At 42.6% G+C, this 72,089-nt stretch overlaps 1 protein-coding gene across 1 annotated transcript; it reads left to right on the forward strand.

Moving 5' to 3' along the window:
- The first annotated feature begins 16,040 nt into the window (after positions 1-16,040).
- On the forward strand, positions 16,041-44,880 carry LOC123640588 (signal peptidase complex subunit 2-like). Its single transcript, XM_045555183.1, is given in 3 exon segments — positions 16,041-16,289; positions 44,163-44,572; positions 44,574-44,880. Coding segments are annotated over 3 exon segments (927 nt in total). The 3' UTR covers positions 44,842-44,880.
- The last annotated feature ends 27,209 nt before the right edge of the window (positions 44,881-72,089 follow it).

A 72,089-nucleotide genomic window follows, 5' to 3' on the forward strand; every position in this document is an offset into this window, starting at 1 on the left:
TGATAGCTGACCTGGAATGAAAATTCAATTTTTAGACTTTCAGCTCTGGTGTCATTTTAGGTAACTCCATCTCATTTTGTTACAGCAAGTGTTACAGCGGGTGGTTCCAAGGACAAACTGAGCCACACAGGGAAATTCAGAAAATCAAGATTTATTCCCTGGTGGGCTCAGAGGGGTCTTGCCACCAAAATCTGAGACCCATCTACTGGGTTTTTCCCACTTTTATTAGGTTGGGGTGGTCCGAGGGTGGGGTCTCAGGTGGCTGATGCAATTGCAGAAGCCAAGTAATGGGTTAGTATTAGGTTGATGAGGGGTGGGGTCTCAGGTGGCTGACACAATAGGTAAGTGTGATTGCAGAACACAGGTAATAGGGTAGTATGAGGTTGATGAGGGTCTTCCTTATTTTTCCAGTCTTCTTCCAGCCAGAAGCTCTCTGGCTATCTCACTCCTCTACCCAACCTTATTCTGTTTTCCATGTCCCTCTTCTCTTCTACCATATCACATCCTCTTGGTTCCTATAAAGGAATATAAAGCACATGCCATGTCACTCTACAACAGCTGATTTCCTGCGAATCTTCCTTCCGAGTCTATAAGCTCTTTGAAAGTAAATTCCATGCTTTATATGATTTTTAAAATTCACAGGTCTAGCATAGCAATTAGTACCATAACCCTGGTTGTTAAGGAGTTTTCGAGGAATGTCCAATGACTATTGAAAACTACAAGGTTTTGCAGTGAGTATATCACTGAAAAACAAAAAAACAAAAAAGAAAACTTCAAGGTTCAAGCTTTGGGAAGGGAAATTATAACAATGTAAGGGTCTTTAAAAATTCACTATAAAGATCCATTGTTTTCACTTCCTAAAGCAGGGTAAGCTAACAGTACGCATTGAAATACAAATAACTGGCCAGGCGTGGTGGCTCACTCCTGTAATCCTACCACTCTGGGAGACCCAGGTGGGTGGATCTCTGGAGGTCAGGAGTTTGAGACCCTGTCTCTACTAAAAATAGAAAGAATACATATAGAAAAAATTAGCTGGGCATAGTGGCACATGCCTGTAGTCCCAGCTACCCAGGAGGCTGAGGCAGTAGGATCACTTAAGCCCAGGAGTTTGAGGTTGCTGTGAGCTAGGCTGACACCACGGCACTCACTCTAGCCCGGGCAACAGAGCAAGACTCTGTCTCAAAAAAAAAAGAAAAAAAAAAAAAAAGAAAGAAATACAAAGAACTGTGGGAAGAACAACATATTTAGGCCTTAATTTAATATCAATGGTTCACCCAATTAACTCCTTAAAGAGGTTCTCTGGCGGTGGTTCTCAACTTTGTTCCTGGGGAGTGGGGGTGACATTTCCTATCATTAAGGACTTTAGGGCAACAAAATCTCCAGGGATGCGATGGAAAGTGTGGTTTGAAGAAGCTCTTCAGGCATTCCTATGTATTCATCCCCTCCGTCAACGCTGCACAGAGGGACTCCTGCGGAGGTGCAGGTCAATTTTGTTTTGGTCTTGCGGATTTTATGATGGATTGGCCTCCTCGAGGACACCTAGACGCAGGAGCAGGGCTCTTTACCTTCCTGGTGCCTATAACTATTTTAAAAATTACATTCTCTGTAAGTGTGGGGATTTACGGAAGGTCGGTTGTTATTACGCTTACAGTAACTGCTCTTGTCCTAGTCTTGTGGGTGGGGACCGACTACCGCGACCCCGCACTCCTCTTTAGGAAGGCCACACCCTGGCCAAGCCGAGCCTAGGGACAGCCTTCAACGCGCAGGGTGTAGTCAGGGTGTATCCTTTCAAAGCCTGGAGGAGTACAGTCATCGGGCGGCTCACTGTCTTCTTTTAGCCAGCTTAGCAGGAGTTTCCGAACTCGCCGGAGCGGAGGCCTGCGGGGGTGGGGCTGGAATGCCTTCAGCGCTGCTCCTCCTCCTCCTCCTCCTCCGGGCCGCGGGGCGGGGGAGGGGCGGGCGGCCAGGCCAGCCTGCGCCGGTGGCTCCCAAGGCCACGAGCACGTGTAAACGAGCCCTCTTCACATTATCTCGTAGGATTATCACAAAATAGGCAAAGGCAGGGCCACCTTCACAACCCCTCCTAAAAGGACGCCCAGATTTTTAAATTATAGTTTTATAGAGGTCAGGTCCGTTCATTGCTTACTATTCTCTCATCTGTAAAATGGGGATAAAAGTCACCACAAATTTTTTTTTTTTTTAAAGGAACCTTGCGCGACCATGCAGTGTTCATTTCCTGTGGATAGTGGAGAGGAACTAAGCAACTTCGCTTTGTTGATTTTATTCCGGCCCGTTACAAAGACAGACCCTCTACAACAAATGTTTCCCTTTGTCCTTGGCCTTGTAAAGAGTCATTTCTCTACAGAGAAAGAATCCCCTTTGTGCGTTCCCTGGCCCTGCAGGGCGTGGGGATTATGAAGGGAAAGCGCTCTCGAGCTGTTTTCCGGGTTGGAGACATTGTTCTGGAAAGCAGGCTGGTTGCCATGGCGACGGCTCCCCGGTGGCCTCGCCCTGCCCCCTTCCACCCCGCCCGCCTGCGCTGCCGGCTGCTGCCAGCCCGGCCTGGTTGCAAATGCTCCTCCCCGCACAGCGCGGAAATGGCAGGGAAATTCCAAACTGTATTTCCCAGATGGCCTCTGAGGCCCAGAGACAGAAAAAAATTAATCCCTTGTCAGACAGTTCTGCATTGTCCTTGAAAAAAACAGCCATTAGATTGAAAGCTTGTTGAAGGCAGGAACCAACTGTTCTCATCGCGGAACCAATTCTTCCCCTCTCACTGTGACCATCTTCCCCCAGCCAACGTAGGCTGACACTTAGTAGAATCTGAAAAAGGGTCTATAACCACTTGCCAGTGAGGTGGCGGTATAGACTCCGGTTAAAAGCGTGGACTTTGGAGCCAGTATCTTTGCCTGCCACATTATAGATGTGGGACATTGGTATCCAAACTTAATTTTCCTCATCTCTGAAATGGGAACAATACCCTAGAGAGTTACGGTGAGTACTGAATAGGATATGTTAAGATACGAAACGCCTGGTACGTGTCTGGTTTATGGGGACCTCCAAATTGTGACTGTGATTATTACTATTCCTGTTACCTCCTCTGTAGCCTGCTGCATATTCATGGAGGTAAGCTACCAGAAAAAGAAACAACCCCAAAACGACAAAAAACCTTCCAGCAGAGTCCATAGCAGCCCAGAGTCTAATAGTTAATGTAATGAATGCAGAAGTGCTTCGTAAGTTATTTGTGTAATAACGACCAAATAGAACGTGCCAGCAAGTTCTGTGTATGCTAGATTTTCGCACATAAATAATGCAAAGTGCGTTGTGTTCCAATTGCCTATAGATGTATCTATGCTAAAAAAAATAAAATGGTAATTTTGACATCTTTCAGCCCGATTTCTCCCTTCCCCTTCCCCCAATCTCTTAGGGTACTTCTGAAACCTACAGACAATTTTCAGTTGAGCCTGTGTCTGTGACATCTGTAAGCGCCATGGGCCCCCACTTCTCACCCCCAGGAGTCACTTGCGGTCAGAGAAGCCCGGGGGTGTGCAGTGTGACATCTTTGGACACTCAGGGGAGAGGGAATTTACACACACACACACACACACACACACACACACACACACACACACACACGAGCACACAAACCCCACCCTCCCTCTATCCCACCAGGCAGACCTGGACTTTGACTCACAGGAAGCCTTTGGGGGGTTTTTCGGGGGGGGGGGGGAAGGGATGTACTAGCCCTGGAAAGTTCTGCGCTGAACTTGGCCGCAGGATGTGCACACCATCGACAGCTGCGGACCACGGGTCAGATTAGACATTCGGTGAGAGGAGCCACTTCAGGGTGGGTCTGATCAGATGTCAGGAGGTTCTGGCACGTGGGGGAGGGGAGCCAGAGGAGAGGATTATCATTCCAGTGTTACCTAATACTGCTGTGTCTCTTAGGTATGTACAGTTTGTATGTATTTTTGGACACAGATGAAAAGAGTATGTTGACAGTTTTGAGTAGGCAAATTGTCATTTAATGCATAGGGCTTAAGAAAGTATGATAATTAGGGTACAAATGACAACTGTGTAGGACACTCCCACAACAGCTATGTGCAGTGTACTTTGGGGTTGTGCAATAATGCAGCAAAGGCGTTGGCAAGGTGGTGTGAACTGCAGGGTGTGAAGTGTTGCTCCCTTTCTTTCAGACCCTCTCACACATCTCCCCCCCACGCACACACATTAAACTACCTATTAAACTACCCGAGACACACTGTCCTCCCCTCCCCCAACACTGCAGTTAGCTTTCTCTGAAAACTGATACCCTGAGGCCCTTTTTCCCTTACCAGCCACAATTAGGAGCAGTAAGAGCGAAAACGCGGACTGGATCCTGGCACAGAGACAGTGCTCTGTAATTTCTCCTTCTGTAACAGGCCACTGTGTAGGCTCCAGGCCTTATATTTTATCTGACTTTGCTACTCCAGGAAACAGCTTTAGGCTCCAGCGAGTCCAGGCCAAATCCAGTTCTTTCTTCGAAGTCCATTTTGTATTTTCTGTTTCACCCTAGTCAAGTCTCAGCCGAGGCTGTTGTTCTCAATCCAGCTCAGAAACTGGCTCAAACCGCCCTGAACTGGATTTGGTGGCTGTTGAGACACAGTTTCTGCCTCTTTGTTAGGGCGGATCCGGCCTCATTCGAGCTTCAGTTTCCCTCCCTTCTGTTTTCCCAGAGTCACCACCAGCAATTCCCCTCCCCCTCCCCAGTTTGGCATTTTTTTTTTTTTTGTTACCCTTCCCTGGGCCAAGACCCCAAGAAGTAGATTAAATTCTTTAATAAAAAAGTGGATTTAGGTTGTAAACCTTCTGCTTTCATTTCATTAACTATTAAGTTCTGCTTTCCTCAAAGTTGTTATCTAACCAATTGACATGGTGCCCTTAAAATCTTGGCTCCTAGTCTAACCTAGAAATAACTTAAATTTTCACTCTGAATGGAAATAACTATAAATTTCCCATCAAAGATTGGAAGGTTTTGATGGAGTACATTGTTCATTTCCGTTTTGTAACCATATTTAAATTAAAATAATTTATCCATTTCTTTGCTGAGAAATGACAATAATATGTATAGAATTTTTTTTTAAACAGTCACGCATCCTGGCTATCTATTGTCACTGTGCACTTCCTAGAGAAAGAACTAAAGAACTGAGATGTTTTTGGTTTTCGAACGTGTAGTTTTAACCCTGGATCAGATTCTGTGAATTGTGTAGTGAGGAATGCTGTTTGGGGAATGCGTAGGGACCATTCCTAACGTAACGCAGGTGGAAACAAAACTGGGAGTGTGGCGGAATGAGGACGATAGAACAGGGCTGGCCTTTTGTACGTTTTTTTTTTTAATATAAAATTTAAGCATTTCTTACATTTTGGAACTAGATAGGGCGACGGTTGCAGAACATTGTGACTGTAGTAAATGCTACTAAATTGTACACTTTAAAATGGCTAATTTTGTGTTATCTGAATTTTACCCCAATAAAAAAAATGTAAGTGTTTCTTTTCCAAAAATTCTCATTTTCTTTTGTGTTTTGAAAATTCAGAGAAGAGACACTTAGATATAAGCAACCATAATCTGGGTGTGGTTCCATTTGAGCTCCACGACGCCCTGGTCTCCCTCTGCTGGCCAATCTAAGCAACGCGTGTCACCATGTCGGAAGGCCTTTTGAGAATGTCTCAAATTTGTGTCGAAGGACAAATACGAGGCTGCTTTACTAAGACTCTCCCATCCCTGTTTCATGTGCATTTTATTTGTCTTACCTCACGTGTGTGGTACTGAAAGAGGAGCACAGGTGTTTTCCTTCTATGATGTTACAGGGGATTAATTATAAATTAATGATTTAAAAATTCACCCCCAAATCTCAAAACAGAAACAAAAACGTCGTCCTGTCTCCTGGGTTTAAACTTAGAGTGAAATTGGTTATTTAAGTGTTTAGTTTCAGTAGAGCATAAAGCCCTGGAAAAAAGCCAATTACAACAGTCGATCTGGAAAAGCTATTTTTGTATGCGGGAGGGGAGAGGTTGGCTTTGTCTAGTCAGTCAGTGTTCTGAGAAAGATGTGAGCGCAGGTTTGGGCTAAGGGTATCTTCAAACTAGGTAAAAAAAGGCGTGAATCCATCCATTGAAATTGTTTTTCTGAGATTTAAGAATCATAAATTATTATTGTGGGAAGGCACACAGTGTATGCTATATAGGATTTTCCAAAATGTTGAGTATCAGAGGGGATTTAAGAGGAGTGGAGGCTGGCCAGACGTGGTGGTGTGTGCCTGTAGTTCTGCCTGCATGAGAGGCTAAGGCAGGAGGATCGCTTAGCCCAGGAGTTTGGGGTTACGGTGAGCTGGGATCGTGCCACTGAACTCCAGCCTCGGCAAGACCTTGTCTCAAGAAAAAAAAAAAAAAAGGGTGGAGGGCAAGTAATCCAGACTGGCCCTGTGATGGTCAGAGCTGCTGCTAGTTCTGGACCTTCACATCTTCTGTTTCACGTGCTTGAAATCCCACCCCCCCAGCTCCATCCGGACCCCAGCTCCTCCTGCAATCTGGTCAAGCCTTGCCTTTCTCAGAAGCCTTCCTGAACACGTGGTTATCTTCTTACGGGCATTCTCTTTTTTCCCTGTGATAGTACCACTAGAATTTACAATTACATATATTTGTTTTTGTGTATGCTCTACCTCCCCCAACTAGCAGTCTAAATTCCCTGAGGCCATGTCTGTTTGATCAAAACTGTAAAACCAGCTCTTGGCAGAGTATCTGGTAAAAAGTTAGCTAGAAACCAATCTTGGTTGAACTGATGAATTAAATTCAAATACCATTTCTCTGGCCCCCGTTCACTACTTTCTGGATTCTTCGTTTATACCACGTAGCTCTTTTAAGACTCAGCCTGTTTTCTTGTTCTCTTGGGAACTCTCAGCAACTACTGATTTATTTTGAGGTTCCTCTTCCCATAATGAGAGCTACTGAGTAGAATGGAATCTTCACAGTTTCTTACATTTTATCCTCTAAAAAAAGATAAAATAGTACTATAATTCTTACAGTGTGTGTTTTCTCATCTGTAGTGCTTGATTTTACTGTGAAATGGGATTCTTCCTGCGTTTTGATTTCTGAATCTGGAGTTGGCCACATGGTGTTCCACCTCCCACCCTTTATCAAAACTGTCCTGTGACCAGGGAGAAAGAGCTTACCAACTCCTCCTTCCAAACAGTCTCCTCCCCCTGACCAGAGACAGACTTATCCAAGCAGAGATTTAAATGTCCCAGAATTTCAAGTAGGCAATTTGCATCTCTGAGCACCTACAGAGGATGTCACTCATTCACTGGACTTCAGCCCAACACTAGAGTAATCTCTTTGGGACATTTCTTTACCTAGGCAAATTAGCTGCTGGTACGTTGTTCCAAAAGCTATGTTAGGGGTTAAAGGACTTTACAGATGTGGCTTTATTCTATATTCATTGACTGCTTTTAATCAGCTGATAGTTGTGTAACTGATAGAATTTCCCTGTCTACAAAATGCTGTGACTTTCACGTCTTTTTAATTGGCATAAGGTAATAAATATTAAATAGTTAAGAGACTGAATATGGAGATCAGATGAACTTGAGGCTCTTAAGCCTGGGTTTTCTCATCTATTTTGTTTTTTCATCTATAAAAAGGAGAACTCTACAGAGTTGTAATAATCATTATAATAGTATTTACAGAGCGATAACTTTGTGCCAGTTACTGTTCTGATATGTATGTATGTGTAGTATGTATAAACAATATTGTGTATATAAACATTTAATCCTCACAGCCACCCTTTGGGGAAAGTACCATTGTTCCCATTTTCTCGCTAGGGACATGGAGACACAGAGAGGTTAGGTAACTTGCCCAGTGTCACACAGCTAGTAGGTGGCAGAACACACACAAAAAACGAGGCTGCTTGAGTCAGTGCTTTTGAAACCATTGTGCCATTTACGTGGCACAAGATAAATGTTGGGTTTTTTAAATTTCTTCTCTCATTACTTCCTCAAAGTATCCTAATACAAAGCCATAGAAATTTAGAGCCACCCAACGCCTTGCTTTTTCAGAGGAGGAAATGGAAGTCCAAAGAGCTTGAACCATTTGTGTTGTGTGACTAGATGGGACTAGATCCTAGCTCTCCGACTAATCTCTGAGGGAATAATGATCCTCTATATTAATGTGTTCCATCTATTTCCTTCCTTGAGTATGTCTCTTGCCATTTTTGAAAAGAAAGGAAAAAAATCCCTTTGATGAATCTCAGTCTTATCCCCACCTTGTTTTTTGCATGGTGTTAAATAACACACGTTGCACTGGCAGGGACTTAACCAAATGGAATGTGCTGCTTCTCTGCCAGAGCACACAAGGGGAGTGAACAAGAGTTTGCCACTGCCAAAGTGAGGAGAGGAGAAAGTTAGTACTCACTTTTTCTCTCTTTCCCGTCTTGATCTCTTCCCTACTTGTTTCTGGCTCCAGCTCTCTTTCCCCTCCCCCGGGGTAAGAATCTAGGGCCATCGCTGGTGTCACCCTAATAAAAATTCAACCTGCACAGAGATAGGGTACTAAGCTAGGTGGTCAGTAGCTGCCTAATCTTTTCTTCCCCCTGTATTTGAACAGGAAAAGCCCTGAATTTCTGTCTTCATTGTGCCATTATCTCAATATATGCCTTTGCATAATTTAGTTAACCTGTGCTAGCCATAATTTTCTCACCTTTATATGAAATATTATCTTTCCTATTGTCTTCTCTCAAAGAATTTTGGCTTGGCCATGAAAAAGTGACAGTGACGAAGCTCAAGAGACTATGGTGTTTTGCTTTATTTTGTTTGGCTTAAATAAAAAAAAATTGTCAGAAGTATCACATATATGTCTATAGTTGCAGAAGTGCAACATAGCTTTACAAGCTTTCAACAGCGCTATTCTAAAAGGCCACAATATATAGTGTTATGCTGTAAACATAGAAAATATAAACTTAAAAGGAAATTTGCGCCTTTTTCTATCAAAGAAGAGGAAATTGAGTTCTTTTTTTTTTCTTCTTCCCCTTAGCAGTTTTTTTTTTTTTGAGACAGAGTCTTCCTTTGTTGCTCGGGCTAGAGTGAGTGCCGTGGCGTCAGCCTAGCTCACAGCAACCTCAAACTCCTGGGCTTAAGCGATCCTACTGCCTCAGCCTCCCGAGTAGCTGGGACTACACGCATGCGCCACCATGCCCGGCTAATTTTTTCTATATATATTTTAGTTGGCCAGATAATTTCTTTCTATTTTTAGTAGAGATGGGGTCTCGCTCTTGCTCAGGCTGGCCTCGAACTCCTGACCTCGAGCGATCCACCTGCCTTGGCCTCCCAGAGTGCTAGGATTACAGGCATGAGCCACGCCCCGGCCCCCTTAGCAGTTTTGTTTAAATTGAAACTAGAAGAAGGGAAGGGAGCAGAAAGAGAAGTTTATATCGGGACAGCTGGATGCATGATGAATAATGAGAAATAAGTTTGAAAATATAGATTAGGCTCAGATAGTGAAAGTTCCTGATTTTAACAATACTCTAAAAAACATAGAGTTTTTACAATGTGCAACGTGCCAGGCTTTGTTTGTTTTTGCATGAACAGAAGTGTTGTTAGTGCTGGGTATTGAAGGTGGAGTAGGAGTTTATGGGAACTACAAGAGGGAGGTGGACATGTGGGTCAGAGGGAATGGCATATTAAAGGCACAGAGATCTGAAATAGAATGTTGCCTCTGGGGACTATAAAAAGCCATGTGAGTGTAGAGTAGAAGGGGGCAAGCCGGGGAAGTGAGGCTAGAGAGCATGAGAGCGAGATTACGAAAGGCCCCCGGTGCTGTGCAATGGCATTTGAACTCCTTCCTCTAAGCCTGGGTTTTCGGCATCGCATTCCTTTTAAAGAATGGACATTTCATAGAATTCCTACACATTTATTTACAGAAGCCACTGAAGCATCCTCATAGTACCCTAGAGGTTTAATTAACACAGCGTAAAAATTATAGTAGGCAACGTGGAGCCACGGAAGGGTTTCAGGTTTGCCTAGGACTAAGGGGAGCTCCTGGATGAAGAGCTTTCAGTTTCAAAACTTGGAGGAGTTGATCACTTAGTTTTAGGCAGGAATTAACATCTAGTATGAAAATGACTCTAGTGGTAGTTCGGAGAATGGAATGAGAAAGCGAAGTAAAGGAAAACACAAGGGACCTAACAGTTATTGCATGATGCTGTGCTCCCAGAGGGGTGCTCCATGCCTTCCCGGTACTATAACTAGGCATTTGCTTATCTTATTTCACCAACAGAGAAACTGAAACTTGGAGGGTGTAAGTCATCTACGCAAGGTCGTGAAGCGGTGAGCGCCACTGGAATTTGGATCCAGGGCTGGTTGAATCCAGTGCCTCAGCCCTGTTCATTATATCCAGGGGAAGGTCCCCAGAGGCAGGAAGACACTAATGATTAAAACTGTGTAAACATGATAGCAGGAATGAGAGCTTAGGGGAAGAAGAGAGAGAAAACACAGAATATTGGTGAATATCCACATTTAGGGACGGGAAGTGAAAAAGGAGCCATATCCCATATGACACAAGAGGAGACAGAAGGAGAGAGGAGAGAGGAGTGGGGGTGGGGGCTTAGGGAGAGGGAAGCCAGGAGAGCATCGTTTGATCAAAGAAAATGGGAAAGGTGATTTCAAGAAGGAAAGGATGGTCCCAAGTGTCAAATGTGGAAGAAGCTGAGAACAATGAGGACTGTGAAAAGATCACTGGAATTACTAATAGTGTTAGGAGGTTGTTAACGAACTGTTTCAGGGAGAAGCCACTTTGGGCTAAATGAGTGTGGTGGCCTTGCAATGTCGTCAGCTCGGTTAGGCCGAGCTGTATTTCTCAGAATTTCTTTCCCTGTATGTTTCCACGTAAGATGGGCCACAAGGCATTAACTTGGAAGATTTTGAGGGCTCAAATGAAACGGTAGCCGTTTTGGGGTTTTTTAATGCTTAGAAGATGGAGACAGGCACTTGTGTAGCGCACATAAGTCGTTGGGGTGGGCAGCACCAGGCCTGCAACTGCTCCAACTTCTCCCAAATCCTCCGTGCCAGGTGTGTGTTTAGCTCTGTAATGACGAGCGCCAGCTTCTCCTGTAGGACAGGCACATCACCAAGGTTGGAGGCAGTGAGTAGTGACAAGAGTGCCAGTTTGTGCTTACGGGTTCCAGCCTGTCCTTGCTCTCCCTCACTCTATATCCATCTTCTCTTTGCAGTTGCCTGACCCTCAACTGTCACGCACCAGCACTGGATGGAGACAATAGCCTTACAGAGACTGTTTACCTAGATCACAATTCCATGAGGTCAAATTCCTGTAACAAATGCCACCTTGCACGTGTCTATGCATTACATATCTATCTATTCATCTGTCACAGTGGTTCTACTTCTTTGTTTGAACTCTGGCTGATATAGTGAGAGAAGTGAAAAAAGACACAGCAGTGTAAATTCCTCTCTGGGAAAGTGTGGTAGTCATACAATAAATATTTATTGAGCCCCTGTTATGTGCCTGTGTTTGGTTCAGAGAAAAGAGTGATGAACAAAACTGATATGGATAGACGTCTGCAGTCTAGAAAAGGGGACGGATAATTAAAAAGTAAACAAATACATTATATATTACAAATAGTGCAAATGCTCTGAAAACAAATAAAATAGAGCAAAATGACAATGAGACACTAAGATCTAGGAATCTAGGTTGCGTGCTCCTTATGAGAATCTAATGCCTGATGATCTGAGGTGGAGCTGAGGGTAGTGATGCTAGGGCTGGGGAGTGGCTGCAAATACGGATTATCGTTAGCAGAGAGGTTTGACTGCATACAGACCATAATAAATCACTGTCTCCCATAACCCCCAGATGGGACTGTCTAGTTATAGGAAAACAAGCTCAGGGCTCCCACTGATTGTCCATTATGGTGAGTTGTATAATTATTTCATTATATATTACAATGTAATAATAATAGAAATAAAGTGCCCAATAAATGTAATGTGCTTCAATCATCCCAAAACCACTGCCTGACCACAGCCCACCCCCACCCTGGTCCATGGAAAAATTGTTTTCCATACAACTGGTCCCTGGTGCCCAAAAGATTGGGGACCGCTGCTGTAATTGACAGTCTTACTCAGAGCCCAGGGAGTGAGAGCGGAGTCTCCTGGAGGGAGTGCTATTATCAGAAGAAACAATGTGGAAAAGCAGCCTGGATAGAAAAAATAGTGGCAATGACTTTCTGCTATTACCACCCTTGGGTGTCCTGTATGAGCACGTGTGTATACGTGTACATGTGTGCTTGTCATATGTAGAATTCAAAAGGCTCTTATCTAACATTATGTAACTATCGCAATACAGCCCAAGCACGTTTTCTCGTGCTTGATAACCAGTTGCTGCAAACAACTCCAAGACAAGAGTTTCTGGATGACATGCATTCCTCTGGGCCAGTCCATCTAGTCTGACAACCTGAAGCTAATGGAAGTTGCACTTTCCTCAGGATGCTGAATATGCAATGAAGGAGGGAAAATGGAATAACAACAATAAAAACTATCTATCAGAAATAGAAAGGTGGGAAAAAGCACGTAGTGGTTACATATTTATTGTAGCATGTAACATATACTGCTGGACAAGGGTAGTAAGAACTTTCTTCCTTAGTTATTCTTGGTCTTCGAATCTCAATGTTTCTTGATTTGCCTTCTGTTTCCTCTATGGCTACATCTGAGACAGGTACAAAGGAGGGGTTCTCTTCAAGGACTGCATTCTTTTGAAGCCCACTTCTTGTTAGTATAGTTATAGGGATTTGAGAATTATCTTAGGGGTTGAACAATCATTGTGGCTTTTATTTGCCACACTTGGAACATAAACATAACTTCCATACAATCTCAGTACATTGTTCGTGTACTTGATTCTTGGGAATCTCATAGACCAATAATGTCGCGCCGCACTCGCCTGCAAGGACGACGCAACAAACTGGAGTTCTTCCAACAGCAGTTTAATGAGGCATCTAGTCTAGTTACATGGCGAGAGATCCCGAACAGGAAGGACAGTGGGCTTATATACCATTGCAGGTAGTCATGGCGGGAAGTGATTGGTAGAGGGCCCTGACAAGGCTCCCAGCAATGATTCTATTGGCTATGTGCTCACCCGTAATCAGAGACCGCTCCCAACAGCTCCCCCTTTTGTTTTGCAACACAAGCTTTGGGGACTCCAACCTCAAGGTCCGGATCCAGGGGGTGGAGTCCCTGAAGCAGGTGCAAAGGCCACCGTCTCCCGTGCAATGAGCAGAGACTCTGGGAGGTGCAACGGCTGGTAAGGGGGTGACACGCCACAATCTGGTGCAATGGGGAAACCCCTCAGAGTGCATGGGCCATGTCACGCTGTGCGAGAGGGGAGGCGGTCTTGACCTTCGGAGCGTAACATTTGTAGCCAGATGCCAGGGGATTGACCACACTCGAGGGTGGCTAGGGCTTGGGTAACCACCACTCGGTCCCTGTGGCGCTGTGCACGAACGCGCAGGAACCCCCAGATCACGAAACCTGCTCCCAGGATCCCCATGAACCCTAGGGACCCCAGGCCAGCCCAGTCCCGAAGTCCTCGGACTATTGACTGAAATGTAGGAAAGAGACCATTGGTCACTGTCAAGTCCAGGCGTGTGGAGTTAATGTGGGTGATCTCCAATTGCAACTGCCGGGTCAAGGCGGTAAATTGATTAGACCAGTGTCCTGTCAACATAGCAGATAATTGACGAGACTTGTTGGCTGCGGCGGAAGCATTATCAAACGGTACCGCGGTAATGCATAGTCCTGTGAAACGCCATTCGCAGCCCAGCTGTGCCAGCTGCCATAAGGCATCTATTTGCTCCTGGACCAAGTCCACACGTTGGTTCAGTATCATGATACCACCCTTCAGGTGCGCGTTGACGGCGGATTGTGTGTCCAGAGCTGTAGCCACAGATGCCGATAGGTTGTTCAGCGTCTGTGCTGTCTGAACAGAGCCTACCGCTGCAGCCGTAGCGGCTGCCAGTGCGGCAGTCACTGCCAATGTGGAAATTACAGCTGCAGTAACGCCAAAATCTCTTCGCTGTCGGAAAAGGGTCAAGAAGCTAGGAGCCTCCACCGGCCAAGGAATATGCCGAGGCATACGGGCAACAATTGCCATGGACTGGCTGGAGGCATTCCAGCAACGGGCATAGGAGCAGTTTGCCGTGGAGCAATTGAGAACACCAGGACCAGAGGAAGTAGCAGTGATCCAGATAAAAGGGGGCCAGAGGCAAACAGGTGTGGAGGGGAAAGACAGATTAAGATTGGCAAGGCCCAAAGAGGCATTAGTAGCGAACAGCCGGGGGAAGATCTGGGCATCATGGGTCACCGGCATCGGTCTCGGGAACACCGACAGGATGGCCCAGCGCCGGTCCGTCGTCACCGATGCAGCCAGCAGCAGAAAGGTCAGGAGCAGCAGCATCCCCGGCAGCGGACGCCCCATCATCTGCATCCTCCACATCCGCCAACCGCTGCACTCGCCGCGTTAAGCGTGCCGGGACCCACACTGGATCAGGAGTGTCCTGCGGGAAAACACAGACAGCTCCCCTGGACCGGCTCACAACCGGATCCGGGCCTTTCCATTTGTTAAGCAGGACATCCTTCCACAAGACCTGCTCTGATAAAGGGGAACCGGGGTTGGCGTGGCGGTCCGCAGCAGAGCGCCCCTGATCATCCAGCAAAAGAAAATTTAAAGTGAACAAGGTGAGAGAGAGCACAGGCTTAGGGGTACGTAAGCCCAAAGGGCTCGTCCCCGTCTCCCCCTTTTGTTTTTTGAGATAGGCCTTTAAGGTGCCATGGGCACGCTCTATGATACCCTGGGCCTGGGGGTTGTAGGGAAGGCCCGTGCGGTGCTCCACGCCTAGGCGTGTGCAGAATTGACGAAAAGCTTGTGAGGTATAGGCAGGGCCATTGTCAGTTTTGATAACCTGAGGTTTACCCCAGGCAGCCCAAGCCTCTAAGCAGTGGGTGATGACATGACTTACCTTTTCACCTGTCAAGGGAGTGGCATGAATTATGCCAGAGCAGGTATCAACAGAAACATGGACATAAGAAAGAGTGCCAAAGGAGGAGTAATGAGTGACGTCCATTTGCCACAAGTGGAGTGGCCGAAGACCACGAGGATTGACACCTACATGAGGTGCTGGACGAAAAGGTGCACAGGCCGCGCACTGCAGCACAATATCGCGTGCGGCTGCCCGCGAGAGGCCAAATTTGAGACGTAACGTCAGTGAAGGAGTATGGTATAGAGAATGAAACTGGCGAGCTGCCTCCAACGGAGAGCCAACCCAATAAGCGTGAGTGGCATGATCCGCCAGGGCATTGCCGCGCGCCATGGGGCCCGGCAAAAGGGAATGGGCCCGAATGTGCGTTATAAAAAATGGGGACCGGCGCGAATGGATGGCAGCACGGATAGCACAGAATAAGGAGAACACCGTGCTGCGAGAGTTAAGAGAATGGGCTGTTTCCAAGTGACGGACAGCCTGAACAACATAAGCAGAATCAGAGATTATATTAAGGGGCTCTGGCACGGTTCGGAGAACCAATTCAACGATAGCACATTCAACGTGCTGGGGAGAAGAGTAAGCGAAGCGGGCCGTAAACACCTGATCATTGATTACATAGCTACCGGTGCCTGTGGATGACCCGTCAGTATAAACAATGGTAGCCCCAATTAGAGGCTCAGGGGAAGTCAGATGAGGAAAGATAAGCTGATTGCGGAGTGCAAACTGAAGAAGGGGATGTTTAGGGTAATGGTTATCTATGTCTCCTGGGAAGATACAACAGAGTAATGGAGAATCTGGACACAGGGAAAGGCCTGCCTCAGGGAAAACTGCTGCCGCCACATACAGCTGACACATGGTAGGACTGTTAGCCATCCCCTGAGGCAGGACCCTCCACTGGTATCGCTGATCAGGCTCCTGATGATTAAGGGATGGAAGCGTAAAAGCGAAACGCTCCCGATCATTGGGGTGTAGCGGAATGGAAAAGAAACCGTCCTTAATATCAACAATAAGAAGTTGCCAATGCTTAGGCAAAGCGGACAGAAGCGGGAGGCCGCGCTGCACTGACCCCATCAGCTGCATCTGGCGATTGATTGCGCGGAGATCGTGTAAGAGCCGCCACTTGCCAGATTTCTTTTTGATAACAAAGATTGGTGTATTCCAGGGAGAGCGAGATGGCTCCAAATGGCCCATGCGGAGCTGCTCAGAGACTAACTCTCGAGCGGCAGTAAGTTTGACTGAAGGCAGGGGCCACTGAGGCACCCAGACCGGCTCCACTGTTAGCCACGGTATGGGTATAGCTTGCTCCTCAGTGACCCCTAAGAAAAACCCAGCCCTTGTCGTGGAGGTCCCATAGAGCGGGTATTTTGGCTTTTGCACTGTCTCCGAATGTGTCCTTGTTGGCCACAAAACAAGTCACTTCGGAAGTGTCCTTAGCGGCGAGGATGGCAGCCGCCAAGCCCGCATTGGTGGGAGGGCCTCCAATTTCTCTGCAAGCTTTTAACCATGCACTGAGGCCCTTTCCCTTCCAAGGGGCAATAGCATGACGACACTCTCTCGTGCACTGCTCGAAAACCAACTGTTCCACTAATGGCATAGCCGAGTCGGCATCGCCGAAAATCCTTGCAGCGCATTCCACCATCCGAGCCACAAAGTCAGAAAACGGTTCTGCAGGGCCTTGGATGACCTTGGTTAAATTACCTGCAACTTCCCCGCGATTAGGCAGTTGTTGCCAGGCTCTTATAGCCAATTGATTAATCTGGCCATAGACCTGAATGGGAAAATTAAGCTGATTATTCTGCCAACGACCCTGTCCTAAGAGCATATCGGCATCCCAGGCAGGCTGGCCCTGCTGCGCGTTCTGCCGAGCTTGATTAATACAGGCTTCTTGATATATGGATTTCCAATCTAAATATTGCCCCATGGATAGACAGGCCCGCGCGGTACCAGCCCAATCACTGGGGGTCATGGCATGCGCACTTAGCCGTTCCAGTAGGCCACGGGTGTAAGCGGCATTGCACCCATAAGCCTTGACAGCTTCAACCAAAGCTTTTAGTTGCTTGTAATCTAGGTGTTCGTGAAAGCGATGTTGATTAGCGTCCTCAAAGACGGGGAAAGCAAACTCCCTCTGTATCTTCTTTCTAGCTCGGGGAGGCACAAACGAGGTTCCGCCCTCCATATTTAGAGGGGCGGATCCCACAACGGGAAAAGGAGGGGCAGTAGCGTACGGGGGCGGGCAATTACGCTCCGCCTCATATCTAGCCGCCGCCTCCTCCAGCTCCGCCTTCTCCTGCGGAGACAGCCCCTCCTCCGCCTCGCCAGAACGCGAACGGGAAGAAGAGCGAGACGATGAAGAAGAACAGGAAGAAGAAGGACGAGAGGAAGAAGAGGAAGAAGAGGAAGAAGAGGAAGCCGACATGTGGAGGGAGGCCATTTTGAGAGCCACCTCCTCCATGTCCCTTTCAGGCGGCGGGCGTCCCCGCCGTTCCTGTTTACCCGCGGACTTACGTTTCCTTTCCGGCCTTTTCCTCGGCCGCCCCGGCCGAGCCGGACCCACTTTGCCTCTCTCAGACATACTATCTTGATAATCACTGAGTACTTGCTGACCTTCCCGGACCGGACCGCTGCAACGGTCGTCCTCTAAACAGGAGCGCACCAGTGCCCACACAGGGAGAACACACTCCCAAAGGGGACCAGACTCTCGGGCACGGCGAAGGTCCTGCTCTAGCTTATCCCAACTCGGAATCGTTAAAGACCCCGAGTGGAGAAACCATGGGGCCACCCGGTCCACGTCCTGCACAAAATGGCGCAGGACACGGTCAGGGATAACTAGGAGAGTTCCCCATGGGGTAGGTCACAAGCACCCGGTGCCGGCGTCAGAAGAGGGCAGGGGTCCAAAATAAAGCCGCCCCAGCTGCTGTGGTTCTGAACTCACCTCCAAAGAGGTCGTCTCCGCCGGTGCGAGAAGTTCCCGGGTTTCGGCACCACTTGTCGCGCCGCACTCGCCTGCAAGGACGACACAACAAACTGGAGTTCTTCCAACAGCAGTTTAATGAGGCATCTAGTCTAGTTACATGGTGAGAGACCCCGAACAGGAAGGACCGTGGGCTTATATACCATTGCAGGTAGTCGTGGCGGGAAGTGATTGGTAGAGGGCCCTGACAAGGCTCCCAGCAATGATTCTATTGGCTATGTGCTCACCCGTAATCAGAGACCGCTCCCAACACAATAACCAATACTAGAAATAGTGACCAGTCATAATACTAGAATTTAGATCCTTCCCTTACAGTTTCTCTTAGCAATGCTCTGCTGATCTCCCAACTCTCAGCTTAAAGAGTTCCATTTTGACTTTGTGGACTTTGAGTCTCAGTGCTCACATGTTGGAGCAGCATTGATTAATCTTATGTTGGTGATGTTTAGAAGGTATTCCTACCTTGGCTGGGAGCTCTACCTAAAGAGCTATATAAGCCAAAACACTTTTTAGTTGTGAGTATCAGGACTTAAAGAAAAAGAGAATCTGTTGGTTAAAATAACTGAAAAGTTCAGGAGTAGAATTGCTTCAAGCACAGCTAGACTTTTGAGCTGAAATGACCTCATTAGGACTTAAGGACACCTTCTAGCTCTTGGCTCTGCTTTCTTCCTTATTGCTTCATTCTGAAGCAGGCTGTTTCCACGTGCTTGCAGTTCTAGACTCACAGCTAAACTCTAGCAGAAGGAGAGCTTTACTTTCTATATTGTTAGAGTGAAAGTTCATTCTAGGCATATCTCAAACTTGATGATTGCAGCTGGGTGGATGGAACTTACTGTTGGCCAGATTTAGGTCAAATGCTTGCTGTGGAGCAGGACTCCAAGTGGAGGCAGCCTCGCTTGAAGTACATGTACTGAGGGTGGGGTGGGAGGATGCAGAAAAGGCAAAAAAGAAACAGATGCTCACAATTGTCAATCCTCTGGCTGCTCAACATGTCTTCGTTCCCCCACTTAACACAATGCAGCCATTCACATAAATAAAACACAGAGCATCATCTCCAAGGGACAACAACTCAAATTGCCATTTAGTAACTTATTCAGCTCAAAGTTCACAATATCTAGGTGTCATGAATTTCTCTTGTTTGGACTTAGAGGTGTCATGATATTGGAATCTATAGCCAAATAACATATTTGACCATCTTGATACATCTGTTGCACAATTATGAAAGGAAAACAGGATTACCACAATAAACACTGTAAGAGCAAAGATAACTCCATGACAGGCTAGGCTTCCTGGAATAGGCCTAAGTTTCGGTTTCCCCGGCGCGGGCCCTCCCCTTCCCCAAAATGACGCTGATGACCACTGGAGGATCCCGAGACTTGGAGCCAACCAATCAGGAGTTAACGTGACCATGGAACTGACCAATCAGGAGCCGACACGGTCAGCCAGTCTTGAAGGAACAAATGAACTGAGGGAGGGAGGGGGGATGGTGTGCACAACGTATGGAGCCCACTGAAAAGTATAAAAGCTTAGTTTTACCCCAGGGCGGGGTCCTAGTTCATGGAGAGGCCACTGCGTTGGTGCTCTGGGACTTGGACCCTAGCTCGAGCTAGCCAGTAAACTCCTTTGCCTTTTGCAGCCTTAGTGACTTCTGCCTCTCTGTTCCTGGGGCCGAGGGAAACCGGTTCTAACAACACTACTGTTCAAAAGAGAAGAAAGGGATGGGTTTGGCCAGTGGGAAGCAAAACAAACTAAATAAATGAGGAGAAAGGGAGACAACATATAATGGCTACTGATCCATGGTATATAGAACATGCTGAAGGACAGGAATAGCAGAAATCCTTGCCCTAGCATGAGTTCCTTGGTCAACTAGTCTGATTGCCACGGGCTCTGCCATCTGAAAAGCTTTCCCTTCTCCATAGCCATTGTCCTATTTGACCACATGTGAGGTGGTCATTAGGGTCAAGTCCCCTTCCCTCCTTTTTTTTCTGCCTTTAGCAGTTAAATTCCTTTTGGGAAGGTTTGCGGGACTGGGGTATTAATTGCCTTAGATGTTGAGTGATCTCAGCTTTATTAATCTTAGGGTTTCTAAGGCAGTACAACTCACTTATAATATTAGTGCTTTTTTTTTTTTTTTCCTATTCATATTCCCTGAGGTTGTGACCAAAACCAGAATTCCTTTTTTCTTCTCTCTTAGAACAAACTTTGGAGCTTGGGCCACTACTATTTCGCAGCTTGCCGATCCCTTTCATGGCCCTATGGGAGGTGGGGAGACAGAGTGAATCAATCCCTTCTTCTCTGGCTACACTCCTTTGACTGCCTCTTTGCAATTGGAACAATTGTCCCTTTTGTCAGCCAGAGAATGAATAACAGGAAGTGACTAGGAGTGATCTGTGGGTATTAGTATCCTGGCTTTGTTAGCATTCCTTTTAGCTTGGGGTATAGAATTTGGACATTCTAATGCTGGAAAGCCAAGACTGCCTGACTCTCAGCCATCTTGGGTTATTAGCCAGAGGCAAAGCTGAGTATTCACAGCTTCAGACAAGCTGGCTTCAAACAAAGTTTACCTCTTTCTTGTGGGACCTTACCAAAAGGTAAACATCTCAATACAATGGATTTTCTATTGAGTCTCTAAACATCAAGCTTGTTTGTTTGATATCTGGAGAGTCCTAAGATAAAATAGTCAGCAATTAACCCAGGTACTTTTTCTACCAAAACTCACAAATTGGTAATCGTTCCTATGTGGAGAGTTGGGGAATTCTTACTACCTTGCACCTCACTTCCATTAGTCATTTCCACATTTTGGGGTCTGTACCAAGTATTTTTACACTTATTCTTAGCCTAAAGGCTGAGAAGCGATAGGGGACTATTATTTTTAATACCACATTGTGGTATATTCCTGATACCACATGAGGTAGTTTATGTCTCTATGATAAAAGAGTCAAAATCCCAACCCAATTTGTATTATACAAAAAGAGGAATATATTGACCCTCGTAACCGGAATGTCCAGGAATGGCACTTGTCTTAGTTTGCTAGGGCTGCCATAACAAAATTCCACAGACTGGGTGGCTTAAATAATAGAAATTTATTTCTCACAGTTCTGGGGGCTGGGAGTCTAAGATCGAGGTGTCAGCACGTTTGGTTTCTCCTGAGGCTTCTCTCTGCTGCTTGCAGACGGCTGCCCTCTTGCTGCCTCTTCACGCTGTCTTTCCTCTGTAAGCACATGCCCCGTGCTGCTCTGTATGTCCTGAGTTTTTCTTCCGATGACACCATTCAGATTGGATTAGGGCCCCATCCTATGGCTTTAACCTTAATTATCTCTTTAAATGCCCTGTCTCCAAATATACTCACATCGGGGATTAGGACTTCAACGTATGAATTTTAGAGAGGCACAATATAGTCTATACCAGCACCATTTTCAGAGATGCATTTGGATTCAGGATCAAAATGAGGTCATTAAGACACTGTCCAGTTCTTCTCTCTACTTCTCTGCTTGTTGCATGTTCAAGCAGGCTGTTGTGTGCTGGTCTTTCACAACTCTAAATTATCTCCTTATAATTTAATAACTTTCCGATGGAAAGAAAACATATTTTTCTCAATGATTCTAGCAAAAAATTCTGCAGTTGACTCCTATTGGCTTGAGTGGGACATGTGCACATCTTTGGAATAATCACTAGATCCAGGGCAATGGGATTTGTTTATTGTCCAATCTTGGGTGATGTGCCCACTCCTGGACTCTAGTAAGGGGGTGAAGCGCCCCAATTGAACCACAGAAACTCAGAATAGGGAAGAGGGTACTTGTCCAAAGGAAAAATAAGAGGTTGCTATCAAGAGAATGAGGAACAGATGATGGCAGGCAAAATCCAACAAATACTACTCTGTGATGTCTAAATTTTCTTTCTAATGCCAACATGCTATGCTTTAATCCTGAGTCATTCAGTATTTTGAACCATACTGGTCCATTGTTTTATAGGACAGTGCTGGCATTGTGTATAAAATTCAGTGTTCTTTCATAATCCTTGGAAGAGTAAAAGAAACATATAATTAATTTTGAAGTGCAGAAGTGTATTGAAGTACCTTCCTCTACTGAAAATGCTAAATTGGACCCTCAGAGGAAACATGCACAAGCTGTCAACTTAAGAAGTGCAAAGTTGACCTCACTGTAAAGGATCCTCATTCTGAAAGGATCGTTTTCTAAGATGGTTCTCTGTTGGTGGCCATAAAAATAGAATTTGCTAAACATACAAATGGCCACCTAAATAGAACACTAGCCCTCACATAGGGAAGAACAATGCACTTATTTATTAATTAGAATATGTTAATGTTGCTATCTCTGTATTCAGAGATGATCACTTTTTTTTTATTTCTCTGTTTTTCTGAAAAATCTCTATGCTCCTTTGTACAGGTAAATCTTTTTTTTTTTCAGCTCCAACTTCTGGTTAAAGATTCTGTGGGTATTTGCTACTCTGCTTCTTTGTTTTGCAAAACTATGTTTTCCTGCTGTTCATGACCATATCAGCACTGTTCATTAAAATCCAGGAATTAGGATATAGATATTCTTTTCACCACTTAGGTTGTCAGTAGGGTAAGCTAGGAGATAGAGGTGAAATGGTTCTGAGGACTATAGGTTATAAGGAAGATCCCATGTTTTGGCAAAGGTTTATAAAACACTTCCTGTCACAAGGCACGAGCTGTTAGTGTCATGCAATATCTCCTTTTCCTTAGTTGTGAATTTAACCCCTAATCTTGCCATTCACTTCTGTGTGGTCACTGCCTTTCTCTTCTCTACACAGGTAAGAATAAGAGCTATGTCTCTTGAGTAAAATGTACTCCATCAAGGGATGCACTCCTAACTAAATTTTAGGAAACTAACATTATTTTGGGGATTATTTTTTCCTATTTTCTGTCTCTAGCTACATTGAGTAACAAGATGGTTAACTTCTACTGGACAGTAATGAAATTTGGCATGGTGCCTTAAACACTACTTTGTCTAGAACAATTTGTGAACAGAAACGATGGACAATATACTGTTAATATACTGTTTACCTCTGGGAATTAAGAACAGCGGTGAGGGTGGCCTGGAAAGTTGGCAGTATCTTTTACATTAAAAAATAAACTTTAGATTACAGTATAGTTTACACTCACAAAAGTACACAAATTTTAAGTATATAGAGCAATGACTTTATGAATTTTCACAAAGGGAACACACTCCTCTGGCCACCCCCAAGCACCTCAAACACTCTCTTCCCCAAAAGGAAACAACGATCCTGAATGTTGACAGTACAGATTAATTTGGCCTGTTTTGGAACATTATATAAATTTTATTCCTTGTGTCTGGCTTGTTTTCATTCAATATTGTATTTGTCAGAATCATCTATAGTGTTGTGTGTACCCACATATTTATTGCTTTATAGTTTTGCATTATAACCACAATTTATATTTTCATTGTTTCCAGTTTTTAGTTTTTACAAACAATGCTCCTAGGAACAGTTTTTAATCATTTTGCTTTATACACTCTACACTAAGGTGGTTTTTTTTAAAACCATGAAGATGATTTAGCTAAAACAAAACAATCATTGATGTGGGTTGCTCCATATCCTTAATGCTTTGACTACCAATTTTTTTTTTCTTTTTAAAGTCTCTTTCCAGAAGAAACTGCCAATTCTTTATATCCTTTTTCAATTCTTCTTTTCTCCCATTTCTCAAATGTATTTATACTCTAAGATTGATCCTTACCTCTGTTGCTTTCTTTCTTTACACTAGCTCCTTTAGAGAATTATTTGCTGTCAGGGTTTCTCATGTTGCTTCTATATAGATGACTTAAATCAGCATCTCTTCCCTGACTCCACTCTCACACTCATTTATTAGTCAGTCCTTAAGCCCTACAGTTCATTTCAGTCATCTTCTTTCCTTTATTTTATTTTTATTTTTTACACTAGTCTGAAACTATGGCTTTATAACTGGCTTACTTGTAACAGGCAAATATTTTTTATGCAAGGTTCCCTGTCCATATAAACAATTTGAGTGACTCAAAATCAGCAGCTCATCTGCCTTTTCTGGCAGCTCGATCTTGTGGCGTCCCACGGAATAGTATTGCTTTCACCAGGCACCTTTCCAGAAGTTGGCTGGCAGTGGCCACAGCCATGGGGCCCCTGAAAGATCCCACAGGCACCAGTGCAGGAACTCCTCTGGTCGTCTGGGCAACCCCACTTGGGGGAGGGTATGAGAGGGAGGAAATGACAGGTAGGGTGTTAGAGAATGCCCTGAGGGAAGAAATGGACACTTGAGCAATGTCACTTGCCTGGGCCCAGGTACTGGACAAGACTTGGAAAAATCTGGGAAAGGTATTCCAAGGTAGGGAGAAAGAGAGGGGAGGCCCTGAGGCTCAGGGGTTGGGAGAGAACTCTACTTGCTGCTGTCTGAGGGCAGTACTGATTTTCTATTACCGTCAAGGCAAAGTCCATCCTTCTTTAACATTCTGGTTCCACAGTCTGACAGAGCTCTTTAACAGTTGTGGAAGAAGCACCTTGATTCAGTGGCGTGCTGAAGCCAGCTTTCCCTTGCTCCTAAGAACCAGTTATGGGGATTTCTTCCTAACTCCATATTCAGTGATGTCACACTGGTAGCTTGAAATTCACCGTGGTGGTTGTTGTCGTTCTTTGTTTTTGAGAGTCGTGTAACCATATAGCCAATTGTCACTGTATACATTACTGTTGAAGGGATATCTTTTTGCTACAGTGAAAGGTATGTTTTTACTAAGGCTCCCAAGAAGAGGTGTTTTCAAAGTGTGTCCCAGACAGAGTGTTTTTGGAGCTGAGGAATTTGAAGGAAATTTACAGGAAAAAGACAGAATTCTAGAAAGGTACTTTTATAAAGTTAAACTTAATTTAACTAAGGCCTTTGGCATCAGGCAGATGTGGAAAAGTTGGATATCTCTGTAATTAATTTTATAAATCCAGAGGATTTTAATACCAGTGATTGATAAGGACACTACAAAACACAAAATCAGGGAATATTATCACTTATTAATACAGATGCAAAAATTATACAAAAATATTAATAAATACAATCCAGTAGTTAAGAATTAAATATTAATAATAAAGAATATCCAATTAGGATTTATCATAGGAATTCAAGGATAGTTCAATATCAGGAAAACTATCAATATAATTAATTATATTAATAAGTTTTAAAAACATCTTATTAGTAGATTTTGAGGAGATAATTGATAAACTCCAGTAGCCATTCCTAATAAAAATCTCAAGTAAAGAATTTATACATTTGACTATATTAAAATTAAAAACTTCTCTTCATCAAAAGATACTACATGCAAAGTGAAAATATAATCTACAGACTGAGAGAAAAAGTGTGCAATAATGAAAAATATTCATATTTTCATATTCAGAGGATTTAAAGAACTACAAATCAGTATGCAAAAGACAAAGAATCTAAAAGAAAAATTGGAAAAAGATATGAACAGGTAATTCATTGAATGAAAGGACATTTAGTCTCACTGTTAATAAGTTAAATATAAGTTAAATGCAAATTAAAACAATGTGAAGTACCATTACACATTTGTCAGATTAATTAAATTTCTGAAGCATGATAATAGTAAGTGTGGGCAATGATGTGGAACAACTGGAATTCCCAGTGCTGGTGGGAGTGTAAATTGGTACAATTACTTTGAAGAGCAATTTTGCAACATCAGGTAAAGCTGAAAATATGCATACTGTATTGGGCACCAACCTGTGTAGTTCCTCAGATTCTTGTGACTGTCTTCTCCTTCCTAAAGGCACTGTCCACCTCCTAGTTTGCACTGGTATTGCTGCCTTTGCCAGTGACTTTGCCAAGCTCCCTGAGCTGGCTGGAGTCTGGGTTGAAAGCCTAGATTTTCACAGCCCTGATACTGCTTACTTTAAGCCCTATTCACAATAAATGGTCTCTCCACTTCTAGACTTGTATATAACACAGGTTATGCGATTTGACTTCCTGAGTTGCTGCCAAGAAGCCAGATGTTGCACCCCTGAAATGCAGGGTTAAGAAAGGTAGTCAACGCCTTGTGGGGTGAACTTTGACCTACGGGAAGGGGTAAGAGGGGAAGAGAGATAGGCAGATGAGTCTCCTCTCCCTTTTTCATTCTGTAGATTATGCTGTGATGTGCTTTCTCCTTCAAACATTCTGGTAAAAGATTCACATGTTGTGTGGACATATCTGCTGAGTGACAACTATTTTTTTGTGGCTTGCTGTGATGCATTGGCCTGCATGGTAATGCACCACATTGTACTGCTATGTATCTTTTCTTGCCTCAGTACTCCTTTTCCTTATGCTTGTGCTGGGCTTTTGCCTCCCAAATTAAGTGTAAGCATCTTAATCCTTGCCTCAGGCTCTGTTTTCTAGAGGGCTCAGCCTAAGATACTTAGAATTCTATTCCTAGTTGCAAACTATAGAGTGACTCTTACACATATGCATAAGGACTGTGGTCCCTAACCCCTGGTCCACACCAGATACCAGTCCCAACCTGTTAGGAACCAGGCTGCACATCACCACCTGGGCTCTGATGCCCCCACACCCCCTCAATCGCCCCCCACCCCCCATCGGTGGAAAAATTGTCTTCCATGAAACTTAGGAACTGGGCTGCACAGCAGGAGGTGAGTGGTGGGCAAGTGAGGGAAGCTTCATCGGTATTTACAGCTGCTCCCCATTGCTCGCATCACCGCCTCCCCCCACCCCAATCCGTGGAAAAATTTGTCTTAGGTGAAACCAGTCCCGGTGCCAAAAAGGTTGGGAACTGTTGCATAAGGCGGTATCTGTAAGAGTGTTCATTATAGCCTTGTTTGTAATAGTAAACATTTATAAACAATTAAGTATTACTCTGGTGATTTATACAAAGAGATAATATACTCCCTTGAAAATGAAGGCTCTAGAGCTACATATATAACGTGGATAAAACTCAAAAACATAGTGGAGCAAAAAAGGAAGTGGCAGAAAAATTAATATTGCATGCAACCATTTATATAAAGTTTACAAACAGATAAAAACAACATCATGTAAATTTCTAGATATGTGTTTTTGTAGTATAAATATAAAATATTTCAGGGAAGGAGAAGCCATACTTCAAGGTAGTTGCTTTTGGAGACGGAGAAAGGGAAATGTGAGCTGAGAGGAGTCTCTTGGGAGTTTCAGTGATACCTGTGGTGCTTTATTTCTTAAGTTGCGTGGTGGAGCACAGGTGTTAGTGGTTGGAAAAAGGCTGGCTCGAATGTCTTTATTCTTCCTCTCTCGAGTCAAGGTCCTCTGCACTCTCCTGCGTTGTGTCCCAGGAGGCAGAGGCTGACCTGTATGAACTGTGCCAGTGAGCTGCCTTGTTCTCTGGCTTCCACCTGGGGCCAGCTAGTGGGGAGCCCAGAGATTGGGCAGAGAAGAGTAAAGCTGGGGTATTATCCTCATGTTTCTATTTGGCTTAGTTTTTTCTTATTTACTTAAATAGTCCAACAAGCATGGAGAATATAAGACAGATAACATATGAGGTTGTTGACATGGGCCGTGGTGGGGGCGGGTGTGGGGTGAAGGTGCTGATATGGGTGAAAAGTAAGGAAAGAAGAACCAAACCTGGAAGGAAAAATATAACTTTCTCTCACAAAAGGAGCTAAGGGTCGGATGGGGGGTTATGAAAGCTCCCTGAGGACTTGTTTTTCATCTAAATGGAACACAGAATGAAAACCCTTTGAGGCAGGAGGCTGAATGAGGGGGGAGGCAGAGGTGAGGGGGTTTGGGGAAGGGACTAAGGAAACTGAACCGATTTAGCTCTTTCCCTGATCTCTGGACTAAGAAAAGCATTTTGCTAATCTCATCCACAAATTCTCTTATCTCTCCCCAACCGCCACCCTTAAGGAGTTAGTGTCCTGAGCCTGAGGCTAAGGGGTGGGGCACCTCCAACCCTCCTCATTGGCACAAATGGCAAGTGGGTGGTTTCTAAGTCAAAACTGGAAGAACCAGTCGAATCTTTTTTGTCAGCCCAGTGGGATGAATACAGAATGGGAGCCAAGGTATGGAGCCAAAAGGAGGGAGAGAGGGATCCAGGAAATGGCAGTTTAATGCATCTTGAAATCATTAGAGCAGATACTTGCCCTCTTAACCATCTTGTCATCAATCTTGGGTTTCAATTTCCTCTTACCAGTCTTACTTCTATTTTTTCATTCTGAAGATATTCCCCGTGATAAAGAAAACAGAAGTGAAATTGTTAAAACACCATTTTCTTTGTCATTCTCAACGCCAACGTCGCCAATCTGTTCTTTTCCTGCAGCCACAGCAATGCCCTACTATGCAAATCTGACTGTGTTCGGCTTTCTCTCACGTTTATAATAAAATCTAAACTTTTTTTTTGGTTAATAAGTCTTCCCTAATTTTGTCCTCCCCACCTGCCCCTAAAAAAAAAAAAATCTTTCTGGCTTCATCACTGGCCTCGTTCCTGTCCCTCTCTGTAACCTTGTCATTCTTAGACATGCAATTTGTGGTTAGAGCAATTCCTCCACAGCCCTGCTATTGGGGGCCAGGTAATATATTTGTTGTGCTCAGCTGTCTGTGCATCGTGAGATGTTTGTGCATCCCTGACCTCTAAACCCACCAGCTGCCAGTAGCACTCCTCCAGTTGTGACAACCAAAAATATTTCTAGACTTTGCAAAATCTCCCCTGCGGCACAAAATCACCTGTGGTTAACCACTGGAACAGAGTATGGGTTTCGCGTTTGCCCTCCCACTCTCGCTCAACCGCTCTTCTTTCTGCAGGTCCTGACCTTCTCCACGTGGTCGTCCTGGCAAACACAGGCTCATCTCTCAGCCTCTGCTCAGTCCTCCCTCCTTGGTGAAGCTTCTGTGACTCCTGAGGTGGAGCCAGGCAGGCTGGCCCTCCCAGCCTTAGTAGAGCAAGATCCCATTGGATTCGAATTCACTGGGGGTGTCTGTCTCCATATCATACTGAGATTAGAGGGTCTGACTTTTTTTTTTTTTTTAAAGCATTTTGTTCTTTGTACACAGTACCTGGTCCAGAATACTGACATCTATGTGTATCTTTAAAATTTTACAAGTATGATTGTTAGATATGATTAAAGCAGTTTAGAAATGACATTTAAAGGCAGATCTATTGTTTTTTCTACAGTCAATGTGAAGTTTTCATTAGTCACTACATTGGAAACATGATACTTCATATATGATTTGTGAATAGTTGCCTCTAGTTATTAAACTTACTTTTGAATACAGTTTATAGATTATGTCTTGCTTATCTACAATTTGAACACTTTATGATTTATGCAATTTTTTTTTCTTTTTTGAGACAGGGTCTCATTCTGTCTCCCAGGCTGGAGTGCAGTGGCTTGATCATAGCTCACTGTAACCTCTGACTCCTGGGCTCAAGTGATCCTCCTGCCTCAACCTCCAGAGTAGCTGGGAATGCAGGCTGGTGATTTATGCAAATTTTTTAAAGACACTATTTAATACTACATATATTTTGTATTTGAGGATTATATCAGGAAAGTAGTGGGACATATGTACCGTTATAAGTCGATTAATGATGGGTGTACATTCTAAGAAATGTGTTGTTAGGGATTTTGTCATCGTGGGAACATCAGAGAGAGTGCTTACACCACTACACACCTGGGCTATGTGGTATAGCCTACTACTCCTAGGCTACAAACCTGGATAGCATATTAACTGTATTGCAGGCAACTGTAATACAATGGTAAGCATTTGTGTATCTAAACATAGCAAAGGTACAGTAAAAATCTTTTATAAAAGATAAAAAGTGGTATATCTGTATAGGGACTTACCATGAACGGAGCCTGTGGGACTGAAAGTTGCTCTGGGTGAGTCAGTGAGTGAGTGGTGAGTGAATATGAAGGCCTAAGGCCATTACCGTACACTGCTGCAGACTGTATAAACACTTGGGCTACACTAAACTTATAAAAAATATTTTTCCTTCTTTAATAGTAAATTAACCTTAGCTTACTATAATTTTTTTACTTTATAAACATCAAGAAATTTTAAAACTTTTTACTCTTTTGCAATAATACTTAACTTTAAACACAAACACATTGTACAGCTATAGAAAAAATTATCTTTCTGTGTATCCTTATGCTATAAGCTTTCTTCTATATTTAAATTAAAATAAAAAAAATTTTTTTTTAAACATTTCTGTTAAAAATGAAGACACAAACGCACACGTTAGCCTAGGCCTACAGGGTCAGGATCATCAAGATGTCACTAGGCGATCGGAATTTTTCAGCTCCGTTGTAATCTTAGGGGACCACCCTTGTGCGTGCGGTCGTGTCGTTGACGGAACTGCTGCACGTCTACTCATGAATAACCGCTTACGTAGAGCCATACTATTATGTGACAGTAATTTAGTATTTTTTGATTTTTAATTACTTAGGACCAACTATGCTTTCGAAAGTTAATTCCATTTAGGAAGTTTATTATCTATCAGTGATAATTGTGAAAAAATATTTTGAACATTTGATTGCTAAGTGGTGCTATACCTTACCAATGCTGCCATCTCCTGGATGCTATTAAGCACTGCAACAATCAAAGAGCTTGCAGTTCTTCAGTGGTTTCCAAAAGTAATATGATATAAATATAAATATGACATAAAAACTTTCATTTTCTTTTTTTCCCTTTTTTATGTTTTTATTTATTTTTATTTTTATTTTTTTGAGACAGAGTCTCACTCTGTTGCTCGGGCTAGAGTGCCGTGATGTCAGCCTAGCTCACAGCAACCTCACACTCCTGGGCTCAAGCAATCCTCCTACGTCAGCCTCCCGGGTAGCTGGAACTACAGGCATGCACCACCATGCTGGCTAGTTTTTTTTTTTTTTCTATATATTTTTAGTTGTTCAGCTAATTTCTTTCTATTTTTTTGGTAGAGATAGAGTCTCACTCTTGCTCAGGCTGATCTCGAACTCCTGAGCTCAAACAATCCACCCGCCTCGGCCTCCCAGAGAGCTAGGATTACAGGCGTGAGCCACCGCACCTGGCCTCCTTTTTTATCTAGTTTGAAAAAACTTGTATACATTTTTTTCTATTTCCCCCATAAAATAGGTGACTATATACTTACTTTCTTAACCACCTACCACTGGAGACAAAATGCAGTAGTGCCGGAGTATAAGATGGGTAAGGTAAATATCTTTATTTTGCTTCTCTAGACCTATATTCACTCTTCTTTACTCTACTTTGTGCCCTAAGAGGCAGAGGCTGACCTATATGGAATGCATCAAGAAACTTCCTTGACTTTTAGCTTTAAGTTGTATCTGGGCAATGGGAAGCGTTGAAAGGAAATTAAAGGGAGAGAAAAGAGCAGAGACAGTATTTATTCCAGCTCAGCTTGCTTCCTATGAAGTCACAGGGCTCAATCCCTCAACTGAAGGTCATATCTCCTGGCAGGGCCCTTACCAAAATAGCTCACTTCTATCTTAGGGAAGTAGTAATCACTTCCTCCCTCTATCCTTCAGGGCCAAGGATGGTAACAGTACCTAACTGTTATGAAAACTAGAGCACTTCATTGTCCCCTGGGGTTATCCTACATTCTGCCCATACCTTTGTAAATGATTCTTTTATTAAATAGCCCTTGAATTACCTAGCTTGAATATATTTCATGTTGGCCCCCTGACCAAAACAATAAGAATAATGGTAGCAGTTAGCTCATAGGCTTGTTATAAGGGTTAAATAAATTAAAACTTAACTAGTGCTTAAATAATGGCTAAGAAAAGAGATACAAATGAAAGCAATTAGAAAAAAATGATAGTGATAGAGGACAAAGATGATCCAATACTAGGATAATTGCTATTCCTTTAGGGGCTAGAAGCCCCCCTAAATGGAATACTTATATTGAAATATCTTTATAGAAAATATTTGAAGATATAAAAGAAAAAAACATTTCTGATATAAGGGAATACCTGAATTAGCAGAATCAAAATTTCATGCTACATAGGAAAAGTTGATACAGAATGAGCAATAAGACATGAGATAAAAAAATAATTCTTTGAGCAAAACAGCTCTCTCTAAAAGGAGGGGCAATAAAAGATTGACTTTATGCTAATATTTAATCCCAGAAGACATCAAAGTCCACAAAGTTCTAAGGAAAAAATGTGATATAGGATTATAGCCAAATATTCCTTGATTTAAATGTTTGCCTAATTTAAAAAAATTCTTGATTAAAAAATGCCTAGAATATTATATTTCACAATAGTCCTTTCCAAGGCAGTCTTAACAATCTGTGACCAATTTATGGTCACCAGTGAATATTTTACCATAATGATAAAACTTATTTATTAAATAAGTTATAAACATGTTAGAAAATCCCTGATAAAATGACAAAATAGTTGTGATTTGTAAATTAAACCATTTGTTTGAAGGCATGATTTTTGTCAAAGGTTTATACAATTTGATGGGGTATCATTCTTGGTTATGATAAAGAGATCCAAAATTTTATATGATGTATTTCCCCCCTACTTGTTTATGCTCACATTGTTTTATTATGTTAATATGGACTCAAATAAATAGGAGTATGCACACAAAATTATAGCCAGCTTGTCTTAGTCTGTTGAGTTCTGCTCTAACAGAATAACTGAGACTGGATAATTTATAAAGAATAGAGATTTATTCTCTCACAGTTCTCAAAGCTGGGAAGTGCAAGATCAAGTCACTGGCATTGGGTATAGGTCTTTTTACTGTGTCCTCACATGGCACAAGGCAGAAGAGCAAGAGAGAGGAATTCTGTGTCCTCACATGGCAGAAGAGTAGAAGAGAGAGAGAGAGCCCATGCCCACCAGCCTTTTTTATGGCACCATTAATCCACTTAGGAGGGCAGAGCCTTCATGATCTAAACACCTCCCTTAGGTCCCACCTGCCAACACTGTGGTATTGGAGATTCACTTTTCAACATGTGAATTTGGGGGGACATATTCCGACCATAGCACACCTATCATGGGCTGAATTGTGTTCCCCTAAAATTCATTGTTGAGGTCTCACCCATACCCCCAGTACCTCAGAATGTGACTGCATTTGGAGATAGGGGCTTTAAAGGGGTAATTAAGTTAAACTGAGGTCATTAGGGTGGGCCCCAATCCAGTATGACTGGTATCCTTATGAGAAGAGGAAATCTGGACATAGACATGTATAGAGGGAAGATGATGTGAATATAAAGGGAAAAGCTGGCCATCTGCAGGTCAAGGAGAGTGGCCTCAGAAGAAGCAACATTTTCATCTCAGACACCTAGCTTCTAGAATTTTGAGAAATTAAATTTCTGTTGTTTGAGCCACCCAGCATGTGGTACTTTGCTATGGCAGCCCTAGTAAACTTACATATCAGGGAATTTTTTTTCAAATGATAATAATAGGCAGGCATTATCACACTCAAAAGAAATCAGGAGTGGAAACTGCTGAAATGAAACAATTAAAAGGGTGTGGAATTTCAGGTTCATGGAGTAAGATGGCTACTTAGGAGACTATCGCATAGCATTAAGAGGAAGATAAAGTCAAACCCTAAATTTTAGCTACAAGATATATACCAAAATTTGGGGATTTTCTATGGCAATGATGATTTTTTTATAGAGAATTTTTATTGCAGGGCTGAGATCATGGAAATCCAGAGTTTGATTCCATGGGCTGATGGATTCCTATCATTACCAGACAGCTTCTATGTAAGACAGGCATTACGTGGCACAGAGTGGGCCTTAACCATTGGAATGGTGCTATCAGGGATAATTTGGAAGATATGGAACACCCAGATGCCTCTCACCCCTCAAACTCTTTTTTTTTTCTTTTTTACTTAAATTTTTTTTTTTTTTTTTTTTAATTTTTAAGACGAGTCAAGTGCAGTAGTGAGAAGGGGGAAAAGTAGTAGAACAAGGAGTTTAATCTGTAACTGACTGTCAACAATCAAGTGAAATAACTCACTACCTTCAGACCAGCCAATCTCTCAAATTCTTAAACAGTCCCTCCAACACTCACATAATGAGTCTCCCTTGCTCCAGGAAGCTGCTCTCCCTGTGTAAAGACACTCTTCTTATCTTGCGTTAAGTTGCTGTTTTCTATTTAGATAGTGTTGTGGGAAGAAGTGGATAATTCTTCTCATGATCCTTTTCCCTTTCTCTTGGGCTAATAACCAGAGTCAGATCCTGAGGGGTCAAATGTAAAATAAGGCCAGGAAAAAAGTATTTATAGATTTAATAACTTCAAGAATTTGACAATTTATATCAGGAAAAAAACCCCTGATGTTATCTGAATGAATCAGTCTAGGTATTTGTGTGTGATATGATATGTGGTAAGACAAATCTATTCCCTGGACGTGAGTGTATTGTTGCATTTTTTTCCCCACTGTGAAATGAGTTCCTTACTTAAGAGCAATGTGGAGAAAACTTGGGATGGCAACATAGAGAGGGAAGTGAAGCACCTGGCCAGAATTAGTTTGAAGCCAAGAGGAACTATATATTGTAGGGAAAAGGTAAGTGGGAGATCCCTAGCAGTTCCCATTACCATAGTAGAAGCCTGCAATAGAACCCTGAAACAGGAGAGCCCCACAGGCCTCACAGACCCTGAGCCCCGTATAGGGAGCTTCCTGGAGACCACACAGCTGCATTGCTCCAGAGAGGGAACTCACACTCCCTGGGACCTAAGCTGCTATGGCATGGTGCCATTTTGAGAATGGAGTCACTGCTAGAGTGCATTCTGTCCTGGGGCCCAATAGCCCCTGGATCTCCACATCCCTGGGGTCCTGCCATCATCCCACCATGCCTGCACAAAGGGCTGCAATGTCACAACATGCCACAATCTCAGCTAGATCCAGAAGTAAAGCCAGTAAAGCTATGACCCCAGCACCTGAGTCCATGCAGCACCCAAGGAACAGGTAGTCCAGCATAGCAGAAGGCCACTTCTAAGACTGGGGGAGTTGACATGCATGTTTTCCAGGGCCTGAGATTCAGCCATCCAGTGCCTGCCACTGCTGGCAACCCACCTCTTTGACTGGTGGAGCCGCCATGTGTGTCCCTCAAAGACCAAGACTGGCACCCACCATTGCTGATGACCCTGCTCCCTTGACTGGTGAAGACTTTGCACCTGGTGCACATCCCCCGCCCCAGGGTCTGAGAACTAGCCTGCCCAGTGACCCCCACTTCCAGCAAAGCTGTGCCACTGCCTCCACACACATTCACAATCTAGACCACCAAAACACTCACAGAAATTGCTGACATTGATTATAGCCAAAGAAATCACACAGAGACTACACTACTACACTGACTCAGAACCAAAGCCAAAGCACCCTACCCAACTGACACTACAGGACACATCTACAGGAAAAAATTTTTTCCTATGGAAGTCATTCCATAAAATTAGAAGTGGTAACTGTCCCACCACATACACAGGTATCAATGTAGAAACACAAGAAACATTAAAAAGCAAGGAAACATGCCACTTCCAAAGAAACACAATAATTATCTAGTAATAGACTCTCCAAAAAAAGGAAATCTATGAAATGCCTGAAAAGAAATTTGAAATAATGATCTTAAGGAAACTCACCAAGATACAAGAGAATAAAGATAGACAATTCAATGAAATCAGGAAAATAATTCATGATCTGAATGAGAAATTCAATAAAGAGAAATATCATAAAAAAAGCAAATAGAAATTTTGGAGCTGAAGAATTTAATGAATGAAATAAAAAATATAATAGAGCTGGGTGCAGTGGCTCATGCCTATAATGTCAGCTGCTGAGGTGGGAGGATCCGTTGAGCCCAAGAATTTAATGCTATAGTGAGCTATGATCATGCCACTGCACTCCAGCCTGAGTAACAGAGTGAGACCCCATCTCAAAAAACAAACAAACAAAAACCCAAAACATAAAACCCTGCAAAACCTCAAAACAATAGAAAGCTTTGACAATAGACTAAATGAAGTGGAAGAAAGAATTTCTGAACTTGAAGACAGGACTTCTGAAATAACCTAGTCAGATGAAAAAAAAAAAAAAGAAAAGAAAAAATTAAAAAGAATAAAAAGAATGAAGAAAGCCTATGGGACTTATGGGACAACACCACTTAGTGAACAAACATTCACACTACTGGAATTTAAGGATAAGAAATGGGAAAAGGCATAGAAAACCTATTTAATGAAAAAAATAGCTGAAAACTTCCCAAGCCTTATGAGAGATATGGACACTCAGATCCAGGAAGCTCAAAGGTTTCTAAATAGATGCAACCCAAAAAGGCCCTGTTTGTGACACATTACATTCAAACTGTCAAAAGTCAAAGACAAAGAAAGAATTCTAAAGACAGTGAGAGAAGATTGTCAAGTCACATATAAGGGAATCCCCATTAGACTAATAGCAGATTTTTCAGCAGAACATTACAAGCCAGGGGAGAATGGAATGGTATACTAAAAGTGCTGAAAGGGTGAAAAAAAAAAACCAAACAAAAATCTGGAAGCCAAAAATACTCTATCTAGCACAGTTATTCTTCAGAAATGAAGGAGAAATAAAGTCTTCCCCAGGCAAGCAAAAGCTGAGGGAGTGGCTTTATAAGAAATGTTTAAGGAAGTCCTACATCTAGAAGCAAAAGGACAATAACTACCATCATGAAAACATGTGCAAGTATAAAAATCACAGGTAGAGCACATGAGCAGATATGCAAATGAGAGAGAAAAAGGAATCAAACCTTATTGCTGTAGAAAACTACCAAATCACAAAGACAAACAATAAGAGAGGAAGAAAGTAACAAAGGATATACAAAACAACTATAAAACAATTAACAAAAAATGACAGAAGTCCTCACTTATCAATAATAACCTTGAAAGTAAACAGATTAAATCCCCCAATGAAAAGATATAGACTGGCTGAATGGATAAAATATCAATACCCAACTATATGCTGCCTGCAAGGCACTCACTTCACCTGTAAAGAAACACAGCCTGAAAGTGAAAGGATGAACAAAAATATTCCATGCAAACAGAAGCCAAAAGCAAGCAGGAGTAACTATACTTATATCAGACAAAACAGACTTCAAGTCAAAAGCTATAAAAAAAGACAAAGAAGGTCATTGTATAATGATAACAGGATAAATTCAGCAAAAGGTTATGACAATTCTAAATATATATGCACACAACACAAGAGCACCCAGATATATAAAGCAAATATTATTATATCTAAAGGTTGACATAGACTCCAGTACAATAATAGTTGGGGCCTTCAACACTCCTCTGTTAGCATTGAACAGATCATTTAGACAGAAAAATCGACAAAGAAACATAGGAATTAAACTGTATTATAGAGCAAATAGATCTAGTAAACATTTACAGAACATTTCATTTAATGACTAAAGAATACACATTATTCTCATCAGCAAATGGAACATTCTCCAGGACAGACCATATGTTAGTCCACAAAACAAGTCTCAACAAATTTTTAAGAAATTGGAATCATTATAGTTATCTTTTCTGACTGCAATGGAATAAAACTAGAAATCAGTAACAAGAGAAACTTTGGAAACTGTACAAATACATTGAAATTAAACAAAATGCTCCTGAACAACCAATGGGTCAATGAAAAAAATAAGGAAATTTAAAAACTTTTGAGTCAAATGAAAATAGAAACACAAAATACCAAAGCCTATGGGATACAGCAAAAGCAGTAATGAGGGAAATATATAGTAATAAACACCTACATCAAAAAAGTTAAAAGATTTCAATTAAAAAATCTAATGATACACAACAAGAAACTAGAATAGCAAGAAGGTATCAAACTCAAAATTAGTAGAAGAAAAAATAATAAAGACCAGAGCAGGGCCAGGCGCGGTGGCTGACACCTGTAATCCTAGCCCTCTGGGAGGCCGAGGCGGGTGGATCGCTCGAGGTCAGGAGTTCGAGACCAGCCTGAGTGAGACCCTGTCTCTACTAAAAATAGAAAGAAATTATCTGGACAACTAAAAATATATATAGAAAAAATAAGCCGGGCATGGTGGCGCATGCCTGTAGTTCCAGCTACTGGGGAGGCTGAGGCAGTAGGATCCCTTAAGCTGAGGAGTCTGAGGTTGCTGTGAGCTAGGCTGATGCCACGGCACTCATTGTAGCCTGGGCAACAAAGTGAGACTCTGTCTGAAAAAAAAAAAAAAAAAAAAAAAAAAAAAGACCAGAGCAGAAATAAACATAATAAAAACTGAAAAAAAGATGAACAAAAAAATTTTTTTTTTTTTTGAGACAGAGTCTCTCTCTGTTGCCCAGGCTAGAGTGCTGTGGCATCAGCCTAGCTCACAGCAACCTCAAACTCCTGGGCTTAAGTGATCCTACTGCCTCAGCCTCCCGTGTAGCTAGGACTACAGGGATGTGCCACTATGCCCTGCTAATTTTTTTTCTATATATACTTTTAGTTGTCTAGCTATTTTCTTTCTATTTTTAGTGGAGATGGGGTCTTGCTTTTGCTCAGGCTGGTCTTGAACTCCTGAGCTCAAACAATCCACCTGCCTCAGCCTCCCTAGGATTACAGGTGTGAGCCACTGCGCCTGGCCAAAAAAGTTGTTTTTTTGATAAGATAAACAAAACCAAGAAACTTTTAGCTGGACTAAGAAAAAAAGAGAGAAGACCCAGATAAAATCAGAGATGAAAAAGGACATACTATCACTAATATATCAGAAATATGAAAAATCATTAGAGAGAGATTCAAGATGGCTGACCAGAGACACCAGCTGCCAGAGTGTCTCAGTAAGAAGGAAAAATTTTGGAAGAAAGAGAAAAAACAAACAAACATAGATTGGGTGTAAGTCTGAGAAAAGAGTGCCAGACCTACAAGAGGCTCCACAGCAAGAAATTGTGGAACAGAACAACAAGGAGCAAGGTATTGGCAGAGATCATCCTCTGAGAGGCTTGAAGTCCAGTGAAAAGGGTAGGTGGAGCGGTTTGTTTCTCTCACCCTCACATTTCTGACAGTCAGTTGGCTTCTGAGCAGCTGGTGAGACTTTCTACCCCCACGAGCCCAAAAGCTGCTGCCACCAGTGAAATGGGAGCTTCTTGTGGACAAAGCACTAGGTTCCCAGTCCCCCAGGGTGGTTCCCATTACCACAGACCCAAATAGATGGCAGGTGGCATATTGCTTCTCTATCCACTATACACCTTTGTCCTCCCCTGTGGGCTTCAGCCCCTCAGATTTTGGCTTGCCCATTCCTAACCAACATTTTCTAACTCCGGTCCAGACTATGGGAGCCACAGGGGTCCAGTGGGCCCTGGGGGATTTGTGTCACCCCAGAGCCTGGATATTCTGGGTGGGCTTCCTTCCACTGAGAGGGACAGTTATAACCAGAGTGCTATCTTTCCTATATCGAGACTCTCTTCTTCCCCTTGCCCTCCCCCACTCACAGCTGCTGAGAGAGACAATTGAGCCACCACACTGAAGCTTCCACAGAGAGTGGGGCTCAAATCTCTCTTAAAGTCCTGCAGTAGACTGTGAGCTCCCTGCTCACTGGCCTTCCCTGGTGCTGTGTGCCTGGTGGCTCCAACAGAGCAGGGCATACCCTGAAGTGGAAGGACATCAGACCTGCTCGAGTACCCCCTAGGCAACTCTGGACCAGAATGTTTCTCCATGGAATGGTCAGGGATTGATCTTTGAGGACATGAGGGAAGGCCTGCAGGCCAGATACCATACCCTTAGGACTTGATTGTATTGCTTGGGGGCACAGAGGGGAGATATGTGAGCTAATCTTGGGAGGTGAGGGAGCCCACATGGGAAGAACTGAGAGGAGAGTGCAGTGTGGGTCCCAATGGCACTGTACTTGTGGAGCACCCCTCTCCCCACAGAAAGGCTGTGCTCTCAGCGCAGGGTGAGATCCTGGGTGGGAAAGCTCCCAGGCTGCAGTGAAATTATGGGGGAGATTGGCTAGGTCAAGCACCTGCCTGCCAGCAGACATTGGAGGGAAACTGTGGAGCAGGGGAGAGAGAGAGAGAGAAGAGTGAAACTCACTCCTGACAGTCAGATTGTGAATCTCAGAAGGCCCCATCTTCACAAGCAGACTTTCTGGTTGGGTGGGGCCACTTCAGCCTCTCCCTGGCAGCTTTCCCCAGAAGCTGGGAACAGACCTGTGAACCCTGCCAAAACAGCTGCATTGCCAGCTTTTGTGGAGCTTGAGGGTGAGCTCACCCATCCCAGCCCCACCCAGCCTCACTTCCCTACCTGCCTCTGTTGTGGTAGAGAATAAGGACTCACCTGGAAGTTTCAGGGGCTCATCCACCACCTGGGGCATTCACTTGCTTCCCTTGAGGAGCTAGAGCTGGTCACAGGTCCCACAAACAACACTGCAGCTTGTGTCTTCTGGCAAGTGCCACCTACTGACAGGGAGGTCAATCTGCACAGCCTTTACAGCATTTATTGACTCTATCATATAGGGTGTGGTTGATTCTCACCACAAGCACCACCTACTATCTCAGAGATTAAACTGGGCATGCTAATATAATTCACATTGTTAAGAAGACCACAGGGTGGGGAAAGAGAAAGGATTTCAAAGACCTCCACCCTCCCTCATTAAAGAGAGACAGGGAATCTGCCAATTCACATAGCTCACCACAGCCTAAAAACAAGCAACTGAGAAAACCACCACACTAAGGATATCTATAACCACGGCATCCATCCAGAAACTAGAGCACCATGGAAGCACCCACAGGCAAAGCCAAAGATTCTTACTCAACATATGGTACATACACCCATATGAGTATGTGTGTATATTCGGGGGAAGCCCTACCTAAACAAAAGAAAATCCAAAAATAAGAAGCAACAGCTGCTCCAGATGAGAAGGAATCAGTGAAAGAACTCTGGAAGTATGAAAAATTAGAGCAAAAGGACACTCCCAAGAGGGAACACCAGCTCTCTGCAACGGATACCAACAAAAATGAAAATATTGTAATGACAGATAAAGAATTCCAAATATGGATTGTAAGGAAGCTCAATGAAATCCAAGAGAAAATGGAAAACCAACTCAAGAGAACTGGAAAAATTATTCAGGAAATGAATGAAAAATTCACTAAAGAGAGCGACGTATTTAAAAAACAAATAGAACTTTTTGAAATGAAAAATTCATTTAAGAAAATACAAAACACAGTGAAAAGTTTTAAGAATAGACTAGTGAGGCAGAAAAAAGAATCTCAGAGCTTGAAGACAACTCTTTTGAATTAATTGAATCAGTCAAAAACAAAGAACAGAAAATTAAGAGGAATGAACAAAGCCTACAAGAAATATGGGAATATGTAAAATGCCCAAATCATAGGCATCCCTGAGAGTGAAAAAGAAAATATACAAGGGCTGGAAAAACTATTTAAGGGAATAATTGGGAAAACTTCCCTGGTTTTGCTAGAGATTTAAAATTCCAAGTACAAGAAGGTTAATGAACATCTGGGAGATTCATCACAAAGAGGCAATCACCAAGACACGTAGTCATCAGACTGGCCAAAGCCAACATGAAGGAGGAACTCCTGTGAGCCATGAGGCAAAAACATCATGTAACTTACATAGAAAAACCAGTCAGTCTAACTGCAGAATTCTCAACACAGATCTTACAAGCCAGGAGGGATTGGGATCCCATCTTCAGTCTTCTTAAACAGAACAACTGCCTGCATTTTGTATCCTGCAAAACTAAGTTTCATACATGAAGGAGAAATAAAGGCTTTTTTAGAAAAGCAAACACTGAGGAGATTTGTCTAGACCAGACCTGCCATGCAAGAAATATTCAGATCTGAATTATACATAGATCAGCACAAGAATCATCCACCTCAGTGTAAAACCATCCAAAAGCTAAAGCTCAGAGCTCATATATTAATAAAATGATAGCACAAGAGGTAAAACAAAGCAATAAGGTGCTACCCAACAGGATGAACAGAACAACATCCCACATATCAATTCTACTAATCAATATGAATGGTTTGAATTCCCCACTCAAGAGACATGGGCTGACTGAATGGAAAAAAAATATAAGCCAAGTATCTGTTGTCTCCAGGAAACACATCTAACCCACAAGGATTCATATAGACTCAAGGTGAAGGGATGGAAAAAATTACTCAGTTTCCTTTTTTTGTTGTTGTTGTTATTGAGATGGAATCTCACTCCATTGTCCTTGGTAGAGTGCAGTGGCATCATCATACATAGCTCACTGCAACCTCTAACTCTTGGGCCTAAGGGACTCTCCAGCCTCAGCCTCCCAAGTAGCTGGGACTACAAGTGCATGCCACAATGCCTGGCTAACTTTTCTTTTCTTTTCTTTTTTTTTTTTTGAGACAGAGTCTCACTCTGTTGCCTGAGATAGAGGGCCATGGTGTCAGCCTAACTCACAGCAACCTCAAACTCCTGGGATCAAGCGATCTTCCTGCCTCAGCCTCCTGAGTAGCTGGGACTACAGGTACATGCCACCACACTGGGCTATTTTTTTCTATTTTTAGTAGAGACAGGGTCTCGCTTACTCAGACTGGTCTCGAACTCCTGAGCTCAAGTGATCCTCCCACCTTGGCCTCCCAGAGTGCTAGGATTATAGGCGGGAACCACTGCGCCCACCGTTGGAGGATTTCTTGAGCTCAGGGGTTTGAGACTGCAGTGAACTATGATCATGCCACTGCATTCCAGCCTGGGTGACAGAGCAAGATCCTGTCTCTTAAATGAAAAAATGAAAAGACATCCTATATTCATGGATTGGAAGAATTAATATTGTTAAAGTATTCATACTACCAAAGGCAATCTATAGATTCAATGAAAATCTTATCAAAATACCAATGATATTCTTTACAGAATTAGAAAAACAATCCAAAAATTTGTATGGACCAAAAAAATATGCTGAATAGCCAAAGCAATCCCGAACAAACAAAAACCAATAATAGCAACAAAACAAAAACAAAAAAAACCCTAACCTGAAAGCATCAAACTACCTGTCTTCACAATATACTACAAAGCTATATTAGCCCAAACAGCTTAGCATTGGCATAAAATCAGAAACAAACACCAATGGAACTGAATAGAGAACCCAGAAATAAATCCACGTGTACTGGCAGGGCGTGGTGGGTCATGCTAGTAATCCTAGCACTCTGGGAGGCTGAGGCGGGCGAATCATTTGAGCTCAGGAGTTCAAGACCAGCCTGAGCAAGAGTGAGACCCCGTCTCAACTAAAAACAGAAAAAATTAGCCGAAAATTAGCCAAACGCATGGCTTGATGCAGGAGGATCTCCTGAGACCAAGAGTTTGAGGTTGCTGTGAGCTAGGCTGACACTACGGCAATCTAGCCTGGGCAACAGAGCGAGATTCTGTCAAAAAATAAATAAATCCATGTATTTACAGCCAATTGATTTTTTCTTTTTCTTTTCTTTTCTTTCTTTCTTTCTTTCTTTCTTTTTTTTTTTTTGAGACAGAGTCTCACTCTGTTGCCTGAGCTAGAGTGCCGTGGCATCATCATAGCTCACTTCAACCTCAAACTCATGGGCTCAAGTGATCCTCCTGCCTCAGCCTCCTGAGTGGCTGGCACTACAGTCTTGCACCACCATACCTGTATAATACAGCTTATTGATTTTTGACAAAGGCACCAAGCACATACATTGAGAAAGGACAGTCTCTTTGATAAATTGTGCTGGGCAAACTGGATATCCATATGCAAAATAATGAAACTGGAGCCCTATCTCTCAGCATATAGAAAAATCAACTTAAAATGGACTAAAGACTTAAATGAAAAGGTCCAAAACTTTGAAATTACTGGGAGAAAACATGGGTTAAATTTTTCAGGACATAGGTCTGGGTGAAGATTTTATGGATAAGACCTCAAAAGCACAGGCAACAAAAGCAAATATAGACAAATAGTATTATATCAAATCCTTCTGCCCAGCAAAGGAAACTATCAAAAAAGTGAAGAAACAACCTGTTGAATGGGAGGACATACTTGCAAATTATTCACTCGGAAAGGGATTGACATTCAAAATATAGAAGGAACTCAAGTAACTCAACAGGAAAAATACATAATTTGATTTTAAAATGGGCAAATGATCTGAATAGACATTTCTCAAAAGAAGACATACAAATGGCCAACAAGTATATGAAAAAAACTCAACATCAGTAATCCTCAGGGAAATGCAAATTAAAACCACAATGAGGCAGAAGAGGACAAGAAGGTGCTGGCTGCACAGGACAGGAAAAGTAGTGGTAGTGGAGACAGTGGAGGGGCTGCCCGGGGTCCCAGCTGTCGAACGGGCAGTAGCCACAGTGGCTTGTTGGATAAATGGAGGATTGATGATAAGCTTGTAAAAATTGGCAAGTGGGATGGATCAGCTGTGAAAACCTCTTTGGATGATTCTTTCAAAAAGACACTTCTGGAAAAGTACAAGTATGTGGAGAATTTTGGTCTAATGGATGGTTACCTCACCATCTGTGTGATTTCCTGTTTATTTGCTATCGTGGCTTTGATTTGGGATTATATGCACTGCTTTCCGGAGTCTAAGCCTGCTTTGCCTTTGTGCATCATATCCTGTTTTGTGACGATGGGGATTCTGACCATTTTTAGCTCGCATCTTTTTCATGGCCCCCAGGAAAGATCCTTCAGGGATGGAGCCTGATGATATCTGGCAGCTGTCCTCCAGTCTTAAAAGGTTCAATGACAAATACACCCTGAAGCCAACCTTCATCTGTGGGAGAACAAAGCAGCAGCGGGGAGCCAAATTCACCAAATCCATTGCTAAGTTTTTTGACCACAGTGGGACGCTGGTCATGGATGTGTACAAACCTGACACACCCGGGCTCCATGACAGTCTCACCACAGAAAGAAAAGTAAAATAGCCAATTCTAAAAGCAGTCCTCTTTCTGCTGGATCATGCTGAATTACTTGGTGGTGGGAGGAAGAAACAGAACCTAGAATGGATAAAATAAGAAATGTTCAAGAGAGCTCTATTTTGTCCTGAAATTTTAGTCTATTCTGGATATAAAGGATTTTCTAACACAGATATGAGAAGTTGTAGCTCTGTCGTGTAGCTGTATCCTCCTTCGTCTGCTGATTGCGTTGTGTGATTTGCTTTTCTGGAAAAGCATTTTTGCTAAAAGCTGTACAGACTTTTCCCTTTGTACCTAGCAGTACTTTATATAGCATAGCCCTGTGCCATGCAGCATTCAAAGACTCAATTTTTAAGAAATTATTAACCTGTTGTTGACTCTGTGTTCATTCATATTTCAACAATTGCCCAGAAGAATTCAGGATACAGCTTCCTCTGTATGGCAGCTTTCCTTCACACATCATTTTTGTAGGTGTGTATATATCTAACTAGGGGAGAACTAAAAAAAAAACACAGCTTTTTAATTTATTTAGAACAGACCTTCCGCCTATTATACTTCGTGCTCTTCACCAAGTAAAGAAGCCAATGGCATTTTTTACTTTTATATCGTTTTCCTGTTGATTTGTTTGTGCCCTTTATTAACTGCCATTTTCTAAACTTTTTTTTCAGTAAAGGGAAAGAAGATGTGAAAAAAATAAAACCACAATGAGATATCATCTCACTTCAGTTAGAATGGCTACTATCAAAAAAGACAAAACACCTCCCCTCCCCCGACAAAAAAAAAAACAACCCACCCAAAAACCAAATGCTGGTAAGAAAAAGGAACTCTTATGTACTTTTGTGGGAATGTGAATTAGTACATCCATCAAGGAAAACAGTATAGAAGTTTTTCAAAAAACTAAAAATAGAATTATATGACTCAGCAATTCTACTACTGGGTATATATCCAAAGGAAAGGAAATCAGTCTGTCTAAGAGATATCTGCTTTCCCATGTTTATTGCAGCACTATTCACAATAGCCAAGATATGGAATCAACCTAAGTGTCCATCAACAGATGAATGGATAAAGAACATGTGATATATACATAATGGAATACTCTTCAGCCGTAAAAAAGAATGAAATACTGTCATTCATGGACAAGCCTGAAAACATTATGTTAACTGAGATAAGCCAGGCAGAGGACAAATCCCACATGATCTCACTCATGTGGAATCTAAAAGACTTGATCTGATAAAGGTAGATAGTAGAACAATGGTTACCACAAGCTGGGGAGGAGGAGAGGAGGAAGAGGTTGGTGAATGGGTACAATGTTACAGTTAGATAGGAGGAATACATTCTGATGTTCTATTGCAGGGTGACTATAGTTAACAATAATTTATTGTATATTTTTAATTAGCTGGAAGAGAGGATTTTGAATGTACCCAACACAAAGAAATGATAAATGTTTAAGGTGATGGATATGCTAACTACTCTGATTCTGTCATTACTCATTGTATACATGTATCAAAATATCACAGTGTACCCCATAAATATGTACAATTATTATATATCAATTAAAATAATATGAGGTGACTAAAAATAAGGGAGTTTAAAACACTTAGCCAAAGTCACTTGAAAAGTGCAACATACGTGGATATTATCTTGGCGAATAGGAGACAATTTAAGCCTACAATGGTGGTTCTAGCAGAAGAATTGCAAGCAAGGAGGGCAAATTCACATCCAGAATAAGAGTGTATTTCAGTGAAGACTGTTTTCTTCTCTTTCCATGATAGAAGGAGTGCAATAAAATCAATCTGTCACCAAGTGATTAACTGATCCCTCTGGGGAATGCTACCCGATGTCATATTGGAGACTTAAAGCTAGTCTCTACCTATCCATAGGTCGAGCACTTAGAACTGGTAGTAGCCAGATTAGTCTTTGTGAGAGGGATGTTCATATTGTTAAGTCCATACATACTCTCTACTCTTGCCACTTAGTATGTGAGCTCAGTGAGCAAGGAAGAGGGTTCCCAGGGAAAGGGGCTGACTGAAATTCACACATCGTGTCAACTTGCCCACCTGATTGTTGAGAGATTTTTCTCATGTGGTGCCCTTTGGTGAGTAATTACATAAGACCCCAAAATACTCATGCTTGTGTTCTTTCTGAAAATTTCAGCCACATATCTCTTTCTCCTATAGCTTCTTATGAATGATGTTTTCTTTCTTTTTTTTTTTTTTTGAGACAGAGTCTCACTTTGTTGCCCAGGCTAGAGTGAGTGCCGTGGCATCAGCCTAGCTCACAGCAACCTCAGACTCCTGGGCTTAAGCGATCCTACTGCCTCAGCCTCCCGAGTAGCTGGGACTACAGGCATGAGCCACCATGCCCGGCTAATTTTTTTGTATATATATTTTTAGTTGGCCAGATAATTTCTTTCTATTTTTAGTAGAGACGGGGTCTCACTCTTGCTCAGGCTGGTCTCGAACTCCTGACCTCGAGCGATCCACCCGCCTTGGCCTCCCAGAGCTAGGATTACAGGCGTGAGCCACTGCGCCCGGCCATGAATGATGTTTTAATCCTTTTCCCTTCAGCAATCACTGCCCATGAATTAATGTAGCCATCTCTCTGTCCAGACAAGATACTTGACTGATTGTACTGCTTGAAGTTCTGCTCACTGGCAGACTTTCCCTTAACTCTTGTCTTTAGGGACATTGCATTACACAGTAATACTGCAGCAATGAATGAATTTTCAGTTTATGCAAGCATTTAGTGTGAAACCATCTAGAAACTTATGTTTAGTTTAGTGGTCATAGAAAATTTTCCGTGAGGCCGTGCATGTGTATTGGGGGGAGGCAATGAAGCAGGAATAGGTGTCCTGAGAATCTGCCACCACCTGTTCAAGCAACCAAGTTATGCCCTCAGTACCTTTTTGAGACTAAGATAATATATACTATTAATATTTCCACCTGGTGATGAATTGGCTGCTGTGTCTGTTCAACATGCAATTTGTGATGGGCAGTTCATTTCCCGTGGTCATTTGAGGACTGATGATCAGGCATTTTAATCTTTTTTTTTTTTTTTGAGACAGAGTCTCACTCTGTTGCCCGGGCTAGAGTGAGTGCCGTGGCGTCAGCCTAGCTCACAGCAACCTCAAACTCCTGGGCTCAAGCGATCCTACTGCCTCAGCCTCCCGAGTAGCTGGGACTACAGGCATGCGCCACCATGCCCGGCTAAAAATTTATTTCTATTTTTTTAGTAGAGACGGGGTCTTGCTCTTGCTCAAGCTAGTCTCGAACTCCTGACCCCGAGCGATCCACCCGCCTCGGCCACCCAGAGGGCTAGGATTACAGGCGTGAGCCACCGCGCCCCGCGCCCGGCCAGGCATTTTAATCTTTTTCAGGACTCAGTAGAACTTCAGGACATGTTTCTCCAAAGAAGAAATGTTATCTGCAGAAGAAAGCATGGCTTTACTCTAAAACCTTAAATGGCTACATTATGATTCTTCTATTGCCACTTTCTAGTGGCTCTGAATAGCATTCTGTCTGTTGTAAAAGGTGACTGTCATTGGATCTGCTAGGTCATAAGGCCCAGGTGTCAGAACAGTTTTTTATTAATAGTTTCATCCAGGACCGGTTGCAGAGCTTTTTGTTACTTGTGGGCCCATTCGTACTGGCAGCACACTCGAATATCTATTTATTGCCCACCAAATCAAGACAGACCCCAAACATGCCGTGTCTCCTTTTTCTCTGTGTGAAGTGCAATGTCATCTATCATGCTGAGTGGAACAGTTTCAGATCTGGTTTCTTTAATGGAATGAATCGATACAGCCCCTGGCATCTAGTATGCAGCTAATCATGTGTTATATGCTTATTTCTGTATATCAATGTGTAAGGAGCAATTATTAAGAACAGTTTTCTTTCTCCTGGTAGAGTCAGCAATATACTTTCATGGTCTTTGCTCAGGTGTGTAAGTCAATTTTCTTGCTCTCTGCCACAATCTAATCCAGGTGCCAGCAAATAGCAACCCACAAACCAAATTCATCCTGATACTTATTTTTGTACCATTCAAAAGCTAAGAATGGTTTTTATATTTTTAAATGGTTGACAAAAGCCAAACATTAAATAATATTTCAAGATATATAAGAATTGTATGAAATTCAAATTTCACTGTCTGTAAATGAAGTGTTATTAGAACATAGGCATACTCATTTATTCATGTATTATCTGTGACTGTTTTCACATTACAGAGTTGAATAGTTACAGTATAGACTATGTGGCCCACAAAGCCTAAAATATTCAGCATCTAGCTCTTTACAGAAAATATCGACCTCTGATCTAATTCACAGAGACCTTGATTATATAGAAATACCACAGAACATTGTGCCAGCCCACTTAATTCATTTTATGATAATCTGTAGTCATTCTCCACAATACTTCTGCCTTCTGAACATGCCATACAGGCAAGTTAAGTGGTAATATACTAGAAATCACTGCCCTAGAATCTTTCAAGTTTTTGATGTTAGCACTAATCTGTGATATTTCCCCAGGGAATTTTAAGACATAATAAAAATAATTAGTTAGAAATAGTTATGTAGAGCATAACAATAATTTAAATATGTTTGTATGTATATATACACATAAATATATATATTACACTATTAAAATGGTTATTATTTGGTCATGTAATTATGGCTAATTATTTTTATCTTTGTACTTTTTTTATATTTCATTTCTTACAGTGAGAATATGTTTCTTTACAGTCATAAAAAAATCTAGTTTGTTTTTGTGTGGATCACTGTTAAAGTCGGAATACTAAATTTATCTAGTGGAGATCTCTAAATTTAATTCTGAGAATAGTTGTACCAAAACTAACCTCAGCAGATGTAAACATTTGAATCAAAAGTCACTGTACCAATTTCACAACTATTTCAATTAGCTCATTATTTTAATCTTATTCTTGAATTAAATATTTGAATTCATACACATCTGGTCTTTCTTATCATACATATATTTACAAAGAGAATTCTAAAAGCCCTAACTTTTCAGTAGACGAAAATTAATTAATGGAACCTATTTGTAAATACCTCCCAAACTAGTGTTCATAATGTATGAAACATGTAGCACTAAACTAACTGGACAACTCAGCAATGTTGTGTTCAATCACTGTGTTATCAAGGAAGATGCTTTGCCACTGGCCTCTCGTGGTGAAGCAGAGTGCGTGTGAATGCTCAGTCACCACACAGTCCTAGACACCCCTCTGAGCACTACCACTGTCTAGAGCTAATTGAACAAAGAAAAAAAATCATGGATCTTTGTTTTTCTTCTTTAAAGTTTTCTTGTCTTTTTTTTTTGAGACAGAGTCTCACTCTGTTGCCCAGACTAGAGTGCCGTGGCGTCAGCCTAGCTCACAGCAACCTCAAACTCCTGGGCTCAATCGATCCTCCTGCCTCAGCCTCCCCAGTAGCTGGGACTACAGGCATGCGCCACCATGCCAGCTAATTTTTTCTCTGTATATTTTTAGTTGTCCATATAATTTCTTTCTATTTTTAGTAGAGACGGGGTCTCGCTCTTGCTCAGGCTGGTCTCGAACTCTTGAGCTCAAACAGTCCACCCGTCTCGGCCTCCCAGAGTGCTAGGATTACAGGTGTGAGCCACCGCGCCCGGCCTAAAGTTTTCTTAAGCCTCTGTCTTTTGAGGTTTTAATATTCTAGGTTGAAAATCACAGTTCACTCCTTGAGTCCATTGATTTTACTGATGACCAGCACAGGGGCTACAAAGCCAAAAGTATGAAGACTTGTAACACGTGCTTTCTTCAAGAGTGTATGTGTTGGAAGTCTTTTCTCATTCAGGTATGCGGACTGGTGTTCATGGTGGGAATGAAAGCAAGGTGCTGTTGGGGAGGGTAAGTTCAGGGAAAGACTCTGACCACTTGCAGATGACAGGGCCTTAGACACAAATTATCTGACTTGAGAAACCCTTCCACAAACCCTTATATTTTGGGGGAAAAATGAGTAGGAACAGGAAAGGAGCACTGGGCTGGGTTTAGCCATCATTGGTTTCAGCTAGACTCTGCTATTAATAATAAGTACATGTGTGAACTTGAGCTATCCCTTAACTTCATTTTGCATCAGCTTTTCTATGTTCAAAAGGTGGGAAGAATCAAATGCTCTCTAGGGCATGTTAGCACCCCTGTTCTTCTGAATGCCTACCCGGATTTACCTCTCTCTAATGCTAACCGTGCTGTGTTCCGATTACTGGTACACTGGTTGTCACCCACACCTCAATCTCCCTCCCACCCCCTGCCCGCACCACCAAACTAAGCTGCTTGAAATCAGGACCATGGCTCATTTAGTTTTGTATTCCCAGCATTCAGTAACTGGCATGGGCAGGGCATGCCAAAATGCAATCTATATAAATGAGCAATTTGTGAAGACTGTGGTCTGTGGGGACTCTAGTCAAAGGCTAGCTCTTCCTGAGGACTGGGTATAATTGGCAAAAGAGGAAGAAAGGGAACACATTTCTACTGAGCTTCTATATTTAGCTGTTAAATATTTTTATCTGATACATCTAAGATATGACATGGGTATAAATATTATCATTTCACAGCATATGGAGTGTGTAATTTGCCTCAGCAAGTGGCCAACTCTGATTATTAAACTCAAGTTCTTCTTACTCTAATATGCCATTAGTGGCAATAATTCGTGGCATGGCCTCCATAGAACAAGGGTATTGTTATAGATTTAGGAAAATCTTAATAGAACCTAGGAGTGTTGGACTGGAAAAAGCTTTTTGAGACCCTGTCTATGTAAAGTTTACTTCAGCAGCGTCCTTATTGATAGTATTTATTCCTACAGTTTCAGAAAGGGGCTTGATGCAGGGGATGGAAGGATGGCAGAATAAATTTAGTGTATTTTACCATTAAGGCTTTTTTTCTTGTACCTTTCCTCTTTCCTCAGTGCTTTAGAAAAGTCTTATTCTGTGTTTATGTAAATATTTCTGTATCTGCCTTGACTCAGACTCTATATCTTCTATACCTTGTTCCAACACGGTGTACCAAGTAGATGTTCAATAAATGCTTGTTGAACAAGCCTATCCTCTTTTCCAAATTTATCTTACAATCTTCTTTAAACCTTTTTATTTATGGGAATTCCTTCTCTTCCAAGTAGAGAGGGGTAGCATCAAGGAGATCTAAAAGGATAACAATAATATTTTGTGGGATCGTAGTGTGGTGGTGTGCTGTCCAGACCCCCCCTTCAATGAAGGATTGTTGCCCCAACTACTGGGAGTGTTGCCAACGGACAGCCTTCAGCTGACAGTGTCTTCAGGGACCATGTCACCTGTATGTGTGACCAAGGTCACACCCTTCCCGGGGCAGCCCACATTCAATGATGTGGTAGAGGTGTAAGGGCCCACTGTTTTAGTCCATTGTGGGACAACTCATAGCCTATTTCAGTGACCGGACCATAGCAGACAGGTGGTAAATATCGCACGATTTAAACTGCAAAAATCCCAGCAATGTGTGTGAGTGATAATTTTATTATCATTATTTTTCAACAAATGAGGAAACTGAAGCTCATTTAAGGCCAAAGTCATAGAGCTTATAAATCCAGAGTATTTTACAATTTTTGAAAAGCACACTTGTTTTTAAGAGTATTTAAAATGCATCTTTCTTTCTTCTTTTGCATTGATTATCCATGCATTAAGATATTTGTATTGTTCTTTGTCTAATACCTTATTTCCTTCTCCTCAATTATTCATAACTCAGAAGACTCTAATAGCTTTTTTTTTTTTTTTTTTTTAAACAGAGTCTCACTTTGTTGCCCGGGCTAGAGTGAGTGCCGTGGCATCAGCCTAGCTCACAGCAACCTCAAACTTCTGGGCTTAAGCGGTCCTCCTGCCTCAGCCTCCCGAGTAGCTGGGACTGACTACAGGCATGTGCCACCATGCCTGGCTAATTTTTTCTATATATGTTTTTAGTTGTCCAGATAATTTTTATCTCTATTCTTAGTAGAGACAGGGTCTCGCTCTTGCTCAGGCTGGTCTCGAACTCCTGATCTCGAGCGATCCACCCTCCTCGGCCTCCCAGAGTGCTAGGATTACAGGCATGAGCCACCGCGCCCGGCCAGAAGACTCTAATATCTTTTTAAAATTCATTTATGTCTTCTGAGTTGTAAATGATAAAGAACTGCCAATGACCCTGAAATATAATTGTCCAGCCTATTGACTATGGCCCTGGGAATGTCAACTTATTCCAAATTGATATTCAAGTCAATTTATCAAACATTTGAGCCACACTAGATAGTTTATGCTAACAACGTGACTTGTGGTGGGGACTGTGGGCCGTGCTAAATTGAGTAAGTTCAGTCATGTGGGTTCCCTATGCCTACGTGACCAGTCCCTAATAGAAACCCTGGACACCAAGACTCAGGTGAGCTTCTCTGGTGAGCAATACTCCACGTATGTTGCCACACATTGCTGCTGGGAGAATTAAGTGCTGTCTGTGTGGCTCCACATGGAAAGGAAAGCTAGAAGTGTATTCCTGTCTCTCCTGGACTCCTTTTTTTGCTGGTTTAAATATTTATCCTTTCATTGTAATAAACAATATGAGTTTAACATATTTTTTTAAGTTATGTGAATCCTTCTAGTGAATTCTTGAACCTGAGGGTGGTCTCGGGAAGCCCCATCACAGTTGCTTAGTAAAGGTATGGACTTTGGGATTGTCAACACAGGTTTCAAACCTGACTCTTAATGCTGGCTGTGTGATCTTGATCAAGTTAGTCAATCAAATTGCTCCTCTATTTTTGCATAACTAAAACTAGCAGAATAACATCCACATTGCAGTGTTGGTGTGAGGATTCAATAGATAATGTAAGAAAGGTGCCTGGTATGTATTTAATGAAAGGTAGCTATTCTATCACATTGGGGTAAGGGGTGGAGGAATACAAAAATTGAGAAATATTCTAGTGAGGGGGAAGATCCTTGTCTTGAGGATTAGGAAGAAATTAGATTATTTTTGACTTGGTCTACTCATTGTAGACTGACAACTGGTTCAGTCAGCCATACAAACTGTCCCTCCTACTCATGGGCACTGCTATCCTGGGGTAGGGACAGGACAGACAAAGAAGGAAAAGATTTTTCTACCTGGATCTAAAGATATATCTAAGATTTATATACATGCAATTAGCCTATATCTCTCTCTTTCATCACATCAGTAGTAGTAGTTGGACCTTTATCAGGGTATAGCTGGTCTTTTGTGACTCTTTAATTACTCATTCAAGACAGCCCCAGATGTTCCCTTTAACTTTATTTTGCTTGAGTAACAACATTGGCATGCAGGGGGACACCATGAGATTGGCCTCTGCTTCCCCTCCTTTCCAACTCCCTACACACACATACACACACACACACACACACACACACACACACACACACACACTGGGCCAAGCGGAGCCCTGCCTAGGGAACGGCAAGGGAGGACATGGAGTTGAATCTGTGCTATTAGGATAAGAATTTCCAAACATCGAAGTCAGGCCAGATTATTTTTCATTTAAAGATTTCAATGAAAACTAGAACACATATACAATCTCAAGTTTACCATTGGTTGTATTCTCTAAGTCATTGTTCCAAACTGAAAATCTCTTTTCCATGGGAACCATGTCATATAATAGTAATTTTTTTAAAAGTTTGTTTTGTTATTACTGTAGTTGACATAGTCTTGCACTATTGCCAATATAGATGAACTTGGCTTCTGTGTACTGTGTCCCTTGATGTAGCCTGGGACTCCCTTTTATTCTTTGCTCATCTTTGGGGACATGGTAGGAGACACTCTCCAGTTCTAAGTCTAAGAGCTGGTGGTAGCTCTAATGGCTGTAACAAGGCGGATTTGTGTGTAGCGAGTTCCAGGAGATTATGAGAAAGGAGCAGATATCTGTTAGGATGACTTCAGAGGTCTTAAATAAGGAGAAATTTTATTATCTCACCTAACAGTAAGTCCAGGGAAGGACTATCCTAGTGGCTTAATTATGTTAACAAGGACCCAGACTCTCAGTTTTTATGCTCTGCTATTGCAGGTATTGACTTCATTTCCAAGCTGATAGCAAAACAAAGGAAAAGTTTCCCAGAATTCTCTCAGCAAAATTCCCCTTATGTCTCATTGTCCAGAATTTGGTCATTAGTTCATTTCTGAGCCAATCAGTAGCAAAGAATATGGAATTGCCATGATTTATAACATTATAATCTGATATATAATGGACTGGGTATTCAATCCCAATGCCTATGTTAGGCCAATTGCTGGTATAAGCCCTGGTGATGGTTTCATTCTGTGGCCTTTTCTGGGGCTCCAGGACCAGCCCCCTTACTTTCCTCTTCCACTGGTATTGCATCTTTCACTTGCTCACTGCGGCACAGAGGCACAGAAAGGTACAGAATAACAACAAATCCAAAAACTTCTCCTTGCTGACCTGATCCTGAAGCACTTTTGGTATTTTTCATTTGAATTTTTAAATTATTTTTATTATTTTATCTTATGGCTAATGACAATGAAAAACAAGTAAGTTAAAACACACACACACACACACACACACTTTGTCATATATTCTCAGTTCTTTCTTTTTACTTAGGTTGAGTAGGGGAGTTTTAAGAGCATGACTGTTTGGGTAAAGAAAAAACTACAGTAACATTTATTTGCATTTAGAGGAAAGCCAGACCTAGGGGTTCTCCTGGGCACCCTGGAGCCAGGCAAGGCGCACTGCAGAGCGGATTGTGGTCAGAAACGTGATGTGGACTTGGTTAGTGGCAGATGAGGGTCTAGTACAGGGAGGGAAGTATTGGCCGCACATCCTCCATCCCTCCCCTTTCCTATTGTTCCGCACGGGTTTCTAAATACAAAACCTACTCTAGGGCCATGTAAGAAGCAGGGCAGGGCTTTGGTTTCACTGAGATGGAAGTAAAAGGAATAGGCAGGGAGATCTTAGGCAAGGGAAGCTGAAAGAAAGGAGTTTCTCGAATAGAAATCAGAGGCTGCAGTATGAGAAGACAAATAGCTTTTCAACAGACTATATTGAGGTCACTGGGAAACAGCAGAGCAACTTGCCTCTTTAAGAATGGAGACTTGTGCTGACCCAGTTTACAGTCACGTCCCCTGATTTTTCCCATTCACGTCCAGATTCATATCCATGTCAGTTCCTCAAACTCATACTCCTGTGCCCGGCACAAAGCAAGGTGATCTCAGATATTTGCAAATTCACACCTGCAGTAGAGCTCCCCTTCCATTCAAACCCAGTTAAATATGTAAAGTACGCATTTTATTGCCACAAATGCTCAGAAAAGAACAAAGGCCTTTAGTCTGTCCTGCTTCAAAGGTATTCTGAAAAGTTAATCTTTAGCCAATAGCAGGAAACAATGTGGAAAAGTCCTCACATATACACAAATTTAGGGATTATTAAAATTTTCATCCAGAAACAAAAAGAAAAAATTTCTAAACCTAAGGATATGTGATCTCCAGTGGAGAACCTAATTTTGTACATTAATATTTCCAGTCCAAACATACTGCTCATTGTTGAACAGCTGTCTCTTTAAAGAACAGAAGAAAATCAGGGTTTATACTGACTCCCATTTTCCTGAAATCAAGAGTCTTATCTACACACAGCTAATGATGAGAAGCAGTATGGTTAAGAGGAAAGAGAGAACTGAACCAACTACCAGAAGAACTAAGGGTCACTGATCCCAAATCTGGCTTTCCCTGTTAATTCATTATGGATTTGGGCAAGGGCCTTTTTTCCCCCCATATATTTTTTATTTGTATATATGCATGGGGTTCAAGTCCAACTTTGCTACATGGATACATTACACTGTGGTGAAGTCAGGGCCTTTAGTGCATCTGTCTAAATAATGTGTACACATTTAGCTCCACTTGTAAGTGAGAATATGAAGTGTTTGTCTTTCTGTGTCTCAGTTGTTTCACTCAAGATAATGGCCTCCAGTTCCATACGTGTTGCTGCAGAAGACATGATTTTATTTTTCAGTGGCTGAATAGTACTGCATTGTGTATATACACCACATTTTCTTTATCCAATCCTCTGCTGATGGATACTTAGGTTGATTCTATGTCTTTGCTATTGTGAATAGTGCTGCAACAAATATATGAATGCAGGTATCTTTTTTATACATTGATTTCTTTTTCTTTGGGTAGATACCCAAGAGTGGGATTGCTTGATCAAATGATAGGTCAATCTTTAGTTCTTTGAGAAATCTCCATACTGTTCTCCATAGAGGTTGTACTGATTTACATTCCTACCAGCAGTGTATAAGAGTTCCCTTTTCTCTCCATCCTTTCCAGTATCTGCTATTTTTTGTCTTTTTAATAATAACCATTCTGACTGATATAAGATGATATCTCATTGTGATTTTAATTTGCATTTCTCTGATGATTAGTGATGTTGAACATATTTTTCATATGCTTTTTGGTCATTTTTGTTTATCTTCTTTTGAAAAATGTCTATTCATGTCCTTATGTTCTTAGCCCACATTTTAATGTTTTTTTTTCTTTTTTTTTGGTTATTGTTGTTGAGCTGTTTGAATATTTTCTCCCTCATTCTGCAGGTTGTCTGTTCACTCTATTGATTATTTCTTTTGCTGTGCAAAAGCTCTGTGGTTTAATTAAGTCTCACTTGTCTATTTTTGCTCCTGTAACCTGTGCTTTTGAAGTCTTAGTCATAAATTCTTTGCCTAAACCAATGTCCACAAGAGTTTTTCCTAAGTTTTCTCCTAGTATTTTTATAGTTTCAGATCTTACATTCAAATTTTTAATCCATTTTGAGTTGATTTTTGTACATGGGAGAGATTCAGTTTCATTCTTTTGCAAATAGCAAACCAATTTTCCCAGCACTATTTGTTGAAAAGGGTGTCCTTTCCCCCGTGTGTTCTTGTCAACTTTGTGATAGATTTGTTGGCTTAAGGAAGTGGCTTTATTTCTGGGTTCTCTATTCTGTTAGGTTGATCTATGTGTCTATTTTTATCCCAGTACCATACTGTTTTATTTACTATAGCCTTGTATTATAATTTGAAGTCAGGCAGTGTGATGCCTTCAGCTTTGTTCTTTTTGTTCAAGATTGCTTTGGCTATTCAGGCTTTTTTGGTTCCATATGAACTTTAGAATTTTTTTTCTTAACTCTGTGAAGGGCAAGAGCTTTGAAAAACTCCGAAGACCATAAAGAACGCATACTATGGCTGGGTGCAGTGGCTCACGCCTGTAATCCTAGCACTTTGGGAGGCTGAAGTGGAAGGATAGCTTGAGACCAGGAGTTTGAGACCAGCCTGGCCACGTAGTGAAACCCCCACCTCTACAAAAAATAGAAAAATTAGCCAGGTGTGGTGGCATGTGCCTGTAGTCCCAGCAACTCAGGAGGGAGGCTGAGGCAGGAGGATCACTTGAACCCAGGACTTTGAGGCTGCAGATCCTGTCTCCAAAAAAAAAGAAAGAAAAGAAAGCTCTGATGATTTCCTATCAATTATTTGTGTGTTCAGAAGTTCTCTTGAGCCTTAGTTTGGTCTCCCATGGTGGACGAGTCTGTTCTTTAAGTAAAAGCTATTTCATGTGTGCTTTGTTCTTTCTCCTTGGTCCTCTGAGATTGGTTTTCAGGTCTGCACAATGGATTTTAATTTTTTTTTTTCTTTTTTGTGCTGGTTACTGGACAGTCTCACCACATTGCTCATGTGCTTCTGGGCCCCACGGGACTGTGGGAGGATGCGGCATGCACTGTGGGGAGTGCCTTTGCGGGTGTGTGCACCCTCCGCTGAGCCAGAACTGGGACCCCCGTGGGGCCATCTGGCTCGTCACTGGGGGTGGGGAGGAGAAGCTCATTTCTAATCCTGTCAGTTCCTTGCACAATGGAAATCACTGTGATTTGTATATATACCCTAGGGAGATTTTACTGCTGTCTAATTTATGTAACAATACTATTGATTCCAGGTTTGTTTAATAAAACTGTGTAACTTTTAAGAAAAAAAAAAAGAAAGAACACATGTTCTGAAGCATCAAGTTCCTTTTCTAATGCTTTCAACAACACAAGCTGAAACTGAATTCTACTGTGGCGGAGAAGAGGAGGCTGCTTTATATTTCCTTGGTGGTGCTTTATGGACCATTGGTAAGTTGGTGGGGAAAGGAGTGGGGAAAGAGAGGGGAAAGATATAGGGATAGAAAGTGTAATTTGATTTAGATGTGCAAATGGACAGAGATGAAGTGCTGGCAGGTAATGGATATAGTATAGGATTCTGTTGCCTTTTCCTGTCCTCACTGGGGGTTCTTTCTCATGGCTATCGCTTTGATAGCAGAGCTGCCCGGTATCCATTCCCCCACTTTCTAACAGATTCTTCCTAACATATTCTTGATTATATTTAGGTAATTATTCTTTTCTCTTCTAATTCCAAGAGTAGGCGACCACATGCTCATTTTTGGAGGTAGATCTTTATAAGCTTGAGCCAATCAGCCTATGATATTCTCCTTGCTACTATTGGCCCAGGGGTAAGCACGGTGACCTATATTTGCCAAATCAGATTGAAGGGAGAGATTTATATTCCATACTTGATGGAGAGGTTATCTTTCTCTACTGCCAGACTTAAAAAGAAAGCCTACAATCCCAATTGCCACTGGTAGTCATCTTTCAACTACAGGGGGAACCAACCTTAGGATGAACGCAACACCAAGAGGACCAGAGCGGAGACAGCACCTGAGACCTTGATCACATCATTGAGTGGTACCTAGGAACTGCACTAAGAGGACTTCCTCTTATATAAGGTAATACATTTTCTTGCTGTTTAAGAAATGTTGAGTTGGGATTTTCTATATTACTTGCAGCCAGAATCATCTTGACACAGGATATTCCTGGTCTCCTTTCCTTGCTCCTTTCTGCAAGTCTCATTTGTGCTGCTCTTTCACTTGTTTTCTCTGTTTCTCAGGGCATAGGAGCCAGTTATGTCTACCGCACGGTTGGCTTTACATGGGTTTCTATTAAAACTAATAAAAAAAGATGGACTTAGGTCCAAATGTGCCTGTTCCAAAATCCTAGAAGAGAAAACCAGACAGGTGTGGCTGAGGCCAAGAGGATGGGAGATATGCAGCAGCTGAGCACTTAGAAAGGATTACGGGGGCAGACTCTTAGAGATAGGAGATGGGCACATTCTCTTATAGGAGACATAGAGACAGGGAGAAAATAATTGGCATTTTGGACACAGAAGTGTTATTCATGGTTACATTCCTGGTGCCTAGCAAATATAATGATGTTAAGTAAAGCTGAGTTAAGCTAAGGAATAAAAGAGAGGCAACTGTGGGTATGTAAAATAAACACTGAATCCATCTTTGTTCAGTATAGGAGGTACTGATTTTCCTTAGTCTGTTTAGTGGATGCTGTGATGGACTGTCCAGGTATCGCTGCCCATCCAAGTGTTAAAGAAATCTTCCAGCTGTGGGAGTACTGGCAGCTAGCAGCTCTCAGCTGAGTCTCTCTTCTAGAATTGTCCTTGGTTGGCCACGAGTGGTGGCTCACGCCTGTAATCCTGGCACTCTGGGAGGCAGAGGCGGGTGGATCATTTGAGCTCAGGAGTTCGAGACCAGTCTGAGCAAGAGCGAGACCCTGTCACTACTAAAAATATAGAAAGAAATTATATGAACAACTAAAAATATATATAGAAAAAATTAACCGAGCATGGTGGCACATGCCTGTAGACCCAGCTACTCGGGAAGCTGAGGCAGGAGGATTGCTTGAGCCCAGGAGTTTGAGGTTGCTGTGAGCTAGGCTGATGTCACAGCACTCTAGCATGGGCAACAGAGTGAGACTCTGTCTCAATAAATAAATAAATAAATAAAAATATAAAAATAGAATTGTCCTTGGCTAAAGAGAGCTGCCTAGCCCCATATCATACCTCCTCCCAAGAGACAATTCATATCCAAAGACTGGTGGATGCAGAGGCATGAAGCTTAGCTGCATTACTCCAATTTGGGGCAAATCTGGAGGGTCACCCCAACTCCAGAGCTCCCACTAGGATGGGCTGAGGCCTTCGTTTTCACTGAATGATAGTTCAACTTTTCTATCTAAACAATCTTGATTTTTTCACTTTGTTTTGTTTTGTTCATTTATTTCCCCACAGGAGTTGATCCTAAGAGCATTCCCCAGTAAAGCTCCTATCAATACTGTAAGCATCTGCCACAGAATTTGGTTCATGGGGAACCCAATCTGCAATAGTTGGTACAAGAAGTGCCTGAAAACAGACTTTAAGACCAGATTTTGGAAATGGATCACTCCGGTCAAATATTAGTGAGGGCCCCATCAATGGTGGCAGGTGGAACACAGATAGCAGATAGTTCATGGCAGGTGGTAATAGTACAATTTTTAAAACTTTCCTTAGCAGTGAACTTGGATAGTATTCCAGTGGAAGGAACGTGCTGGTGGGTACAATGCATCAGTCATTTGAGAACGACAGAGGAAATAGTAAATATAAGGACGATAAAATTGGATGGCTGTTGCTGAGGGCCATTTGAATTCTGTAGAAAAATAGTGAAAGGATTATTCATTATCAATTAATTAAAGTCTAAGTGTAAAAGCCAGAGGGCCTTCTTGGCAGCATAAAAGAGACTCTCATCTCCTGTAGGATGATAAAAGAAGCAGAGCTCCAAAAACATTAGATTTTTCAACCATGGAAAGTTTTCCCTGCACTGACTGGGAGCCCTGATTGGGAAGAAGTGGATCCCTGACACAGGGGATGGAGACATCTGGGGTGATGAGCTTGAAAATCTTGGATCCTGAGATTCTTCTACAGAAGTAGTCCTCTCCTTCCTTACAGAGACTAATTCTCTCCCTTCAGACAAGCAGAAAATTCTCCCCCTAAATAAGCAAGTAGGCAATTGTTAGAATCGGTTCCCCGTTCGGCCCCAGGAACAGAGTGGCAGAGTCCAAGGCTGCAAAAGGCAAAGGAGTTTATTGGCTGGCTCGAGCCAGGGTCCAAGTCCCAGAGCACCAACGCAGTGGTCTCTTTACGAACTAGGACCCCGCCCTGGGGTAAAAACTAAGCTTTTATGCTTTTCAGTAGGTTACATATGCTGTGCACACCATTCCCCCTCCCCCCTTAGTTCATTTGTTCCTTCAAAGGTGGCTTGATCGAGTTGGCTCCTGATTGGTTGGCTCCAAGGTGCTCCACGTCCCAATACTTTTCCAGCTGTTTTGCAGAGTCATTGGGCGGGAAGAGGAGGACCTGTCCCAGGAACTCGTGACTTAGGCCCACCCGTCTTGGGGAAACCGAAACTTAGGCCTGTGTCAGGAGATTCAGCCTGTCATGGAGTCACTCCTCCTCCCCCTTCTGCCCTTCACAATGATTGAGCCAGTAAATGTCAGGCAGTTTCTGTCACCAGCCACTCCAGAGCTGGTTCCCTGGGTACATGGACAGAGCAGTCATGGTGGCAGGGATAGAATCTATACATGGCTCCAGCAAAATGGGCGGCAACTCACCCAGGCTGATCTAGCTGTTGTTGCTGTTGAATGCTGCTGAGACCAACCCTGAGCTCCCGATACAGCACCATCTCTCAAGGAGACTAATCAGCCACTTGCTGGCATGTTAACTATATCAGATCCGGCAATGAACTGAATGCTTAGTCATATGTTGAAATCTTAACGCCTAAGGTGAAAGTATTAGGCCAGAAGAGTGGATTCCTTGTGGATGGGATTAGTATCCTTATAGAAGAGGGTTTGTTTGTTCCTTCTGCCATGTGAGAAAAAGGCCATCGATGAGCCAGGCAGCAGGCCCTCACTGGACACTGAATCTTGATCTTGGACTTCTCAGCTGCCAGAACTGTGTGAACCACATTTCTATTGTTTATAAGTCGCCCAGCCTATGTTATTCTGTCAGAGCAGCCCTAATGGGCTAAGACAGGTCCCTTTCAGAATTTTATCTTGACTGGAATTCACACGTATGCTAAGTATGGGTTTCCGTTTCCTGCCTGAAAAGCCTTGCCCAGAAACGCTTTCTGAGGGCTTACAAAATATTTGATCCACTGACATGGGATCCTGTCTGACATCTCCTTGGACTAAGGGACCCACTTAACAGCATAGGAGATGCAGCAGTTCACACATGACTTAAGATCCACTGGCCCTATCACATACCATTCTACCCAGGGGCTGCTGGTCTGACCGAGTGATGAAGCAGCTTTGAAAAAAACAGTTCCGACAAAACCTATTAAGGTACCAACTAGAACACCCTGAGAAGATAGGGGCATCATCCTCCAGGATCAGTATACATCTTTTTTCCCCCTAGAGATGGGGTCTTGCTATGTTGCCCAGGGTAGATTCAAACTCCTGGGCTCAAGTGATCCTCCTGCCTCAGCCCCTGCCCTGAGTATCTGGGACTATAGGCATGTGCCGCCACACCCAGTTCAGTATACGTCTTAAATCAACAAGTGTTATATGCTGTTTTATCTCCAGTAAGTAGGCATGGTAGATAGAATTGTTTTACAGCTGAACTGGAAAAGCTCTGTCTTTGTCTTTATGGATGCCTAGATGTCTGGTTTTTTTTTTTTTACTGTTAGCCAAGATAAGGGCTGTTTGAAGTCTGAAACTCCGCTCCTGAGTGCTACAGCCAGTTTCTATACTGAGGGACTTAAACTGACCTAACCAGTCTGACAAGACTGGCCAGGCATGTGTAAAAACTCCACTGGGAACTTCCTCGTTGAGCTCTCTCACAGCTAAGGTTCCTTGCACAGACAGATCTTGGTAGTCTGGCCTAGATTCAGAATGCAGTGTACACAAATCAGGACCTGAGGAGCGGTGTATGAGCTCCCGCTCAGACTCCAGTGCTTGCGTATGCTCTCCATCTCGTGCTGCAATGCATCATTTGTCTTTAAATAAAAGCCTTATGTGAGTCTGGTAAGTCCTTTAAAATATGTGAACTTGAGAAATCTTTGCAGTGGAATGTATGGATCTGGGAACCAATGGGTGAAGGCAGGAGTGGTTCCACCAACTATTACTCCCAGTAACTCACAAGAGAAATTGTATTTCCGGACTCTGCAAACGTGCAGATTTGCAGATCCTGATCCCAAAGAATGAACTCTTCCATCAGGAGATACAGTAAGTGTTGCTTAAACCTCAAACCTTGGCAGCCATCCATTTACTTTGGACTAATGGTGCCAAAACACCAGTCGTTAAGGAGGAGATTCACCATCTTGGAAAAAGTAATTAACCATGATCATCAGGAAAGAATATGTTTGGCACCCACAAGCTCAATCCACTTAATTTCTTGATACTACTCCCTTGCCCAATTTTGATGGTAAATGGACAAGTATAACAGGCACATCCTGAGAAGGTGAGGATGACCAGGGTCTTAGACCCCTCAGAGATGACTGTCGGGGTAACCCTACCTAGGGTAGGGTAGACTGCCTAGGCTAGAAGAGGTAAAGGGAGTCTAAAAGAGTCATAAGAAACAATGGTGATGAGTATCATTTATGGTCTTGAGATCACCTACACGGTGGCACTGGAGTTCATCTTTCTTGTACAAGTCTCTCCCCATCCCCTCCACCTCCACAAGGCCCTGTAAAATCCTAGAGGAGCTGCTCTCAGAACGTAAATGAAGCAAGTGTATCCAGGAGGCCCAGGTGTGGACTATAGTGTATTCTCTGCTGCTCCCCCTCCAGAACTGAAGTCCTCATTACTCCCTGCTATTCACTGGAGTGTTGTCAGTCAATAGCTCTCAGCTGAGTTCTTCTCCAAGCCGCCTTGCCCCAAATCTTGCCCCCTCCCAGGAGTACCTTATATCCAATGTCTGCTTGTTTTGTGGACATAAAGGCCTAGTCCTCTTGCAACTCTGAAGTGTCATCTGTCTCCAGAGCTCCCTTTAAGATTAGCTGAGGCCTTTCTTGTGGCTGCATCACAGTTCAATTTCTCTGCCCAAATTTACTTTCTTCATGTCCCCATAGGTTTTGTTCTGGTGAGGTACCCCAAGGAAACATTCTGCACTCAATCTTTGTCCTAGAGTTTGCTTTCTGGGGAACCCAATCTGTGACCATTTGAATACATCTTTCCAAAACCCAGTCTAGTCTCCAAGAAGCCCATAACTGTCTTCTTGATATAAAGCTACAGTGGTTTCTAAACCATGTTCCAAGGACCCCTTTTGTGGAGGCGTGCTTCATTGTAAATATTTAATATGAATTTAATTCTTAGAAGACAACTTTAACAATTTATAAAGCACTAAAACTAGCAATACAAACTACGAAAAAACCACACAGAAATGTAAATGTTATATCCTACAGTTTACACATATTTAACAGTATATTAAACTGTTACTAAACTTGTAGTGCTTTTTGTACAGATCCTAGAAAAAAGTTTCACTTTTTATTATTGTAAATATACTTCAACTTTAACAAATTACTTTGAATATATAATGTACATACATGATACAGAATTCAAAAGATACAAAGGAATGTGTGTGTGTGCGTGTGTGTGTTTGTGTTTGTGTGTGTGTGTGTGTGTGTGTGTGTGTATAGCGAAAAGAAAAATTCCCTCCCCCTTCTATCTTCTAGTTCCCCAGGAACAACTATGGTTCTCAGTTGCTTGAGTATTTTTCCAGAGATAGTCTGTGTATTAAATTTTATACACACACACATACACACACACACACACACACACACAGACACAGACACACAGTGAAAGTTGTCAAAATCAAAATGGAGTCGCCTGGGTCAAACCATAACAACAAAAAAAACCTGGGATGTTAAGAGAGGGCCCTCAGACACACATGCCTATGATAAGAACTATGAATATTATAAAGACTCTCTGAAGGGCTCTTATGCACATATACCTATAACAACAATTTTTGCCAAGACTTTCAAACTGCAGCTTGCTACATGAGTCACCAGGACAGCTAGCCAGTTCCACAAGAACACTTTCCTGATACTTTGTCTCCACTAATGAACTGCTGTCAACTCCTGCAATAAGTCTGTTTAACCAATGTTCTCTTTGTTTCAAAACAAATTACCAGTACTTTTCTCTTTTGCCTTTAAGAGTTTCCCATTGCCTCAAACTCTTTGGATGTGACTATGGTCTCCACAGCCCATTTATCCCAGATTTGCAAATCGCCTGCTCACTCCCCAGTAAACTCATTATCTTTGGAAAATCTCTTTCTGTCTGTTATGTAGGTTGACAACACATACACATACTTTCTTCCCCTATATATACTATAACATTTGCTAAACACTGTTCTACAGATTATTTTGTTGTTGTTTTTTTGTTTTAGATACATAGTCTCGCTCTGTCACCCTGGGTAGAGTGCAGTGGTGTCATCATAGCTCACAGCAACCTCAAACTCCTGGGCTCAAGTGATCCTCCTACCTCAGCCTCCCGAGTAGCTGGGACTACAGGTGAATGCTACCACATCTGGCTAATTGTTTCTATTTTTGATAGAGACAGGGTCTAGCTCTTGCTCAGGCTGGTCTTGAACTCCCAACCTCAAGTGATCCTCCCACCTTGGCCTCCCAGAGTGCTAGTATTTAATAACTCCCAGGTGTGAGCCACCCTGCCTGCCCAGATTGCTTATTTATTTAATTTTTTTTAACTTAACATATCTTCAAATTTTTCTTTATGGAAAAGATCTTAAACATGGTATTCATTCACAACCTCCTGCTTTGCACTGATCTTTTACATATGTGTATGGCTTTTGGGGAAGAGGTTCCAAAGCAGTATATATAGCATGGGTTGGCTGATATTAGCTGCATTTTGTAGAGTACTATCAGAAAGAAATGAGCTCAGACAAAAAAAATTAGTCTGTTTGGAATCAGAACTAAAGAGTAAGAGAGAATCCAAAAATTTCAAGACCGTGTTAAAAGATACTATTCTTTCTTTCTCGCCAATTAGTAAAACATAAAAGGAGAAATTATTTTATCTAGAAAGGCCAATTCAGCCTCAGGACAAAGACCAAATTAATGATGTAGCTATGAGATGTTTCATTAAGATTTCTCATATATCCCCTACCCACCCCATATCTGTATAGCCTTCTCCACTGTCAAAATCCTGCACCAGAGTGGTACATTTGTTACAATTAAGGAACCTACATTGACATATCATTATCACTCCAACTCCATAGGGTTCATCCTTGGTGTTGTACATTCTATGGATTTTGACAAATGTATGACATGTATCCACCATTATAGTATCATACAGAATAGTTTCACTGCCCTAAAACTCTGGGCTCTGCCTATTCATCCCTTTCCACCCCCTAACCCCAGGCAACCACTGATTTTCTTTTTCTATTTCCATAGTTTTTGCTTTTTCCAGAGTGTCACATGCTTGGAATCATACAGTATGTAGCCTTTTCAGATTGGCTTCTTTCACTTAGAAATATGCTGTTAAGGTTTCTCCATTTCTTTTCACAGCTTGATAGCTCATTTCTTTTTAGTGCTGAATAATATTTTTTATTGTCTGTATGTACCACAGTTTATCTATTCATTCACCTTCCAAAGGACATCTTAGTTGCTTCCAAGTTTTAACGATTATAAATAAAGCTGCTATACACATTCATATGCAGGTTTTTGTGTAGACATAAATTTTAAACTCATTTGGGCAAATACAACAAAGCACGATTGCTGGATTGTATGGTAAGAGTAAGTTTAGTGCTCTGAGAAAATGGCAAACTGTCTTCCAGAGTGGCTGTACCAGTTGGTGCCCCACCAGTAATGAACGAGACTTTCCTGTATACTTTTAACAAACTGCTGGCACTTTCCTGTTTTCACCACCCACCAAAACTTCTTTTACTAAGATCAACGGCTTCCTAGTTGCTGTCAATGTGTCCTTTTTAGTCCTGATTTTACCAGACCTCTCTGCTGACCACTCACATCCACTTACCTCTCTCATCCCTTGACCTCGGACGCTAGCCTTTCTTGGTTTCCCCTCTCCTATTTAGATCGTTCCTTCTCCTTTTCTGTCTCTTTTGTGGGCTTCTTTTGTCTCAGTTTATCCCTCAATTGTTGATATTTTAGAATTTTCTCCTTCACTTGCTTCTTTTCTAACTCTGCACACTCTTCAGGGATAATTTCCAGAGTCTCAAACAGCAATCCAAAGATTCTTAACTGGATTTCAGATACTCATTCCATCTGCTTACTGGTAATCTCCACCCGGCTGTCTCTTAGATCTCTACAATTCAGCATGTTACTCCATTCCTGGCCACTGCAGATAAGCACATCTCTGCTTCTCTTCCTTTATTTTTGATCCTAGTTCACAGCAGCACTGTCCATCTTAAACTGCTCACACTTGAAACCTGAAACCTTCTTAGATGCCTCGTTCTTGCCTGAATCTCCACAATCACATTTAAGGAAACTGATTTTAGTTCGTAGACATCCTTCAAGTCTGCCCATTCTTTACATTGCCGCAGCCACTGCCTTGGATCAGACCTGCTTCATTCTTTTTCTGTACAGATGCAATAGCATGGTGACTGTTTTCCTACTTCTGGTCTCACTCTCTGCTCTTCCATCATCCACACCAGCGTCTGGGCGACTTTTTTCTAAAGTAACCCTTGACTATGTCATTCCTCTGCAGTTCTCATGGGGCTTGAGAAAAAGTCTGAGCTCCTAAGTGTTGTGTGCAAGGTCCTTCATGATCTGACCCTGCCTGGTCCTTTGACTTCATCTCCCACCGAAGTTCCTGAAACCTTCCACACGTTCTCAGGCCCCGAATACCCCTCTCTTGTCTGCCTCGGTGCTATATTTATCCAAGGTACCTTTTTATTTGGAATCTCTACCTCTTCTATTCCAACTCCCACTCTGGCTAAGTTGTTCTTTCTTTCTGTACCTTAGTCCCTTGTGAACATCTCAGCAACACTGCCAGTCACACAATTTCATCTCTCTCTACTTTCTTGTTCAAGATCCAATGGACTTTTCATGAGCATATTGACCTTAACACTTACAAATGGCTTAAGCTTTCCCATACTGTATTCCATTTGATCTTCATGGCGCTCCTTTTGTCTTTGAATTTTGGAAAAAACACAGAGCCTGAGACAAACTTTATATGTGAATGCTTCATCTGGAGTGGAATTGCAGGGTATCAGAGTGAAGGAAGAAGGGAAGTCACATAGGGAGGGAGGGTAGGCAAATATTAATACTAGGTGGCCACTGCTTCACAGAGGGAAGTAGCCAGTTGCTCACCCTGTGGGGCTTCTCCTGCGAGGTACATAGATGCCCTGTGCCTCAGAACAGACTGTCAGGTTCAGGAAGGAGAAAGATTAAGTCATTTGTTTGTCAGAGGCTTCTTATTTCCTGCTTTTCTTTTTTCTTTCTTTTTTTTTCCCCCCCAGATCAAAAGCTGTGATGGAGATTCCCTGCTTTTCACTGGCCAAAATCCGTTAATTGTTTTTAAATTTCCCTGACTTCCAGGGCATTATCTGTCCCCTCTGGGCAGCTGTTGGGGAAGCCAACAGCTGGATCTCATCAGGAAGGACTTGGGTGCTGGAGCTGCTGAGGCTCCTGCTGGGGCAGATGTGACGGCAGCTGTGTGCAGGCCCAGGCCCCGTCCCCGTCCCCGAGGAGAGGAAGCTGGGCTCCCACCGTGGCAAGCAGCCAGGGGATGGGGCAGGTTGCATCAAGCAAATGTGACACAGCGCATGAACTGGGTCGAATTCATCTGTGACATTAGGAAAACCCACTTTCCCTCATATCGCTAATGGGGAAACTGAGATTAGAGAAACAAAGTAAATCGTCCGGAGTCACACAACCATTACAGTTGAGCTAGAAGGTATTTCGATGTGCTTTTCCCTATACATTCTATGATGCTTTGCAAGTTTCTATCCTTTCTGCTCCTTTCTCTCCTTCCTCAAACACTGATGACTTTTGAGTTAGCCAGCGAATTACCAGTCCAGCCTGGTCTGTCCCTTTCCAAACCTCTTGCTTGTACCCCAAGTTCCTGAGCCCAACTGTTTTCTGCAAAGGCCTCTGGAGGGGAACTTAAGGTAGGGGAGGTTCCTCCAGACTTTGGGTCATCCTTGCCTACCCTCCCTGGGAAGCAGCTGCAGGTTTAGGCAGTGATAACAAGCCCAGAGACACCAAATTCTGGACTGGTTCATGGCCTATTTGGTTGGCAATGTCCCCTAGTCTGCAAGCCCTCAGGTCTGTAAAAGGTCCATTTAGGACAAAAGCGATGCTATTGCTTCATCTTGCCTTTTGGACATGATCACGTTTTACAGGTGGAAAGGAGGCTCTGTCAGAGGAAAGTTGGAAGCGGGACAAATCTCAAGTGAATTCTATTCTAATTGAGGGCAAGAGCCCACATTAATCAGCAACAGCTGAACAAGACCAAGTCCATAGACCCTATTATCTTTGTGACTGGCCTGTCTTTGTTGTTTTCTTCCTTCACAAAGGATCTGCAGCTTGTGTTTGTGAGTAGATAGAAAGGGCTTATCTGGAGCAGCTGTATCTTCCACGAGTGTGGACATTCCAAGTGGTGGCAGCTGTGAAGTGGTACAAAAACCCAGAACCCTGGCGTCTGTGGCAAAGAAAGAAAGGCAGCAAGGGGAACCAGCCGTCCTGAAAGGGGGTAAGCGATGGTTGGTCTCATGCAGGGTTTCCTGGTGCCACTCTACCCTCTTCATTTATTCCCTCTTTTCTTGTTTCCTCAAAAGTAACAGTGCTAAATATAAACACTATTCCATTAAACCAGCTCTAGTTCTAAGCCCTGGAGTGTTGGAGCCTTCCCCCATGCTATTACACATGTTTTTCTTACTTACTCCCTTTTCCTTGAGGCCAGAAAGCCTATATGCTACCAGGAATAAAATAATAGAAACCAATCTTTGCCGCTGGCTCTGTGCACGTGGCCAAGTGATTATTTGCAAGAATGCTGTTAGGATGCTGGTGGGGATCCTGAAGGCGTCTGCTAATAACACGACCTCACAGGGTGAATTAGGGAGGCTGTATCAGCGCAGGGCTCTCCCCAGTGCGTAAAGCTGTTCCACTCTCCTTTGGGGCTCTCTGACCTTCTTATCCTCTTCTCACCTGAGTCCGGACGTCCCACTCCGTGTTTTCCTAAAGAAACACTTTTAGAAAGTGACATAGAGGACCTGCTTGGCCAATTAAAATATCTGGGTACCAGAGAGCCACCCCGGAAAGGGCAGGAATTCTGTGGGACTCTCATCCTTTTAAAAGCTGAACTTCATCTTCCAACACGGTCTGGTTGAAGCGTTTGAAACTTTTAAGGCAATTTGATAGTCATTTTATGTCTGTTGAATCTAATAAAAAACTTGGGCTTGTATTCCTTGTCTTATTTATTTTTCATTTCCTTTTCCTATTGACTTATTTTTAGTGTATTTTGTTAGGGTACTAGGGCTGATTGGAAAAAAAAACAACAATAAAAAACGTGGTGCACGGGCATTTTGAGAAGCAACGCTGCACATCACACTGGGGCCTGCCCTCCCCCCATGTAGGGCAGGATGTCCCCCGCTGAGGTCTCCCAGAGGCCCACATAAGGGGAGGAGCGAGGACCCTTCAGTGTGCAGTGTTCCCCTCAGCCCACCCTACTCACTTCAGGGAAGCTGGGAACATGTTGGGGACCACCAGGCCACCTTGGCCTTCTCTCTTCCTCTCTTTCTTCATCCCACTGTCCCCTGCACCAGGAAAGGGAGGATGTTTCTGTGACTTCCAACCTACCTAAATAGGATATAGTCCAGCAGGTGTAGCCCTTGATCTAGTCAATGCGAGTTAGAAATTTAGAGAATCCTTTCTGTCTTGACTGTGCCTGTTCTCTGATCTATTGTTTACGCTGCACCCTTCTTGCGAATGTTATTAAGTTGTAATAACAGCTCTTCTCTTCTTTCACAGTCCTGATCTAATCCACACCTCCTTCTCCCCTGGGATTGGAGGAGATTTGGGTGTTGACAAAGACTCTTGGCTTGGCCAAACTTTAGTCAGCCTTCTGAATCTTCTGCTAGGCCAATCTGTGCACTTTCTTGTAAAATCCAGTTTAGCAAAGAACCCTGCTAGGTCAGTTTAGCAAGAACCACCCCCTCTCATATCGGATCACTTTCAATTTCTGATCAGGTTCCTCATCCTTCACCATCTCCCAGGTGATGTCTGATCACCCACCTGGCCTGTCTTCAGCAAGAATCCTGTTAGGTCGGTTTAGCCAGAATCCCCCTCACCACTGATATTTCCTCTTAGTAATTTTCCACCCACTGACCCTCCCCTCCCCCCACCCTGCTCCTTCCCTATAAATGCCCGCTTGCCCATGCTGTGTTTGGAGTTGGCCCAATTTCTCTCCCCAACTGCCACAC

Source organism: Lemur catta, chromosome 6, assembly GCF_020740605.2.
Source record: "Lemur catta isolate mLemCat1 chromosome 6, mLemCat1.pri, whole genome shotgun sequence".
NCBI lineage: Eukaryota > Metazoa > Chordata > Mammalia > Primates > Lemuridae > Lemur > Lemur catta.